Here is a 72,089-nt window from a genome sequence, read left to right as displayed (position 1 = left end):
CTAAACCAAAGTACTGACATTATCACTATTTATAATTGAACAATTGTATGTATATGATATTCATATGATCAATTATAAGTGAAAATTAATAAATATAAGTTATAAAAACTAAATATAAGCACAAATCATTAGTCTTATTAACAAGCATTGTGATCCGGAGCAAGTTGGTTACTTTCTGTTTTCTTACCTGTAAAACAAAGACAATGCATGAAAAGTCACTGTATCATAAGATTCTTAGTTGTAAAAAAAAAAAAAAAAAAAAACACAAAAAACAGAAACAAAAACAGAAGCCAACTCAAGCTAGTTGAAGCAGAAAAATAAATAATTTGTTCAATGTTTTTAAGTAACTACACAAGCTACAGGAAAACCACAACAACCAGCACAGAGGCCCTCTAGCCAGAGCTAGGACTCGGCGTCAGAATGGAGAGCAACCAGGGACAGCAACACCATGCCCACTGCTCAGGGACACCGTGCTTTGCACCCACAACATGGGAATCGCTGGGCACGGGATGCTGTCATTGGAACCTCTGTCACTGCTACCTCCAAGAAACCGGGTGTATCTTCTGTCCTCCAAACCAGAATAGATTTTTTAGGATCTCTTCTTCTAGCACAAGTCAGCTTCAAAGACTGGCAGGAGCGTATCCCACTGGCTGCACCCAAGTCCCATATCTGTACTTAGCTACAGTGAAGTGGGAGAAATGAGTTTCTGGTTTCCATGAGGAGAGGCCCTCTCATTGGGTTTCAATGCCCCTAAATTTAAAAAAGGATGTGAAAAAAAAAAAGGCAAAAAGAATGGAAAGTATCCATCACAGTCCACTCCTTGGCATCTCAACTTTCTCATACACTCCTCCTTGTACAGAAACTTTCAAGCAAATACATCCATTTTTTTAAACAAAATTCACATTTTATTTAGGTTGAAATAAACTATACAAAATTGATTTTCTTCACCAAAAATAAGAGCAATATTTTCTGTATTATTCATAAACCACAAAACACTTATTTTTGTAGGTTTTCCAGGTTTTGTTTATAAATCAAGATGAGGCAGTAGATATAGTCATGGAAAAAGAGGAAAACAGACAAATCAGTTGTCAGTATCCATGGCCTCTGATCCTGTCTTGACCAAATACATCCATTATTGTATCCAGCTCTAAGTCAGGATCTCTGGGATAAGTTTATTCCTCCTCTACTTTATAGTCCCATATCGAGTAAGATGTAACCTATGGATTATAAAAATTTCCATCAGCATAACTCTATATAAAATTACAAGGCACAAGAGGAAAGTATGTATACTTAAATACACATACTTTCCACATCAGTCCATTTGTTTTCAAGTCACAAAGCTATAGGTGATACTAATGATTTTTCTTTTACAATGTACATTGCATACTTTTGTTCCTAAGCCAGCAACACAGCTGGTTGTTGTCTTCACCTGAGGAGATGACACCAAACTATCCCTGAGGTCTCTGAGTCCTGCCTGAATGAAGCCACTCCAGCCATCTGTCACCATTTACCACAGTGCATGGGAGGATTTCAAGACACTCCAGAGGATGCTTGGTTACATCCATTCTCTGCCCTTTCCCCTCTGCCTCACTGATTAATGGCAACTCTATTTCCCTCAGATCATCCAAACCAATTACCCCTGCTATAACATATAGCTTGCCTGTTAGTACACTAGCAGGAAAAGCTAAGAGTTGTGTTGGTTTTCTCCAAGTAAAGAAACCACATCTGGAGCAGCAGGTTCAATGAGCATCATTATCTAATTAAGTGTATAATAATCTACTCACATTCTTAAAATCCACCAGTCCTCTGTATAGGCCAAATAGGTGAACTGAATGTCAATATGGTAGAATAATTGCTTGAATAGTTGCAAGTTATTGATGAGGGCAATCATGTCTGCAGTCCTTTCAGAAATGTGAAGTTGCTTTACGATAGTGGTATGGAGAAGTAATTCTAGGGACTTCTGCTTGTCTTTCCTACAATGAGAGTCCTCACCCTATAGGTCAATAAACCAATACAGGTATTCTGCTAATTGCTGACTATTTCTATTCCAACTCTGGATTCTGAACCTGGGAAATAAACCAACAGGTGGGTTTATGGACTCACTAGACCCACGTGAGAGCCAAAACGTCATTAATTACTCAAGCTCCATAAGCCACTACTCTCACTGATGAGCCACAGTGGTAGAGAAGAACCACTACAAAGCCCTTCAAGGATCCTGGTTTTCCCCACATGGACATATTTTCAAAGCCTTGGTGAAAGGCAAAGGAGTCATAGTTAAGGGGTAGCTGAGCAGTTTGTACACAGTAATTCCTATCCCCCAAAGCTTTTGCATGCCTTTCTCTACAGTCCACTGAGGATGTTCTGGCATCTCATTTTCATTTAATGTGTGAAACTGTTGGGTCTACATTTCGAAAAGCCAAGCAAGTTTTTAAGGCCATACTCACTGCTGAAGTTAATAAACCAATATCATAATTTCTGGTTGGCATATGCACATCAATACATTTAGGCTAAGTCAACATAGTGTTCTTTCCACATTGGTCTACCAGAGTTAGGATTCATTCCCATACATATTATTTATATTTCAGCCAATACAAATTGTCAAAATCTCGCAACTTTTGATGTTTATGGTGCTCCTCTCAGATCATCTTTTGAACCTGCCTCCTTGGAACCTGTTTGTATTTGAGTTCTGTTATAGGTTTAGAAACTCTGAGATAGGGAAGGTGAATTGAGTAGGATCCACATTTCTCTAGAAGACCTAAGGAGAATTCATTAGCCCTCAAGTAAGGGAAGGCTAACTTCCTCAGCCAAGAGAAAAAGGGTATTTCTCCTGGGAAGAGAGGCTCAGAAGAATTTGAAATAAGCCCAGATGTCCCCATCTCAGTCTTCAAGGTTCCACTCTTTCCCAGTTAATGCCCCAACTTACCATGCAGTATCTAACGAGGCTGTGAACTCCGTTTGTGTTATGATGCAGCCATCTGCATGAACTAGACCATGTGGTACATGAGATAAAGATTTCTTTCAAGGCAGTCAAGAAAGCTTTTTGGGTCTCTACCCAAGCCTTAACCTGAAATATAAGGCACCAATCCCACCATTTTCTTTGTCTAAGTTCTCCAGCATACTTGGAAGCAACAAACTCACTCATAAATCTTAAGCTCTTTGCTCCTACTAGGTTTCTCTATTGCAGCCACTGCCTGTGACCCTTCCTTGTCTTCTATCAACAGGTGGCTCCAGGTGAGCAGAGGTTGATCATTTAAGTATCTAACTGGTCATGGACTACCAGACCCCCATTTATCATTTAAATCTACTCAGATCAGAGGACCAATTCCAGATTCCTATGAAATTGTCAGTGAAGCAGAACCATGCTTATTATGGGAGTAACAGTTTTAAAATAGGAATTATGGCTTACAGGGAGGGATGTTAGGAAAATGAAGTTCTGTAAAGGGGAATTTAGAGGATGAGAGGGTCACTAATGACTTCAGCCCAAAGTCCTGGCATGGGAGGAAAAGCCAAAGATGAGGATTGGGGGGGCAGGGGGAAGAGCCTAAGGAGCTTCATGTGCCCAGACCCAAAAGGATTTGTGAGGCAGGAATTATGGAGAGATCTGTGAAGTCCACAACCACCACAGTGTGAGAATTTGGGATGACGTCAGTGGCTTCCCCCACAACTGTGATTTGTGCAGATCTCGGCGGCAGCTATAATATCTGTGGAAACCAAATGTGTTGACTAAGCTGCGGCATTTCATCAGCTTACAATCTTCAAGTAATAAACAGTTCTACCCCATCCCCTCATCCAAAACTTTTCCACGTTATTCTCCTTGGTAAACTTTAATTCAGAAGTTAGAAGGGACTGGTGACATTGGTGCCAAACTGACAACCACCAATCCAGCACGGCAAGGAAAAAATTCTGTCTCAACAGTGGCCCTGGGAGAATTTGTAACCGCAAGCTAAGCATTACATGAATCTTTTCCTAAATTTGCGCTACTGGTATTGGCTACAGACCTTCTAGTTGGAAATCCGGTTTAATGTAATCTTGAAGTAATAGCATTCAGAGAAATCAACAGAAGTAGACACAAATTCTCTCCAATTCAAGCTATAGCTCTTCATGACCCATCAGCCTCCTGTACTGGCCAGACAAGTGAGGTAACTGCAGATATCCTAAGCCCCACTGTTCCTCTATCTTTCATGTCTTTAAAGCAACAACAGTTTCTTCAATTCTCCCTACAGACGTGCTATTCTTTTAAGTTTCTATTTCTGTAGGAAGGGGAAACTCTAATAATTTCCACTTGGCCCCTAATATTCTCCTTACTCCACAGACCACCATGCCAGTCTGAGAATTCTGCTTGTTGCTGAAAAAATGGGACTCTGCTCAAGGTCCCAGACTTTCTTGGTGTACAGCATCCTGGTTGTCAGAGTAATTTTTACAATGACTTAGACCAAAAGAAATACCTAACAGTTCTGTGGATTAAGTAGTTAAGTTTAAATAATTTAATAAATATTTAGACCCTATCAAATTAGTAGTGGTTTGAAAAATAATATACTTTGGGGCACCTGGTGGCTCAGTCGTTAAGCGTCTGCCTTCAGCTCAGGTCATGATCTCAGGGTCCTGGGATTGAGCCCTGCATCAGGCTCCCTGCTCAGTGGGGAGCCTGCTTCTCCCTCTCCCACTGCCCCTGCTTGTGTTCCCTCTCTCGCTGTGTCTCTCTCTGTCAAATAAATAAATAAAATATTAAAAAAAAAAAGAAAAAAGAAAAATATACTTTGTTGAAGGAAAAAATATTTTTATTTTATTCTTGACTAGACAAACCATTTACTAATGGGATATATGCATCTATGGGGCACTGCACAACTTCTCGAATCTTGGAATCAGGTTAGAAAATGCCAGTCTCATTTCCTGTTCCACACTGACTTTTCACATGGTACTTGCTTTTTACCATAGCCACTGCCAGATATCCGGTTTGGCAAAGATATTACATTACATTGGGCTAAAAAATATAGCCCAAACTAATGACACTTTGAACTACTCTGAGCTAGTCACGGTCATGTGGTCTAACAGATGTTAAGTATCACTGCATTCCCCTCAAAAATTTAAAATATCCTGCCACACCCTTGCTAGCGCTTGGCACGAAGTTTAGGAACTATGGCTATTAACTAACACATAAAATAGGCAAGTCTCAGGGGTATAAACACAACTCAATTTTATTTTCTCACTGATTCTTTGCAATTGACTTCCTGGAGAAAATTTCCCCTATTACTGGAGTTCATTAGGATTCAGACACCATTCTAAACATGTTACGAATATTAACTGAGTCAATCTTGGTAACTCAAGGTAGTGGCAACTCTCATTATTCCCAATTTACAGAGAATGAGACTGGAGCAAGGAGCAGTTAAGTAACTGGCCCAAGATCAACATAGCTGGTAGGTGGTCAATCTGGGATTCAATCCCCGGTAGACATTTGGTTCCAAAGTTTAACACTTTTTTTTTTTTTAAGATTTTATTTATTTGAGAGAGTGAGCGAGCAAATGAGAGGGAGAGAGAGAATGTGCACGAGGGCAGGGGCAGAGAAGCAGACTCCCAGCTGAGCAGGGAGCCTGACATGGGACTTGATCCCAGGACCCTGGGATCATGACCTGAGCCAAAGCCAGATGCTTAACCAACTGAGCCACCCAGGCGTCCCCAGAATCTAATACTTTTAATCACCACATCATGCTGCCCCTTGAATATGAAGTCACTCCTTCTATCCCCATCAAGCGGGAAGAGCAAAGCCAGCCACCACCATGCTGGGCACCGGGTGTTCCCACTGAAAGCCCTGCCCGCACTTCCCTGGGTTATTGCAGAGGTGGTAATATCTACTGCCGCGCAAGCAGAATGAATTTTCTTTGGCACCTTTTTTCTTTCATCACTACCTCTGACTGGTAGAGCCTAAGTCCAATGGTCAAATCCCTGCACTCTAATGAAATGGAAGAAGGGAAAAAGATTTCTATTTCTACAGTGGGAGGTGGAGGCTCACTGGAGTTAGAACTCACCAAATATAAGAGTGCATGCGTCCAGAAAGAATGGCAAATGTCTTCTATACAGCACATAACACTATGTCTTGCATGTATGTAGAGATACACATGAAATATTAGCAGTAATATAATCCCCAGTAGTTAAATTAAGCAGGGAATGTGTGTTCTTACATGGTATCTAGATCTTACTGTGATGAATCTACATTTATATATGCCCTTCACTTCACAACATGGGTCTTCTGTCCATAATTCTCATTAACACATAGGAATATGTGTGTGCTATTTCCTTCATTAACATTCACCAATTCACCAAACCAACACTGTCATAGACTAAAAAAGATAAAAATACATCAACCCACATGCTTTTGAACAAGAAAAAAAGGTTTCTCTCTCTCTCTTTCTCTCTCCCCCACCCCCATGGGGATTCCATCTCCTCCACACTTCTCAGATTCTCAGAATGTTGGTCTAAATTTAGGTTTAAATGACTTCTCAGGGTGCAGTGTATTACATTCCACAATATTATCCACATGTTCATGTTCTCTTCAAATCTATATTAATAGAAACAGGCTCCAAATTAAGGTTTTTAGATATAGGAGATAACTTTAGGTTTTAACACATCTTTGCAACTGGTGACTCAAGTATTAGGGAAAACTCATACTCCACAAGAAATAACAGAAGAACTACAATGTTTAGGTCTGTTTATGAGTAAATATATGCACACTAGAGAAAGAGAGAAACCAAAAACACAAAAATGGGAAAATGCGTATTTTATTGTAAGGCTTCATAAAGAATGCTACCAAATCAGACCAAAAGTTCAACCAACTTGGTATTCTGTCTCAACAGGAGTAGCAACAACTCCCTCCATGACATGGTCAATTTGCCGGACCCACTTGAATTTTACAGATCTTACATTAAAAAGCAGGTGGTGTATTATCTATAGGAAAATGTTCTCATACCCATTCCAAACTCACTAATTTAAAACTCAAAGGATTATCAAGACACTAAAACAGGACTCCAAAGTCACTGAGGGCATCATATAACTCAAGAAACAACACTTGCATGCTCTGAAAGCATCCCCATTACTGCTTATGACAGTCTGCCTCCTGTAGGATGGATGAGCAGTCTAAATAATTTCAGGGGAGCACTTAAAGAGGCAAGAAGTACATTCATTTTCTGTTCTCCTGGGGGAGCTGCTCTATACATAGCTGCTTACCACTCCCAGTCACACTGATGACCTCAGCAGAACCAGGATGTGCCTGGTTCACATCTTGCTTCTCGCCACTCTCTTCCATCTCCAGCCTCCCCTTCTCCTAAGGTCATCCCATGGGATACCCTTCACCTACTCAGATCCTTCCTCCTCGGTCCCACCCTGGATCCTGACTCATCTGCTCCCTCGTCAGTTCCTCCAGAAACACTCTTCCCTTCCCTTTCTGTCTTTTTTAATTTTTTTTTTAAGATTTTATTTACTTATTTGAGAGAGAGAGAGACAGCACTTGTGCACTAGCTGGGGGGAGGGGCAGAGGGCGAAGGACAAGCAGACTCCCCACTGAGCTAGGAGCCCTATGTGGGGCTCAATCCCAGGACCCTGAGATCATGACCTGTGCTGAAATCAGGAGTCAGACCCTTAACCAACTGAGCCACCCAGGCTCCCGCCCCCCCCCCCCCCCACTTTGTCTTTAGAACTGCTCCCTTTGGGCCTTGCTCTCTGCTCTTCTAGAACAGTGGGTAAACTAATACATTAAAAAGAGATCAATTATTTGTGGCAAATAATGCTCTGGTAAATTACTTCTCTAGGATAGCTGCATCTGAAAAGGAAATGCCTGAATTTCTATATGGTCTTCCCTTATTCCTCAGGGTGAACTTTTTCCATTTATTATCTTTATAATCTCACTTGAGTGTGACATTTTTCTATCTTACCTTATAAAATTTATGAGCATGTCAATCTCCATTCTCAGATTACAAGAGATGAGAGGGCAGCCACCACAAATTTTTATCCCCCAAACATCCAGCAATGACTCACTGAATTGTATCAATTCTATGGATAAAGCCTGATGGAGCTAGCAGGTTTTTCAGAGTACCTCAAGTCACACTCTATAGGATGCCTCCTAACCTAGCTTCCTGCATGAAACCCACTCTGGAATTAGGCAGTGGGTGGAGTTGACATTCGGACTTCCCTGCCTCTCTCTTTCCTCCACAAGCAGTAAAGCTTCTCTTCTCCATCTAGCAGACAGGCTATTCAATGTTGGGGTGACATGGGGCACCTGGGTGGCTCAGATGGTTAAGTGTCTGCCTTTGGCTCAGGTCATGATCTCCAGGATCCTGCGACCGAGCCCCGCATTGGGCTCCCTGCTCAGCGGGGAGTCTGCTTCTCCCTTACCCTCTACCTCTCCCCCTGCTTGTGCTCTGTCTCTCTCTCAAATCTTTTTAAAAAATGTTGGGGTGACATGGGTGGGGAGACAGTGAGGAAGAGAACGAGCAGGGGGTAATACAGTTCTTTATAAAAGATTTCAGGGAAAAGAAGGTAGTGAAGATGGAAGATATTCTGCAATTTTTCACTTCTAAGAAACTACTGAAAATGACGAAGTGGAAAAACAAGTGCTATAAAAAAGTACCAAGTTATTCCTCACCATTCCTGTTACATAGCAAGACCATGTCCAAGAGGCTGCGGAGTCATGGTTTTCCCTGGTTGTGAAAAATGATGTGATGAGAAATTACTCCCACAGAGTTGATCACTTAACTCGGGAAAATAAAATCCCCAAGATCCCAATAGCATAGCGTATGGTATCATGTTACCATACAGAAGAGATTACTTTTGAAAAAAATCCCATTCCTAAGAAATATGCTTATTTCCATCCAGACATGGGTCTTTGGAGGAAATATGCACGTTCTAAAATTAAAGCTACCAGACCCAATGACAAGATATGCGTAGTTAATTGTACAAAGAAGAAGGGAGGGAATGGGGAGGGGGAGGAGGAGGGAAATAAAACAGGGAAGGAAGAGGAAGGGAAGACCCTAGAGTATCTTTAAGCATGTAAAATATTTCTAGGAGCAAGAATTACTAGGTTTCAGACACGTCTGTCATATTAATAATTATTTTGAACTGGCTGAATTCTCCCTGAAAGATGTTACAAACTTTTAAAATATAAGCTGCACCTGTGGTGAAGGCAACCACCTGCTTTGGAAAAGCTGAAAAGGGGGCCACCTTTCCTACTTGGCTGCTAAGTGCATCAAGGAGCACTGAAAATGTAGCATTCTGTCCAGAGAGGTCCAGCATTCCAGAAAACTTGGAAATAGACAAACAAACAACAAAATGTTAGGAAAGCTCTGTAGTTGAAAGGCAATGAATACAACTTGACGTTCTAAATAAACAATCTACGTAGAGGTGGGGGAGAGCCAATTCTCAAGGAATCCATTTATTTATTCATCCTTTGATTCACTCATCCATTAATCCACAGATCCTTCCCTTCACTCATTCTACAGGTATTTATTGAAAGCCCTCTACGTGCCAGGTCCTGCAAATACTGTACTGAATAAAGCAAACACAGTTGACAGGGTATATGTTTTTCATTGCATAGTAGAGTTTTGCTTTTGCTCCAAGAGAGATTATGGAGAAATAATATATTTTTGTCTTGTCATTAAATGGCAGAATATAGCAGACACTTGATGGACCCCTCAGGGATGTTAATTGGACTTTGTGTCACTAAGAATGTGATAAATTGATGTAATAGAGTACAGTGCCATTAATTATAACTTGCCTCCCTCATAAATATTTCAGAAACCATTCTTCAGTGCAAAAAGGAAAAAAAAGGAACAGAATTTTAGAAAACAAAATTTCTTAAACTGAAAGATATATAAAGAGGACTCATTTCCTACTCAGGAAATGATTCAAGGAAATCATTCACATGAATGTCAATGGTGACAAAGAATTACCAAACTTTGTTCTCTGTCTCTAAAGATTTTACATTTTAAACTTTAGGTTTCAAAATAAGTGGAAACCTGAGGAAGTCTTTTAAAAATCCTAAATAAGCAAAAACAAGAATACGCTTTACAAACACTCAGGTTGTCATGACACCCTTCACCTACTGCTTTCCGCCACCCTTCCTCTCAAATGGATTTTCAATCTCATACACCTCTTTTAAGTTTATTGAGAGTTTATTGCCATAAAATTCAATGAATGTAACCCCCAGAACATGTCTGTCTACTAAGTGAAGCTTAAAACCTAAGGCCAGATAGTGCTCATTGGTGCTTCTTTAATCAGAAATTCTAGCAGTGAAAACAAACATGTTATCTGTAGAAACACTCTTACTCCTAGCTTTAGTTGGTTTCCAGTCATCTATCCAACCACAGATTTCATAGCCCTAACATGGCACTGTGTCATCCCTCACATAGGTTTCCCCTCTCCCCCACCTCTCCATCTTTTCCCCGTGTCCCTCCCAGCATTTGGAGTGAGCTATCCCTCCCTCTCCACGCATCCAATGTCACCTCGTTCTTCAAGGTCTAACTCAAACACTTCTCCACATGGACCCAGGGTCTGAGGCCTGATCAGGTTAACAATGGTTCGTCTATAATCTTTAAATTCCGGTAGCATTTTTATTTGTTTGGTACTTGGCCAAATATTGATGGCCTCTGTTCTTTGAAGACCAGGAACTGTTTTAATCAGTTACTAAAATGTTATAGCACAGAAACACTTCACCCAACACATGCCTAAGTTTTAGAAGGAAAGTGAGTCCCCAACCTGTTAAAACACAACAGGAAGCACAGAAACTAAAAGGTGAAGTGTCCTCTATCCTCCCTTGTTCAAGGTCATTTGTCCTTGTTCCAAGTGTGATCTAACTTAATTATTCTATTATTCAAACTAAACTCGCCCTAAGAAATTATGAAATAAACAAAACTTGACTGCAGTACATCTCACCTTTCTTTTTTAACCTGGACTCTAAGCTACTTTTTCTCCCCAGTGATCTCAAAGTAGAACAAATATCTGCTGTCAAAATCAGGGAAGCTAATTTACTCTCCTGAATGTAGTCTTGAGCCAAGGATCAGGAGAGATCCCCTTCTCTTTGCCAGCCCCCAAGTTAATGAGCAACTTTTTTTTGGGTAACAGTGAGCAAATGTTCATATCTTCATTACAGTGGCCTTAGGCAGAAAGAGTTTCTAATAAAAATCACTCTATTTCCTATTGAAGGTAGCAAAAAGGAATAATAATAGCTAAGATTATTTAAACCTTTGCTTATGATAGCTCATTTAATCCTTTTGACCCTTTAATGCAGATCATACTTTCAATGCCTATCCACCTTTGCCCCACACAACCCCAGGCTATTCACAACAGAGCAGCTAGAGTGACTTTTTAATACCCTAAGTCAGATTATGTCACTGCTCTGTTCAAAACCCTTACTTGTACTAGTCTCTCTGCTAGTAAAACCCAAAATATTTACAATAGTCTTCCAGATCCTCCAGGATCTGGCCCTCCCTTCTCTCTCTGACTTCACTTCCCACTACTTTCTGCCTCCCTGCTCCACTCCAACCACCTGGGCCTTTTTGCCCATCTTCAAACATAACAGGCACCTCTCCTTCCCGGGTCCTTGCTCTAACTATTTCATAGGCTCCAATGACCCCTTCCCAAAGAGACCATCCTTTTGAAATTGTAATACCCATTTCCACCTCCCACAGTATTCCCTATTCCCTTAATTCTACTTGATTTTTCACCCTAATAGTTATCAACATCTTAGATATTATATTATTTGTTTGTCTGTGGGCTTGTTTCTTTATTGGGTTTTATTTATTGTTTTATCTCCCTCACTCTGGAATATAAGCTCCACCAGGATCAGGGTTTTTGTGTTCTGTTCCCTTGAATTCCTAGAACAGTGCCTGGAACACAGCAGACATCCAGGAAATATTCACTGAATGATTGTATGGAAGAAAGTGACATACAGAGAGGTTAAGAAATTTAAGGACACACAGCTGATAAGAAGTGGGAATTAAACCATCTCTGCATAATCCAACCTCTAAATAGCAGCGGAGTATCTAAAGCTGAATTCCTCAGAAGCAGACCTTGACACCAAGATTTATATACAAGTGGTATATTAGGGAAATATTCCCAGGAGGAACCTATAAGGGAGTGTGGGAACAGGCAGGGAAGAGGAGGGAGTCAAGAAGGTGAGACCTCAGGCAGTCCTGAAGAGTATAGATTCTGCCTGATCCCACAGGGGGCCCCTGGAGTATAAGTCACACCTCGACTCAGAGGAGTCCTAGCAAACCCAAAGCAAGGAGCTGGGTTTAGTGACCCTTCACTAGGCAGTCACTGGTCAGGGGCTGGGAGATGGGAGAAGGTGTACATTCTGAAGTACTTCCTTCCAGCTCTGTGCATAAGGGCAAAGAAGTTGCTCCAATAGCCTGATAACAGGGCTTAGAGGGGAAAGCACACCACAGGGTAGGAAGCCTTTGGAGTGGAGGGAGAGCACTAACATGTGTACTACAGTGGTCCTTCCAGGTCTCTCATACTGTCTAAAATCATGCCCCAACTCCATGTCATAGCCAAAGACTCCACATAATCTAGCCTCTGTTGACCATTCAAGCCACATCTTATACCACTATTCCCTTGCTTACTGTGAACTAGCAGCTCACTGACCACAGGGCCTTTGCACCTGTTACCTTTCCTTCTAGAACACTCTTCATTTAACTCTTCACACACAGTTTCCTTTTGATCTTTCATAGGCCAGCCAAAATACCCCCAAGGAAACTTTCCTTAAGCACTGAATCATCCCAAAACTTTTTATTTCTTAAAAAAAAAAAAAAAAATCCTTATCACAATCTGTAATCATTTTTGTTTCTTTAGTTTATCTGTGTTCATATTCTGTTTCCCCACTAAAATACAAGCCCCATCAAGGTAATGGCAATGTCCGTTTGCCCACTTGTGATATCCCTAGTGCCTGGCACATTATGGGGACTCAAAATATCCCTTGAGTGAAAAGAAACACTGAGAGAGAAATCACTAACCATGCAAAATCACAGCTGCATCTACCTATCCAAATCTGTTTGAGCAGATCTTCAAAAACTTAAATGAGTTATCCAAATAACAAATAAGCCTGGAAAGATAAGTTCATACTAGTTTGGTTAGTATTGCAACTTCTAAACCTGGTAATTTTAGCTACAGATAGACTCAGTCACTCTTCACCCTCAAGAAAAGTCACCACTTTAGATACACTATGTAAGACTAGAGGCTAAGATCGAGAGCTAACAATACAAAGGCTTCATTAGCCCATAATTTTACTAGATTAGTTAAAATTACTCAGGGACTTCAAGCAGAAGCCGCCCAGAAAAAGTACAGAAAACCCCCCTACTCTCCAGCCTCCATTAACTTTCCCCTTTCTCTCTTTTGTGTATTAGAAGATAGTGCACCAAATGGAATGTAGTAGGAACATTTTTATCTTTTCTTGTCTCAACAGTGGAATAAAAGCCACTTTCCTCCCCAAATAAAAGGAAATAGTCATTTCTTATCTCGAAAATTCTGCTTCGACACACACAAATTTTACAAGAGATACAAGCAGGACCACAGAATATGAATTTTAAGAACTGAGGTCAAAGCAAACTTCCAGTTTGTTGTTTTGACTATAGAGGTTTCAAAGACTTATTAATGTGCTGTCTGATTTGCTACCAAGGACAAAAGCTTCCAGTGTATGTAGGCTACAAACATTTCTAATTTTCCAATTTTAAATATTTCTGGTAAGGATGATCTTTGCAATTTCTTTGGAAGGAACATGTATTATCTAATAATATGACTAAGAGTTCTTACTTGTACCTAAATTTAAATTTTTCTCTTTTTAATCCTAATAATAAAATGCACATGTCAACTGGGCTTTCATCTTATGTTTATATATATATTATATGCACAATAAAACTAAAACAGGATTAAATTGTACCCTTTCTTCAAGGCTAAGCTCAACCAGTATCTCTTCTAGGTAAACTTTCCCATTCTCACAGCTCTAAGTAATCCGCGATAGCTTTCTTAAAATTTCCAAAATACCTCTCCCTCTGCCTTCTGGTGCTTACCTCGTTCTGCCATCTATGTTCATGATTCTTTAAGCGATAATCAGCCTCCTGCCCTCCCCTGTAGAGTAGCGTGGTGTTTAGTTGTAAGCAGCGTTCCGGAACCACACTGCCCGGCCTCCCGGACCCACCAGCATCACGTGCCCGTACGAATCTTTCCGTGAGTGGCATAAGGAGCGCAATTTCCACTTGACTTAAGCGTTGTTTCAATTCCTCATTCCACCTGATTCAGAAGTGATCTAATCAATTCCAGGTTTTCTCAATCAGGACAGGGCTCTCCGCCAGCCCCATCAGAAAACAACTGTTTTGCATCTATGCTGGGGGAGGTTGGGGAGGGTTGCTAGCAGTTGTTACCAGCCCTCTCCCCCACGTCCCCTCATCATCTGAGGAATAACTCAACTCCTCTGCGTCCGGTTCCAGGTGCTGGTCATGCTGGTCCACGCTGAGCTGTCTGCACCCCGACTCAGCAGCCTCCCTCTCGCCACACCTCCAGATAAGGTGGCCCTCAGGGTTGTTGCTAGTTTCTCCCGGCTCTCTGTAGTCAGAGTGGCATTGTCCTGGTCATTTTTGTATCATTATAATAAAAAAAATGACAACTTTGCTCTTTCTATGCATACTTAGACCTACACTATCTTTTCAAGCCCATATAAACTTGTAAAAGGCTGAATCACCCACTGCGCATTTGTACCAAAAACAACACCAACAAAACAAAAAACACAACAAAAAAACGGGTGTGGGGGGACTTAAAGGAATATAAGAGTATAATGAAAATATTTTCTACTTTTTTTTAATACTAACTTTTAAGATCTGTTTATCAAATCTTACATGTGGTCACACTAGTTGCAAGTAGCAGTCCCCAGCCCCGTGCCCTTCTGCCACCAGACTCAGCCTCTAGCTGCTGGTTCCTGTGCTCCTCCCAGGAGCTCTCCAGACAAGATGCTCCAGGAGCTCTTTATCCATTCCTGACATTTCCCATGAACTTCACTATTAACCTCACTCCACAGTACCAGCCACCCTGCCCCGCCCTGCCTTCTCCCATTGTCCTAGTTTGTAAGGGACTTTGTCTTTTGTCTTTATTGCCTCCTGATGCGACCTGGACTCCTTGTTCTATCCACCATACACAGCATTGTTTACTTGCCATTTCGTCTCTTAAGCTGTTGGCTTTCTATTCTCCCAGCTCTCTCCCACCCCACCTTTACCGTCTTCTGTCATCCATAGCTTAACTGTGTGTGAGAAAATTGATAGCATGGATGCTGCTCTGTAACCATCATCTGGTCTGTGTTCTGTCAATACATTGTTCTAGAAGGTACAAAATCCAGGAGAGTTTATATTATGACCAGATACATAGTTTTCCAATGCAGAACAATCATTAAGATGACATTTCTTTTCTGGTTCTTTTTTGTTTATCCTAGAGTTGATTTGCTTTATTGTTTGCTCTCTTTTTAAGAAAAATATCTTCATTAAAAAAAAAAAAGAAAAATATCTTCATTTGTCATGTGAGATTCTCAGTGCCCTTGAGGATTATTTTTTTTCTTTCACAGGAAAGATTATTCACACATTTATTCTGGATTTTAAAGTTACTCACTTTGCATACCTTTGGCAAATAGTGTTTTGTTTTGTTTTATTTTTTTGGTTTGGGGTTTTTTTTTTTCTTCTTTTCCCTTTCAGTTTTACTGAGATATATACTTGGCACAGCATAAGGGCTTGCTTTTTGAGTGTTGCTTTTTAATCACCAAACCCAAGAGGTTAGAATCCATTGCCACCTTTCCTCTCTGTCTTCTGCCTATCCAAACTGGGGACAAATTGAGGGGACTGCTGACCCTGGGCCATGCAGAAGACCTGCTAACCGTGTTTCCATTAGTCATGCTCCAGGCTGAGAACCAGAGTACATGCTCTGGACTTCGTGACTGAGAAGTGTCGGTTGAGCTAAAACCCCCACTATGCATGTGAAGACGAAGAGATGGGCAAGTGCTAAGAAAAAGAAAACAACAACATATACCTGCCTGAGCACGTACAGAGTCAGTCCTTAACAGTAAGGAACGCAGTAAATACAGTCATTGCCTTAAACGGCCAAAGATGGCTTATACCCATTCTCGCCAATTTTTCAGCTGGACAGCAAGATCTTAAAAGTCAAACAAGAAGCACCAACTAGACTCTGCTCGCCTCGTCTGTCTCCTCCCTTTCCTCTGCAACCACATCTGACAAACCCAATCTGGCTGAGACTGAGAAATTGAATAAGCCAAAATTGAAGGCAGAAATGCAGGAGACAAGTCCACCATCTTCCAAAGAGATAGTTGAGCTGGAGAAGTGAGCATGGGATTCCCAGGGACACGTGTGGCTGATACATACCAAACATGCCACAAGCATTGCCTGCTTTCAGCTATTTCACTTTGTTAGGGTGCAAAGAGGTTGGGTCAGATTTTAAAGGATGGGCTGCTCCTTTTCCCAACAAAAACTACTGATAAGGCAGGCCTGTCTCTTCCAGGCAGGCCCAGCTGGCAGGGTAGGAAAGTGCTGGAATGTTGGTGAAGCAGGAGCTGGGTGGGACCATAGTGAATTTCAAGTAGAAACCAAGCTGGTCCAGTGTCCTGCAGCCTGGGAAATGCAATTTAATCTGACTACCATTTGTTGTTGTTCAAATGATTTTAATTATTGGAATGCTTTATTTTTTTTTTGTTTTAAAGATTTTATTTCTAAATCTGAGAGAAAAAGAGAGGGATCACAAGCAGTGAGGGAGGGGAAGAGGGAGAAGCAGACTCCCCGCTGAGCAGGGACCCCCATGTGGGCTCGATCCCAGGACCCCAGATCATGACCTGAGCCGAAGGCAGATGCTTAACGACTGAGCCACGCAGGCGCCCCTATTTTTTTTATTTTTTTAAAGATTTTATTTATTTACCTGAGAGAGCGCAAAAGCAAGAGAAGTCACAGAGGGAGAGGGAGAAGCAGACTTGCCAATGAGCGGAGGGCCCGATGTGGGACTCGATCCCAGGACCCCGAGATCATGACCTGAGCCAAAGGCAGACGCTTAACCCACTGAGCCACCAAGGCGCCCTGGAATGCTTTATTTTTTAAATGTGCAAATAAAACAGGAATAAAAGTTTAAAACACGAACGGGAGCCTGGGTGGCTCACTCGGTTAAGCGTCTGCCTTCAGTTCAGGTCATGGGTCCTGGGATCCAGCTCAGGTCCTCCACTCAGCGCAGAGTTTGCTTGTCCCTCTGCCACTCCCCTCGCTTGTGCTCTCTCTATCTCTCTCTCTCAGATAAATAAATAAGATCTTAAAAAAAAAAGTTCAAAATATGAAGAAAAAAGTCAAACAACCTGGCTTCACATCTGTGCGTCACTACTTCACGCTTCAGCATTCCTTAAAGAATTGATATTGATGCAAAGATAAATCATTATTGACAAGATTACGGAACAGGTTTGGCTGTGGTTCCAGAGTCTGGGAAGGTGGTGCCTTGTAAATGCATAAAAGGATCCTAGATGGATCCTATCTCCCTCACCCACTGTCTTTGTGAGCTTAGGTCAAATTAATCTCTCAAAGCCTCAGTTGCCTTGTCAACAAGACACAGATAATGACAGTATTCATGTCATAGGGGTACTGCAATAATTAAATGAAATAAAGCACTTAGCACAAATCTGGCATTTGGTAAGCATGCAGTAAAAAATCACCATCACCATTCTCACTCCTCTTTATATTCTTACACGGCCCAGCCTCCCTGGGCGGTGGATACTCTCAACTTTAAATCCCAGTGTGCTTAAAGTGAGTGATGCCTTAATTATATTATCTAAACTCATGAAGCCTGTGTTTATAAAACACAGACTAGTGCTGTAGGCTTAGATATGGAGTAAGAAAAGTAAAGCTACACTAGATGTATTTACAGAAAGTGAGTGTTGAGTAAGCTAATTTCATTTATGTGTACAGAGCTATCTGCTCCCCGGAAATATTCTTCATAACAAGACATGTCTCTCAGTGAAGTGTTATGTTGCCCCTAAAACACCTGAATACTATATTTAGAGTGCATAATAATTGTATAATCATATTTGTAATTTATTGTCTACAATTTCCCAGGCACTACACTATGTGTTTTCCAAACCTTATGATGTAGGCATATTAAACACACACGTGCACACACACACACAATCACATATTAAATTATATGCCCCAAATCAAACGGCTAGTATATGATAAAAACCAGACCACAAGGCAAGTCCATCTTACTGTAATATCTGTGTTTCATTTCATTACCTATGTTCTTATAAACTCTAATTGGTTCTAAGTATATGTGTATTGGTCACCTCTGAATCTCAAAATTTTAGAATAGCTATGCATCATGGGGCTTAAAGTAATAAAACCCCATTAACTAGAATGGATGGAGTAATATAAATGATTTTTCTTTGTAGGTTTAGCACATACTTAAGAAACGTTGGTAGAGCAAAGTTAAAGTGAATCTGCTACTGTAACAAATTCTAAAAATCAAAAATTACTGGACTTCCTTCCCCTCCATGAAGTCTTCTGCTAATTGATAAAGTACCCTAGAAAGAGGATAGGGGAATCCAAAATGAAGTAAGTGGAAAAGGGACAGACAATAAACTTCTAAAGTTTTCTCTGAATCCCTAGTTACTGGTAATGCTACTTGCTAATTTTGGAAGAATCAATTCCAAATCTCTTGAATTCAGTTGGCTAGAAGAAAGGAAGGGAAATTACTGGACCTCGGCTTAAATTACTTCCTTATAATTAAAAATTCATTTATCCATAATTCTATTGATTCTTGTGACTAATAAAGATGGAGAATAATAAATTATTATTTTATATGCAATTGTTAATCCAGGTAATTGCATCCAGGATAACTCTATTACTGGGACAGATTTATGACTGATTTTTACGTGTCACTAACAATGATTCATGGCCTATATAAAGCAAGCGGAGTGCAGGCTGCAGGCCTTTTTACTTTCTCTTTATAGAATGAGCATCTAGGCTGAAACACCAGACTCCTCCATGGCTGATGTATTAGGGGCTTCAGGGTTTCCTTAAACTCCAAAGATGATCACAACCATATAGTGCTAAGTATTTCCCAGGACAAGAGCTTATGATTTCCTTCAAATCCTGTTAAAGACTATGAAAACCATTGTCCAAGTTTAGTGAAGTCTCCCAGGCTTTCTTCCAGATTAGGAACCAACCCTAATATCCAAAGTCTTGGGCAAACCTCCCTCCCACGAATAACTTGAATGCCTCCTTGTCTTTCGATTCCCCTTTTTCCTGAAGTTTTCACCAGTTACTTTACCAAGGTATCTTGGAATACCGTCCTTCGTGTATTCCTTGCTCCTGGTTCCTTTCAGACATATCTACTAAAAACATCATGGAGCCCAGCTCAGATTTCACAACTAATCAATTAGTTAGGCTTATACATGGTTCTCAAACATCAAAACTATCAGTGTAAATAGGGACACATGACTTTAGAACAATTAAGTGTCTCTGGAGTCTTCCTGTGAAACTGTTCTGATCATGAAATTTCATTACTAAGGGCATGCTCTATTAGGGAACTTATGTATATATATGAATTTATAATATATATTTATAATATATATTAATACATTAGGACATTTATCTATACAAGTATTTCTTATTGTTTTAAAGATTGGATGTTTCTGTCCTCTTTAATAAGAAAATCATCTCTAAGCAGATATGGTTTGTATGGCTTTGACTATAAATTCTTCATCATTTTTCTTCTATCAGTTACTTTATTTTAATTTTGATATAACTGTTCAATAAGGGAAGTGTCTTTCTGAACTTCCACTTTATTCTCCTCATGTAAGTGCATTGTCACAACAACTGAAGGCAAAATAAAGACTTAAGGACTATTGTCTGATCTCATCCATGAGACTAGATTAAATCACAGACAGGGTGCACAGGGCAGTTATATGGGAAGGGTATTTTCAGTGAAAGATAAATTAGGAAAGAGGCTGCTTAAAAGATCTCAAAAAAGTCACTAAGCAAAAGGAAAATGATTTTTAAAAATGGAAGTGGGAACTAGGACATGTTCATTCATTTGGTCAGTTAACATTTATTACCTACTATGATCAGGTATTATTTTAGGAACTGATTATAAAGTGAAGAACAAAACTGATGTGTTCTCTGCCCTTAAGAAATTTATATTCTAATTAAAAATTCCAACTACTCAACACTGCCATTGACAATACCTAAACAGATGGACACGTTTGTGCTCCAGTAAAATTTTATTGACAAAAACAGGCTGTAGGCCAGATCTGGCCAATGGGCTATAATTTCCCAGCTCCTGCTCTAGTCACACATATGACCTGGGCAAAGACAGGACAGGTATTGCTGTGCTGTGTTCAAAGAACTGATAGGACACTGGTAGAGCTAAAGTAGAATAAGTGGGAGGGAAGGGCATGAAATGAGCTTGAAGAGGTAAGCAGGGCTCAGGTCATGCATGGTTTTGGAGGCCAGGGTAAAGACTTCAGATTTTATTTAGCAACTTATAGTTTTCAGCAGGGTGATCACATGATGCTCTTTGTGTTTTAAAAGCTCATTACAATTCCTATGTGGAGAATGGACTGGAAGACTACTGAAGTAGTTCTGGAGATGCCATCATGGCTTGGATTCACATGGTGGCAATGAAAAGGGCAAGAAGTGAATATACTTGAGAAACATTTAAAAGTGAGGATCCAGGATGCCTGGGTGGCTCAGTTGGTTAAGCATCTGTCTTTGGCTCAGGTCATGATCCCAGGGTCCTGGGATTGAGTCCCGTATCAGGCTCCTTGCTCAGTGGGGAGCCTGCTTCTCCCTCTGCCTGTTCTGCCTGCCACTTCCCCTGCTTGTGCTCGCTCTCTCTCTGACAAATAAATAAATAAAATCTCTAAAAGTGAGGATCCTAATTGATTAAATGGATTGTACCAGGGTGGGGACACAATGATAAAAGAGGAGAAAATTAAGTTTGATGCTCAGGTTTCTGGCTACGGCTATTGGATTGACTGTAGGCAGTCAAGCTGAGCTGAGCTAAATTATAAATTTCAAAAAGGAAGACTAGAGAGAGAAAGTGTTGCAAGTTAAGTTTAAGCTATATTAGGGAACATCTTAAGTAATGAGCTACAGAGACCACATTTGTCTTGGTAAAAAATAGAAAGTTACTGAAGAATTTTGAAGAGCAGAATAACATACCAAGAGGTGCGCTATAAACTGTGTTGCTTTGGGTAAAGGAGAGAAATGAGTGTGTCAAGAGCTGGGGAAAATTGTTAATAAATTTTTGAAATCATATAGAAAGAGGTAATAAAGAGTTAGTCCAGGGTTATTAGTATTAGAAATGGAAGAAATGAAAAAAAAAAAAAAGAAGAAATGGTAGGAAATGTAAACTCAATAGGTCTTTTGGTTGGAGGTATACTTTATTTATTTATTTATATTTAAATAAATATAGCCTATATATAAAATATATAATTTGAGACTGTTTACAATAAATAAATAATATAAACAATACAAAATACTTTTAAACATTAAAACATAAAAATAAGAGCCACATTTTTAAGGGAAATGTTGAGTAATTAGGCTAGACTGGAAGTTAGTACAACTGAGTCCAAAAATTAGCTCTGAGTTCTCTGATAGCCAAGATAAGTAGAATAAAAACAAGTGGAAAGAGGTGAAAATGTTGGATTACACAGTTTCCTACTGATATAAGGAGACATATCAGTTTTCTGGAGGAGATACACTGAATACACACTGTGTATAAAATCATACCTTGAATTATAAAATATATCTCCCAGTCTTTTATGTAAAGAACAATTAAAGAGTGACAGAAGCTGTGCCATAATAGCTGTTTAATAAAAATATATATTCCTCTTAGGCACTTTTTCATAACAAAACCTTATATCTTATATCCAAATACCTAATTAAAATTGAGGACATTATTCTACCATACACCTGTAATGGTATTTTTTACAGAAGGTAGGAGCAATAGAATTCAAATAATGAGTTTTACAGGGACTTGATTTGATTCAGAAATAAAGCTTGGGAAATAGGAATAGATGGTTAGCGGTTCCCTGAGACATCCCCCACTCAAACACAAAGTGCCTTAGTGACATCCACTCTCCGGCAATACAGACAACATGGTGGGTAAGAGTTAGTGGCATGGACTCTAGAACCAGACAGCCTGAGTTCAAAACCCATTTATGGAATATATGGAATAAATATATGGAATAAATACTATTTCTATTACCTCTGCTATTAATGGAAGCAGTGTCATTAGAGTGACTATTGATACCAAATGGCAAGGTGTTCGCAGGACTGGAGAAGTTCCAGTATAGATCGTACTTTCAGCTGCCAAAGAGTTCAGAGTAAATTATCTGCTACATTAACTATTAAACTACTGCCTAGAGGAAGAAATGAATAAGGTATGGCTCCACAACTAGATTTCTCAGTTTGACTTTGAAAAATATACTTCCCTGTTCCAGGGTGTTCCATGAATCTAAATGTGAATATTTTCATCATGAATCTAGTCCAAAACAATTTCTTTCTTGATTTTGAACTAGTGTTCCTATGATGTGTTACAAACTTACCATTCTGCTACGACAATTGAGCTACGACAATTGAGCTGGCTGCACCTAATTTTAACTGAATTTTTGACCTTTAAGGATTCAGGTTAGTCAAACTGGTATTTGATTAGGAGTATTTTCAGGAGACTTCTTAATCTGGCTTGTTATTTTAAGAGTGCAGAGTCATGTTGAATAAGGAGATTATCTTCAGTCTTTCAGCAAGTGTATTCAATGTGAATTTCTTAATTGCACCCAGAGGCAATGGAAGGAAAACACATTTATTAAATATTTTTAAAGACTGGTATCTTGACTATATGTCAGTAGTTCAAAAAACCACCAACTCCTAATCTTTCGATTCTAGAATCGCCAGTAACTAGGAGTTTATTAGGTGAAAAACAACAGCTGTGACTTCTGCACTTCTTCCAGACCAAGTTATCTTTGCTTGCCAGTAGAATTTGCTGATATTTAGACTGAACAAGGGTTGATGTCAGTTGACTTCATCTTGTTTTACCCCTTCCAATGCCTGACCCCCTCCAACATTTGCTACCTTGATTCTGGCTTCTCCATGGATATCCAGTACATATTCTTAACTCTCTGCCTCTGCTTGAGGTGTTCTCTTTCTAGACAAGGTCTTCTCTACCCACCCTCTCCAATCTAAGAAAATTCCACTCCATGTCTCATAATACAGTGCTCACTCCTCTGTTACAGCATCTATTATATACCCTTCCTTCCTTTCTTGAGCCCTGCTGGGGCAAAAACTGACTCATTCATCTCTGTATTCCTGGCACCATATTTGTTTGGCAAATAACAAACATTAAATAAATGTTTATTGAATTAATTCTCCTTATGACACATAAAGAAGGTTGGAGGGTTGAAATAATGTGTCCTTTTCCCAGTGGCATGCCTCCTTTTGACTTCATTATATCAGGAAATAAAATTAGTTTCCCATAAGGAGTGGCTTTCTGGACAAAGGGACGGCAACACAAAGACTAAACTCTTAAAGAAAGAGCATCATGAAACATAGAAGTTAATAATAGATTCAGACAGAGGGGATTAGGGTTTCCTGATGAAATCATGATTATATTAGCTGGTTTGGAGTAGAACTGCTTAAAATCCCTTTATCCTACCTCAGATGGTGCAGAACCTTGTAACCCTACCTTTGCCTCTATGGTGGTGTCTCTTCTCATTCACTGGCCAATGCTTAATAACTCAGGGCCTGGTAACTGTAGACTGGAAGTGTTCTAAAGAGTGATTGACATGAGTGTGTTCAAATAAAAATATATGGCTAAAATTAATAAAGCAAGTTAGAACTCCCAGGAGGCAATATGAAAAGAAAAGTGACTGTAACAGCAAGATTTCCCAGGTAAATAACAAGAAAGAGAACAACAGAGCTGACTCTTCAAGAGGAGTGCAGGGAGGCTCTCAAGTCACACAGAGATCGAAGTCCAAGAAGGTCCCTCACAAAAGAGGAACAGTCCCTCTAACCAGGGAATTGATGTGGAATAAGACACTATACAAAATCTCAGGGGAGAGAGCAGTCTAGGTATTCGGACTGCTCTCCACCTTATCCAAGTTCCCCATCCTTTGTCATTCCCTCAGGCTAAGAAAAGTGAGCAGAACACAAAATTCCTAGTCCTCAGCAGGAAAAATATCTGCAATAATAGAAGAACAGAGTTCAGTAGTCACTCCACTTTCACTTTGTCTGCCCAGAGCTACCCAAACAACATCAAAATGGAGAGAATGTCCCAGAAACTGCAAATATATAATACACCATATTAGGATTCTCAGAGAAACAGAACCAATAGGAGGCAGGGTGGGGGTGGGAGGGGATATGTGTTTGTGTGGAGGAGAGGAGAAAGAGAGAGAGAGATTGATTTTAAAGAGTCTATTAAGGATTTTAAAGAATTAGCTCACATAATTGTGAGGGCTGGCAAATCTGAAATCTGCAGGGTATCTTGGCAGGCTGGAAATACAGCAAGAAATTGATGTCTTGAGTCCAAAGGCAACCTGGAGGCAAGAATTCCTGCTTCCTTGGGGGCCTCAGCCTTTTTCTTTTAAAACCATCAACTGCTTGGATGAAGCCCACCCATGTAATGAAGACTGTAATGATTTTACCCAAAGCCTACAAATTTAAACATTAATCACATATAAAAATACCTTCATGGCAACATTTGGAGTTGTGTTTGACCAAACAACTGGGCAACAGAGCCTAGCAAAGTTGACACATAAAATTAATCATTAATAAACACACACACACCGAGCCACCTAGAATAATAATACTAGTTGACAGTCATTGCCCGTGCTAGACCCTGGTCTTTACAGTTCACATGTATTTACTCATTTAATTCCCACAGCAACCTTATGAGTAAGTACTATTTATTATCCTATTTGACAGACTAGAAAATCGAGACCGTATGCTTAAGTAACTCGCCCAAGGCCACGTGGCTAGCAAGTGGCTAAGCCAGCATTAAAATTGGTGGCACTCGCTCAAAACTCATTCACTGTACCACTGAACAAGAAGAAAACGTAACTCAGGAATCAGAAGGATATTCCCTCAATTACTTCATCCTAAGAACATCTTAATAAGAACCTGAATACAATAAAATAAGAGCATACCCACAAAATAATAAAGCAACCAAATGAGATGAAAAAGGAAACTACTAGTCCCTGAGAAGAAACTGGGAGACTAGGCAACATGATTATGGAAATAATAAGTAAATTAGAAACAGCAAGTCCAGAATAGACAAAAGTGAACTACTGGCACAAAGAAGAAAGAGTTAAGATAATCTAAGTGAATGTAGATGAAAAGGGCAAAGAATTAAAGCAATTTGGAGGAACATTAGAGGCATGAAATATTATTCATATTATAATGTTACATAAATACACATATCAGAATCCAAAGAAAAAAACCATAATATTCTTGAAGTAGAATTTCAAAGACATAATACAATAGAATTTCCCTAAAATGAAGGAAGAGAATAATCTGCAAAACAAAAGCAGTTCACGATACTTCAAGAAAATTAGATGTAAGCTCATCAACAAGACATAGCCTAATTGAACTACTGAATGTCAAGTATAAAGAAAGAATCCCTCAGATATTCAAGCAAAAAAGCAAAATACATAGAAGCAAGGGGAAAAACTGCTCTACCTCAGAATTCTCCGTAACACCGAATTCCACAAGACAGTGGAGTACTGTCCACAAAGTCTTGGGAAAATGAAATGTAATTTTAAAATATTATAACTAATCAAGATGTCGTTTGAGCTTAGATGCCCCTGACAGACATTTACTGCATGAAAGAACTCAGGGAATGCAATATGTTTGATTTCTTCCTGAGGAAAAAAAAATGTGCTTGACAATGATATCCAGCCAAATAAGAGATGATTAAAAATAAACTCGAAAATGGCAAAGGTAGGTTAAAAGGCTGGTGGTGAACAATGAATTTGTTTAAATATAGAATGAACAGTAGACAACTAATGAAAGTAGGGTAGTAAAACTAAATGTGAATGTTACAAACCTTCAAATAATTGAATGTTCAAATAATTGTATAACTACAAAAATTGGGAGGTAGGGGGGAAGGGGGAAGTGGGAGGAAGTTTAATACCCTCGTCTTTCAAAACAGAGAATAAATAGATATTGTCTAAATACCTGTTGTTTTAAATGTTATATGCTAGCCTCTAATGTTTATTCCTAAAATTTGTTTTTTTAACATTAATAGGTTCTTTTATAGAAGAAATATCTTGTGTTGAAGAAATATTTTTCACTTTTCTTTTTACTTCTACTAAAGTCAAATAAAATACAAATAACTAACTTTCATTAAAAATACTTCCGAGGGTCTCAGCCTATTTTCATAACTTTTATTTTTCTGCCTATTGCTCTATTCTTCTAACAATACAATACGCATAGAAAGATATTCACAACAATGTTCTTTTAATGCTTACGGTGGCAATTTTGAGTTTAGAGTAATTTTAAAAAATATATATTATTGAACTTTTCTGCATTGCTTTATTTCTTATAAAGAATATGTCTTATTTTACAAAAACAACCAGGTGACTTTTTTCCCTTTAAAAATTGTGAGCAGTATATCAAGATGTTAACAATGGTTCATTCTGGGTTATGATAAAGTGGATGACTGTAAATTTTTCTTTGTGCTTTTCTGCAAGTTTTTAATTTACAAACACAAATAAGGATTTATTAACTACTTACTTTTTCACCATTCTACTTCTCATACATATGTATTTTATTATGTATATTTTCACAAATCTGATGTTCTGGGAAATAAAACAAATACAGAGCATAAATATCCCAAATAAAACAAATAAAGAAGATAAATATCCGAAACCCTGCAATGTTCAAGGAGAAAGTGTGTCAGTAAGTGCATGATCTTACTAGGAACACTAAGTTAGAAATTAATGAATGACATGGAAAAAGTGGGAAATGAATTCTTTGACCAATTTTTTATCTCATTATTGTTTGCTACTCAATCCTATGAAAGAGCCAACAAGGAAGAAATTGTGAAATAGCTGTCTTTATTGTTACTTCATACACCACATCAGCAATCAAGAAACGAACAAAAATTAACCTTAAAATGCCCCACTTTAGGTACGGAGTTTTACAAGCTGGAGAGGGATATAAATACATACTGGCTTATATTAAAATAACACAATAATAACAATTATAATAGGAGAATAAACCAAGAACCTAAAAAACAATAGTGACTAGAGGGAAGAAAGTAGAGGGACAGGGAGTGAAGCTACATTCCTTGGAATACATTATGTTTTGAATGTTTTACATTTGGAACTCTGTATTTTACATAATGTTAAAGTTAAATTAAATATAAAAATCAATCCCTAAAACTCAAGAGCAAAATGAACAAATGAACCATGTGTATAAAAGTTGGTAGCATAACCATACAGAGAAAAAAATTTTAAGTGACTTTAAAACACAATAAGTTGACTCATCAGACCTAACATGGTATGTCCTAAAGACAAAAAAAGAATTGCAAATAAAATCTCTTAATCTGTTTCTAATAACCGTATTGTTAATTATGTTGGCATTGTATATTGAGATAAAGGAAATGAGTAATCATGTTGATGTCACCAGGAACTGGGATTTTTTGGTATGGAAGAAATGGTGCAAAATAGAAGGAAAGGTGCAAGGTGAAGACCATACTATGTCCTGGTATGAATAGAAAGTGTCAGTATACATTCATTCATTCACAGTTTTATACAAACCTACACACTCATACACATTTTCAATTGTACTCATTGAAAAGGTCTTGAAACAAAGAAGAACTCAGTGGCAATACGCACCCATAATGCCCAGATTATAATCTCTAATTATCATTTCTAATTCAAAAGAAACAAGATCTCCTTAAATGCAAATCGCAGGTCTGAGACAGGAAATATACAACTTAAACCTGAAATATCTTGTCAGACCAAAAAAAAAAAGGTCATTAAAGTCCATTTAAGGCATATTAAAACTCTCAGGAACCAATTTGAAAAGTCACCTGAACAAACTGAGCATCAGTTAAAAGGCTTCCTTCTATCCTTCTCTGAAGGAGTAAAATACTTCAAATGTATTTCAATCCATGAGGTCATAATAATCCTAAACTGGGGAGAGGAGGCCATATTTGAATGTGATAACTTATAAATCATTATTTTAAAAATTGGTAAAGGGAAGTAATCAAGCGTTTATCCTATCTTTCCTATATTGACTATGTCTTGGAGTAACTAAACAGCTGTTGAGAAAAAAGTTTCTCTTTATACGGAAGATAAGTCTAGCTAATAAAGAATAAATGATAAAATCAGAATAACACTATTTTGAAAGTACTTATGAATGAATTACTGGATCTAGAAAATGATCATCAGTATCTGCTAACATCTCAAAGGGATAGACAACCAGATATCATGCACTTCATAACAACATATGGTCTTGTCAGAAAAACCAAACCTACATGGGATCAATCTTCAACTACCAATTAACAGGAAACAGGACAGAGGAAAAAGGTAAAAGAAACCATCAGGAGGCAATCATCAAACTCCAGAATGTAGTACACTCTACTGACCAGTTTTATCCATAAACTGCAAGGGGGCAGGGAAGAAAGAGAGGGGAGAACTATAGATTAGGGGACACTTAAGAAATATATGAACCTGGGTGGCTCCGTTGTTAAGCATCCGACTCTTGGTTTCGGCTCAGGTCATGATCTCAGGTTCTGAGATCAAGCCCCAGGTGGGGCTCTGCACTCAGCGTGGAATCTGCTTCAGATTCTCTCTCCCTCTTCAGCTTGCCCACTCTCTCATTCTCTCTTCCCCCCACCTCAAAAAAATAAATAAAATCTTAAAAAAAAAAAAAAAGAAATATATGAACCAGTGAAGTGTATGGACTTTATTACAATTCTGATTTCAACTATTAAACTCTGTGGTGGAGGGGTTTATGAAACAATGAGGAATATTTGAACATTAACCAGATAGTTAATGTTGTAAGGACTTATTTTATGTTGTTTTTAGGTGGAATAATGGCATGGTTCTGTTTTTATTTTTTTTAAATCCTTACCATTTATATAGACGATTGAAATATTTACAGTTAAAATGATATCTGGGCTTTGCTTCAAAATAATCTGAGTGGAGGGGAAATAGGAAGGGTTTGTAGGTAAAACTTGCAAATTGTTTCGAGTGAATGATTCTCTCTACTTTTGTATATAATTTCCCACATAAAAAGTTATAAAAACAAAAATGGAATGCCTCACCTTGTAAGGCTAGGCCTAAAGAAATGAGATAGAGACAGGAATTTCAAAATTCAGGATTAAGAAACAGCAGATATTAGAGGAAAAAATTACTGGTTTAACTGAATTGCAAAAAAAAAAGTTATTTCCTTTATGCAGTATACTAAAAACATCAGAATTAATTGAAAAATATAGTACTTACTTAGTAAAGAGAAGAAAACAACTGCACTCAAGATACGTCATCTAATTCATTTAGAGATGAAAGAAATGTGTCTGCAAGGTGAAACCATGGGCTCATGGAAAGCTCTGATTTCTGTACTGATGCTATTTGTCTAATAGTTTCATATTGTCAATGACCGTCCAATTAGCATCTTCACTACACTTATTTTCATTTACAGGAGAAATCTATGAATGATCTGTAGAGTCCTTTATGACACCCAGGAATGATCCTGTACACTGCCTTGCCGGTTTCTTAGTCTTCAGCGAGAAAGGGTAGGAGAGAAGCGAACACGTCCTCTTCCAACCCCTGCTCCTGGATGTGCGAAGGAAGAGGATTTTGCTAGCTTGCAACAAAAGATATCCTAGAATGGCACTGATATAAAAGTGCTACGTGTATTGCCACGTTTAAATTCTCCTTCCTCCAAAATGTGAAATAAATCTGCTTCCATCGTCTGAAATGCTATGGGACTGGAAATCCTTTTGTAACGCTGGAGAAACGCCAGTATTGTAGCTGATTTGGGAGAAGGATGCTCTGCTCATAGAAGATACTATATCTCAGAAACACTTAAGAGACTTTGCCGATGAAATAGAAGGGGAATAAAAAGCCTTTTCCCCCCAATTGAAATGCTCTTCTTAGCATGATTTCCGACGACAGTATCTTAATACCTTAAGTTATTTGGCCATCCTTAAAAGTGCAACTTATCCTGACGTCTCAAGGGACGAAAAAGTTGCGGAAGTCCGAGGAATGAGTCACTTTGCTCAATTTTGATGAGTAATTTCAGGTATCATGGAACCGCGTTCCGAAGAAGGAGAGGGGAGGGGGCGTCAGATCTGCAGACGGAAGAAGACTGGACGCTCGGGATTGGATGGCGAGATCTTGATTTTCCTAAAATTGCGTCATTTCGAACCCAATTGGGTCCAGATGTTTTGGGCACCGACGGGTTACCGTCTCGGAAACTCTCGATCAGACGCAAGCGAAAGGAGAAGAGGCGGTTAATTAAATATTGAGCAGAAAGTCGCGTGGGGAGCGTGTCACGTGGTCCTCGAGGCGCGTCGAGCCTTGGATAAATACCGCGCGGCACCGAGCCGGCAAAAGAGCGCGCCGCATCTGCTTCCTCCGCCGCCGCGGCCACCTAGAGTGCAGAGCGCCCCGCGTGCGCTCCGAGCAGCCAGACGAACCCTGCCCGCCTGCTCGCCGCGGTAAGTGCCCGCCCCGCGCATCGCTCCGAGGTGACGGCTGGCCGCTGGGGCGGCGGACGGTGGGCGGACAGCGGAGGGACATCGAGGAACGGGGATCCCAAGTGCCAACGTCCCTCTTTGTTTTCCACCGACAGAGCCTCCCGGCTTGAAGGTGTGGATTGGTGGGTCGGGGGCTGAGGGAGTTGGGATCCAGGGAGAAGGGGATGTGAGAAGCTTGGGGCATGGTTCTCTTTCCTAAAGGGCACAAGGTATGCTTTAGGCTTGTTATCCCCTAGGGTTTTTATCTTGGTTCAGTCGGCCCCGACTTGCGTTGTGGGACCAAAAATTATGCTGTCCCAACTCTTGGATAGCCATCCCCAATGTTTCTCTCCTCGGTCTCTTCTTCCCCGTTCTTCCCAGAAATCCAACATGAAAATCCTCGTGGCCTTGGCCGTCTTTTTTCTCGTCTCCACTCAACTGTTTGCAGAAGAAATTGGAGCCAACGATGATCTGAATTATTGGTCCGACTGGTCCGACAGCGACCAGATCAAGGTGAGACCCAGCCGGAGCCGTTCTTCCTGGCCTCGGGAGCTGTCACTTCCCTGAAGATCGCATTCTAGTTAGCCTGGCAGGCGCCGCGACCGCGACCGCGACCAGAGGCGGTGGAGGGGCGCAGGGAGGGGGGTGGGGTTGTAAAGGAACACCATTCCCTGGGTCCCCGCACGAGATTTTGTGCCCACGATCCAAGTTTCCCCCCGGGGGCTGCACCGTCGGGTCTCGGGAACTCCCTGGAGGAATGATGCCCTCCCTGATGAGCCCGGGGTCCTCACAAGGCTGGAAACCTCACAAGGTTTCATCCCGGGGTAACGGGGATTTCGGGGACTCCAGTCGAGCTGCAAGGACCAGGCGTTTGGAAACGCTGGGCAGGGGCAGAAGGGGGCGCGCCGGACGCTGGTAGAAGCGGGCACAAAGGACAAGCTGCTGGGGGCTTCGAGGGGCGAGGTGGGTGGGAAGCTAACTTCCTGCCCTGACTTATTTTACCGACCAGAGGACCGAGCCGCAAGTTTGCCTTTACAAGGCTCGCAGGCTGTTGGTGTACGGGAGCGCGCCTCGAGGGAACAGTAAAAGTGGCGCGGTGCAGGTCTTCAGTAAAGCGTTGTCATTCCTTCCCCACTCGCGACACACACCTGTGCGCATTTAGGGCGGCCAGGCGTCTCCAAAGCCCGCGCCAGAATCAAGAGCAAGTCAGGTGGCGGCGCGGCAGACGAGTGGGGCGGGGGTCTCCAGGCTCTGCAAAGAGCGGATAACGCGCGGGGCTGGGGGACGCCGCGCCTCCCGCTAGCCCGCGAGAGCGGGGCTCGCGGACACGAGTTCTGCCGGGAGGGGTGGAGGAAGAGAGCTCCCGGGCTGGGACCCCACTCAGCCCTCGCGTGGGGAAACCCGGCCTTCTCTCGCCTTCCTGCTGGCCGGGTTTTTGGGCTTTCCGGCCCTGGCGCCGCCACCGCCCGCCTCCGCGCGTCGCCCAGGGCTGGCGCGCACCATTGGAATGACTCGGGTTTCCCGGCGCCGCGCGCTTGTTGCCTACACGCCCGTTTGTCTGTTCGTCTGTCCCCCAGGAGGAGCTGCCCGAGCCCTTTGAGCATCTTCTGCAGAGAATCGCCCGGAGACCGAAGCCTCAGCAGTTCTTCGGATTAATGGGCAAACGGGATGCTGGTGAGATGGGCAGCCATCCCTCTCTGTCTCTCTGAGCAACCTGCCCGGTCTCCTCGCTCACTGCTTCTCAGAGCACCCAGTCTCTCTTGCTCTTTGAGTAGAAATTTCCATCCTAAAATGGATATATCCCCGGGGAGCGACTCTGGCCCTCACCCCACTAACACACGCACATGCCCTCGGAGGGAGGGCGAGATCCGTTGCGCGTGCCCCCACACAATTAGAGTGACCCCAATCAAGAACAGGAAGCAACCTTATTAGCTGAGCGCTCCCTTGACTGAAGATCCAAACTGACAAAGGGGGAAGGCGCGGGGCCTCCAGGGGGTAGTACTCAGAATGGTCTAAGTGCCTGTGGAAACCGATTTTAGACCCTTGGGGTTAGATTAGATTTAGCTCCCTAATGTCTCATGATAGAAATACTCAATTTCATTGCATTTATCACACCATCAGCGGAACGTGTAAACAGTTAATGCCAATTCATCTTTTGTCAGATTCCTCAATTGAAAAACAAGTGGCCCTGTTAAAGGCTCTTTATGGTAAACATTTCTATAAATCTTTATTTTACTATTGTGAATGCATATGTAGGAAAAGTGAAGAAAATTTTTTTATGGGCTCAAATACAGATTCTTGATAATGCCTGTTTAGTAAAAGTAGAGATTTGTATCCCTCTCTCCTGAGTGTCAAATGGTGGTCCAGCTTGGAGATGTGTTTCTTATAAGAAAAGAGGTGCTGTGGCCTAACAGTTATTGTTAGGCCTCAGGGGTCTCATAGTCCTGGGTTTGAATCTGTGGCCCATAGAAAGCACTTAAAAATATTCCTTTTGGTTGCTATTTTGTTTTTATCATTAATAATTTGGTTAGCATTTATGGTTCTACTATATTCCTCATGAATGTTATATGTTTTAAAAATCAACTTATTTTATAATTCTCTTCTGAAAATATAAGGTGGCATCTTTAAAATAAATCTATTGCCTTTGCTAACTTTCTCTTTCTTTCTTCTAGGACATGGCCAGATCTCTCATAAAAGTAAGTTTCAAATTATTTTGACATTTACCAAATGCAAACATAAATTAGATCGATCTTCATTTTATATCTTATTTTCTGTTATAACTTAGGGCCTAATACTTTTAATTAAGACAGTATAAGAATGGAGGAGACTCATATTAATTACATCCAGAGCATGATTTTTTACAGCTCTGTTTTTTAGACCTAGATGCTTACCAAAATGATGCATTATGTTAAAAATCCTTTAACTCCTAGCTAAATTGTTGGTGAATTCCTGACCCACAGAAACTGTGAGATAATAAATATTTGTTGTCGCTTTAAGCTGCTAAAAAAAAAAGAGAGAAAGAAAAGAAAAGAAAAAAAAGAAAAGAGAGAGCGTCAGAAGAAATCCTTTAACTCCTATACATTGTTAGTTATGGATAAGAATTTCAGTCCTGGGGTAAAAATCCACCACAGATTCCTCTCCCTATTCACCCCTCACCCTCTCCTACCCCCCACCACTTCCACTGCAAAAACAAAAACAAAACAAAACAAAACAAAACAAAAACAAAGCTTTTATAGGTATCTCTTAACATTTCAGTATGCTGGACCTCTTGACGATACCATGTATTAGGGTAATCCAGCAGCCAATTAAGGAGATTGAGTGAAAGAGCAGAGAATCCATAGTAAAGGTAAAGACAGAAATGCAGTTTTTTGGTCCCATAATTGAATGGGGACCCTCAATCTATCAAAGTACAATGAAACATTTCTTAGGGCAGTAGAGATGGCCGAGTTATGACACTTGACATTCATTCGATCCCGGTTTCCCAGTTAATGGAACTCGAATTGACGTGAAGTCCCATGGGTCCATCTCAATCAGATGCATTTACCCCAGGACCCACCCACAACTCCACTTGGATTTTGGTTCACTGGTTGGCAGAGAAGGTCACATTAAAACAGCAGTCTTATTCTCAAATAATACAGTATAAAGCAAGAGACCTTTCCCCACTAGAGTTGAAATAGTAACCTTTTTCATAAGGCTTCATCTTTGAAAATAAATAAATCTTATTCATATTTAAGTTCTAAAGATTTGACTTTCAAGAGAATTATATATAGCAAAATTCTGTGTAATGAAAGTAAATGCACTCTATTAATGTCAAAATTAACACACTTTTCCAAAAGTATTTTTAAAAATCCAATAAAATAAAAATAGTGACCTGTTAGAAGTTTATAATCATCAGGTGCAGGGATCTGACTTAACTAAGGTTCAGAGGACATACACTTGGATATTTCTGTCACACGACTGTGAAATTGACTCCCTAAAAACCAAAACTAGCTTAAATAGCAGCAATATTTAAAACATTGTATATAAACAGGTAAACTGTAATATACATAAAGTATACTTGCTAATAATTAGATATAGAATTAAGAAAAGTGCTTTCATTGTATTGTTTTAATGTCATTTGTAAGACTTATTAGAAATCTTCATTTCTTCAGGCTCATCAAAACTTGAAATGGTTATATATTTATTATATAGGCATATATTCTAAAGCTTGCTTTTCTTCGGTACTAGTTATAACAGTTTATTTCCTCAAAGACATACATATTAAAATACCCCTAAATGTATTTTTCCAGGGCATAAAACAGATTCCTTTGTTGGACTAATGGGCAAAAGAGCTTTAAATTCTGGTATGTATAAAACCATGACTGAAAATAGACAGTATCTTAAATCTATTATTTTCTTTCTAAGGCATAGTTTTCAAAGTACTGAAAAGGAATGATAAATTTAAAATAAGTACTTATGGTGAAAAAAAATCTAATTGCAATAAATAAATCCAAGAATTTATTTGTAGCTGATTAAGCTAATCTCACCTAGGATGCATCTTTCTTTCTCAAACTACCAGCCTTACCAGTGTCTGCCCCATTTAATCATTACCTAACCTGAATCCTTGGGCTAGTCTAGTACTTGTTCCCTTATATTTGTTACATAAGCCACACTGAACTTGACTGAACTAAGCGGTGAAAGGTTATGTGGGAAATAAGACCAATTTTCACTTACTACCGAGGTCATTCAAAAGGCTTATATGACATTACATCTGGCAGTCTTCCAGCACAGAAGTAAACAAATGAAGAAAACAAACAAATCCATTTATACTTTATGAAGTTATAAAAGCTCAAACTCGAAATATCCTGATGGATGTTTGAGAGTATGGGAAAAACACAGTCCATTCCAGTGCTTTTGAAAAGGAGCAGGATCAAGTCATCCTGGGGAATTATAATCAGTTCTGGCTGTAAACCCTCACAGGGAAGGGGTGCCACAATCCTCCTAACCCATCTTAATCCCCAACAAGTCTTTCTCTTGACATAAAGCCTATTTCCTTTCCTCTCTGTAGTTCCCATCGTCTGTGTAAAAATGCCACGTACCTCATCCAAAAACCCATTCATCGTACCATTTTCAAGGTTAAATAACCCCTATATCATTTTCACAGAGACTGATTTTTTTGTAAAGCACATTCAGGCTTTTATAGTAATTAGCTTAGGTTCCTTAGGAAAGCTATTCAAACTCCTTTTATTTTACCTTTAGTGAAAATAGAATTATAGTATTAATGAAGTAATTAATTAGAAAGTAACCAGCTGCCTTATCTATTTAGGATATTTCAGGTTTCTAGAAAATCTGTAACTAAGCAGTGCTGGCTTAATTACCTGGAAAATTCATGCAAAAAATGATGTATCCTACCATTGGTTCTCTACCTTCCAAATTTAGACACTACGCTTGTATTTCTTTTTCAGTAATTCGGGGGCTGCTCAAGTATAAATTTTATTTTTTTTTCAAGTTTAAATTTTAAAGAAGTTACCAGTGTGCCTCATAAAAAACTTTAAATTATTTTATTAATATATATTATCCTCCAGCTTTTGGAAATGGAATGTAAATTTAAATCACACTGGCTTTACTTGTAGCAAAAGTGTGCACTATCCCTTCTATAACTGTGGTCTTCTTGATAATTATATTAGTCATCAACTTTTTATTGCCAGAACTGATACAGATTTCAGAACATGGCTAACTTTACAAATAATATGGATACTGTGATTTCTACAGATTAAATGTTATTAAATGTGTGCAAACTAATAATGTAATTATAGGTAAATTGAATCACTATAATGAGTCAAGATCAATAGAATCACTATAATGAGTCAGGATCAATTTATGACTAAATCTTCACTCCTCCATTTTAAGAAAATATAAAAGGAAAAAACAGGCAAAAATGTATGTACATTCAATCAGAGATCTTTTCATATGATCAATTGAGGCAAGGTTATGATTGTGTCCTGGTATGTGTTAAATTCTGGTATGTATAAAACCATGACTGATAATAGACAGTATCTTAAATCCATTATTTTCTTTCTAAGGCATAGTTTTCAAAGTACTAAAAAGGAATGATAAATTTAAAATGAGTACTTATGGTAAAAAAAAAATCTAATTGCAATAAATAAATCCAAGAATTTATTTGTAGCTGAATTTATCTGTAGGCTGTGTCCTACAGCCATCTGATTCTTAACCTTTTGTGGTCACAGACTCCTTTGACAGTCTGAGAAATCTAGAAACCTGCTTTGTGGAGAAACCCTCATTAGCTTATAAACATAAAAATTTACATACAGTTTCAGAGGGTTCAAGAACCAGATACAAAACTTTGCTTTCCGTGAAGAGGATATTCTGTTCCAGCTAACACGAATCCGTCTTTGGTTACTTTACATTAGCATTCACCTTACTTCTCTGAGGAACAGAAGCATGTTACCTAAAGCTTGTCAGGAACGGAACTTGTGCTAGTCAGTCCTCCTCCTAATACAAACAAAGCAGGAAGAGAAATGGAGTGTTTCCTTCCTTGAGAACTGCCTGGCTTGGAGTTCAGACTGGTCCGCCCTGGAAGCACATACGTGATTGACATAAAGCATTCAGCTTATCATGAACCTAGTGTTGGATGCTAACTGGGCGTCTGCTCAGTAGGGAAATGGGAGAGTGATCACCCTACAGCCCTCACCTACCTCCTCTCTTAACAGATCTTTCTCACTGAAAAAATTGTTTAGAGTGGCATCTATAATTCCTAACTTCCACAGTTCTTTCTATTGTTTTTGTTTAAATTCAGTATTTTATACAGGACATATGAATTTTAAAAAGCAGCATAGTTTCACTAAAATGTAAATCTAAGTATATAAATTAACTAAAATGATGAATAATATACTTTAGTAGTCTGATCGCAACAGTCTGATCCTTGCCCTTTTGTGGTTACAGATCTCTTCGAAATTGCATATCATATCATCATATCATATCATATCATATCATATCATCATAATTTCGGCTTTTTTTTTTGGTCTATGTTAAATACTTTTGGAGGCAGTGATTAATCTTCCACAGGCCATTAGGGTGCTGGGAGGTAAGTTAAACTGTTATACGTGGATGGCACAATTGCCCTACCCACTGACAACGATGTTGTTTTTAGTTTCAAGGACAATCCCTCATTGGGAGGTATCCCCAAGACAGGAGGAGACCTCTACACCATTCGGTGTACTCCTGTAACAGGAACCAGCCAACCCTTTCTGTAAAGAGCCAGATAACAAATATTTTGGATTTTGTGAGCCATGCCGTCTCGGGAGCAACCACTCCGATCCGTCATGTTAATGCTAAAGTAGCCATAGACAATACATAAATGAGTGGGTATGGCCACGTTCCAATAAAACATTATTTTCAAGAAAAGGTGGTGGGCTGGATTTGGCCCATGGTCTGTAGTCTGTTGACTCTGTCCTAGAATAAAAGTCTCACATTTTGCTTTCATCCTACTACTATTCCTACTCTATACTTCAGGCATTATCCTTTTTATAAATCACCGTGCTTGAGAAAGTTGTGGAGAATGACCACTGCAGTAGATTGTGGAACTACGCTTTGGGGGCACCAAGTAAATGGCAGATGGCCTGAGTAACCAAGGATTCTGTGGTTAGATCACTTCCAATCGGGACAGAGACGGAGGCAAGATCGGAGGATGTGCAAAGAAAGCTCTTAGAAATACTTCAATGGAGAGGGGAAAGTCATTAATGAGTTTTTAATAAATTACAGCGTGTCTTGAAGTTTATTTAACGCTCTCGGTGAATCCTCTTAAAAAACCCTCTGCCTTTTCTTTGTTCTCAGTGGCTTATGAAAGGAGCGCGATGCAGAATTATGAACGAAGACGCAAATAAACCCCCTCATGTGTAATTTATTGAGCTTCATGTGTGTCAGTGGCCAATGAAAGGTAACATGAGACCTGCACCATGAGGAATAATTATTTATTTAATAATCATTGTTTTGAGTGGAAAACTCAAAAAAAAAACTGTTTATTTTTCATATTGTGCCAATACGTGCTGTGAAAGTGTGCTATAATTCTAATGTGACCCCCTCAGACATAGAAATCAGTGGGCATTTCTCTACAAAGCACAGTGTTCAGTGAAACTGAAATATGTTCTTTAAAGAAAGAAATCATCTTGGTTTCCTGGAAGCAGTCATGTCAGCCACTGATGAAGGAGAGGGATCTCACGGACAGGCTTGTGCTTCCTCTGTTTTCATGGTGGAAATGTGCTAAGATTTGGTATCAAAGTGTGTCCCTGCAGCATGTGTCATGTGTTGTGACTTAAATAGAGATGTTTTACAAGTTTTCACGTGATTCTACGGTCTTCATTTCATTGTATAATGTGTTGTGATAGTTAACATTTTAAATAAAAGAAAAAATATCTTGAGAATTGGGTTTTATTCTTTCATTAATATTTTTTTTTTTATTTGAGAGAGAGAGTGAGAGAGAGAGAGAGCACAAGAGGGGGGAGTGGGAGAGGGAGAAGCAGACTCCCTGCCGAGCAGGGAGCCCGATGCGGGACTCGATCCCGGGACTCCAGGATCATGACCTGAGCCGAAGGCAGTCGCTTAACCAACTGAGCCACCCAGGCGCCCTCTTTCATTAATATTTATGTCACACCAGCACACGTTCTTTTAGTAGATGAAATATGTTCAAAGCTGTTTTGGCTGCTCAATAGTGAAACATAAAGCTACTAAATTTCTTTCTTAAGGTAAATGACTACAGTGTAATCTCAGTTTCTCTCTCTCTCTCTCTCTCTCTCTCACACACACACACACACACACACATGCACGCACTTTTTTGGGGGAGGCGGAGGTCAGTCATTTGGCACAAGATCATCCATGAGGAAAACGATTACATTTTGGAATCCAAAGAGTAGAGGATAAGTTCTGTTGATGCATGCCCATGATTTCCTTTTACAAATAGGATAATAATCTGTCTTAGAGATGCATTCCACTGGTTATTTCCTTGTTGGATAAAACATCAGCACACTACCATTTAAGCCCTGCTTAGAGCCCAGGTATAAATGTACCAGTGTGTTATTCACACTAGAATTAAGACACCAAATTGCAAAAGATGATGCAGAAAGATGGGGGTTGATTGATAATAGGGCATCACCCCCATAATGAAGACAAGAGCACTTTTCTAGCATTTCTAAGGAGGCCTGTGAATTGCTAACACCCATTACACTCTCCAGCTGAAGCATGTGCATCAGGAATAAATACAGAACAATCAAGGGGAGGCTGTCGTGTATTTGTTTAAGGGGAAGGATTGATAAGTGTCCTTGGAACTGTTTTTGGATTACATAGAGGGTGTGGAAGATTGACAAGTGGTATAAAGACCACTTGAAGACAGACTAAAACTCCATGACCTTAGCCTGGATTGGTGACTATTGTTGATCAATAGTTTGATCAATATTGTTGATCAATGGTTAAACTCATTGTGGGACAGAAGAGCTAAAGCATATTTTAAACTTTATATTTTTAAATAAAAATTTTCTTTTTAAAAAAACTCTAACAAGGCTGCCTGGCTGGCTCAGTTGGAAGAGTAAGCGACTCTTGGTCTTGGGGTTGTGAGGTTGAGCCCCACGTTGGGTGTAGAGATTACTTAAATAAATAAACTTTAAAGAAAAAAAACTCTAACAATCTCATTTCCTTATTACACAATACATTGAAATATTTCCAAATATAAATGATAAGCAAAATGGAGGTCAGAGTCATCTAGAGCCCCACTCCCTAATAGTAATGTTTAATACTCTATTTAAGAATAATAATTGCAATTTATAAATTATATAAATTCATAAATCAGGGTCAGAGGTTCTAATGTGAGAATGTGAGAGTAGTCAGTATTAGAAAATGATTATAAGGGGAAATAGCAGAACAAATTAATATCTAACAAATGCCAGTGAGAAAATTAGCACTGTTTTTTAGCAACTGAAATATTTTTTTTTTAAAGGTTTTATTTATTTATTTGACAGAGAGAGACACAGCGAGAGAGGGAACACAAGCAGGGGTAGTGGGAGAGGGAGAAGCAGGCTTCCCGCCGAGCAGGGAGCCCGATGCGGGGCTCAATCCCAGGACCCTGGGATCATGACCCGAGCCAAAGGCAGACGCTGAACGACTGAGCCACCCAGGCGCCCCACAACTGAAATATTTTTTAATAGGCGCACTGAAGAAGCAGCAGCATGGGGTGGTTTTTATATAGCCGCTACCCAAATTAAATCTAGGGTTGTATCACAAACTGCTATGCTCTGTGCTGTGCATTGCTCACTAGACAGTCCCTGTGGCCCCTACTGTCTCTGAGATTCTATAAATCTCTGCAGCATGAGCCCAGAGTGCTGCATAAAGTCCTGTAGGGGGACTGCATTCATGCCTGCTTGCCCTCCAGGCCCAGAAACCCAGCAACAGCATCAATAAGGAAAGGGAGAGGAACTCCTGTGCTGCGTGTGTGCTCATGAAATCATTACTATTACTCCCCCTCTGTAGCATGGTTCCTTTAACAAAAATAAGCTTTCTTCACCTTTATTCTTTCTTAAGTATTTTATTCTGTTCTGAAAAAGCAAAAAGATGAATCTAAATAGTTACCCAACTACTTTATATTGCTTTGGCTTTTTCTCTGTTTTCTCGTTTGGCTTTGTTTGGGTCCGGGACGAGGGCAGAAACAAATGACACTCCAGCTAAGTAATTTGAGGAGAAGTGAATAAAGGGACTAATTACAAAGATGTAGGCAAGTTGTAGAGAAGCCAGCAATAGGATGTGGGTCTCCAGCCTGGCACCCCTGGGAGCCACTGCTGCCCCAGGCCTGAAGGACCAAGATGAGGACGTGAGGGTCTCTGTGTGCAGAGGACCACCTGGCAGGTGTTGTCTTCAGTAGGAGGACAGAATCAACACAGGGTAGTCAGATATCTGGGGGGTGGAGGGGGGTAGTGCTAGGAAAGGCCAGGGAATAAATATCCCAATCTCACTGACCTCCTGCTGGGCAAACCCAACCGGAAACAGAGGGCTTGGGGCCCTCGATGCTGTCCACACCATTGAGCAGCATAGACAGGGCACCAGAGCAGGTGGAAAAAGCTGATGGGTGCATTTGGAAGTAGAAAAGATGTCTGGGGTGCCTGGGTGGCTCAGTTGGTTAAGCGTCTGTCTTCAGCTCAGGTCATGATCTCACGGTCCTGGGATGGAGCCTGTGTCGGGCTCCCTGCTCAGCAAGGAGCCTGCTTCTCCCTCTCCCTTTGCCCCCCCATCCTCCATTCTTGCTCTCTCTCTTGTTCTGCTCTCTCTCTCAAATAAATAAATAAAATCTTAAAAAAAAAAGAAAAGGAAGATGTCCAATGGATTATGTATGACATTATTTTGAATCCAAAAACAAGACTAATATGCTGAAATTCAAATAGAGAAAATTATAAAGTAAAAATCAGTCTTCCTCTGGACACCCCATTCCATTCCCTTGGAATATAGTTTCATATGGACTCATCCAAACACACAAACAAAAATAACATTTTAATTTGAGCACATGCTGACATCTGTTTTTTTTTTTTAATCTCCTTGTTTTAACACCAAGTCATTATTATTTCTTAAGTTATATTTTAAAAGAAATTAATAAGGACATTGGGATTTGTGAAAAACAGAGTAAGGACTTTTAGTGGACCAAAAGTTATCCAGATCCTTAAGAAAGAAAATGCACAGAGAGCCACAGTGGTAAGCCATCGCCCCAAGGAGTCATGGAGGCTTCAGAAAAAGGTGCCAATCCTAGAATGGGGAAGTGACTGTTGCAGAACACAGACTTCTCATCAGCAACCCTGACTGCTATGAGGTAAGGGAACAAAATCTAAAAATTCTTAAGGAAAAAAATTAATTATCTAGTCAAACTATCCTTTAACAATGAGAATGAATTTGTGAAAGGAGAAAAACCAACCAAATCCTGTTAACTTAAGCCTTTATTAAAATCATCACAATAGAACAACCCAAGATAGCTATGTTACTGGAGAGCAGACAGCCTAAGGAATTGCTATGTTAAATTGGTGAAGGTCAAAGTTTTGCTATATTCTGAGAATTAGTCACTGTTCTGATTCTCAGAAGATATGGGGAACTTAAGCTGCATTAGTCAGGGGACAGGATATGGGGCCTGCAAGAGTGGAGCTAAAGCTTTAGCAGCTCTTTTTCAGTTTGGATGTAGTAGGAGTGGTGAGGAGGAAGAGGTGAAGACCAGATCCTGCTAGAGTCAGTGGAATAAATTCAGCCATTCAGCTTCTTTCATGAATTAAGGACATTTTCAAACATATAGGACCTCAGAAAGTTTACCATCCACATTCTTTGAAAGAATTGTTATATTATTTCAGCAAGAAGAAAAATAAATCTGGGAAAGAGTAATGAGTAACAAACACAGCAACAAAGAAATCATTTGAAACAACATTGCTGAACTGAAATCAGTGTGTGTGTTAAACCATCTGGAAATAAAACTCCATAAGATGTCAACATGAGAGTTAGTTGGGGGAAAAAGGAGAGTGTAAAAGGGAATAAATGCATGTTAAATTTCTTGTATTATTGAAATGAAGGGTAGAACATAGATGTATTTGACTCTAGACTTTTGAAAAAGAAAATGTAAGTTTCTTATATGAGCTAAAAATGTGCACAAGCTGAACAAAAAAGAATAGATGAATGTACAACTATCAAAACAGAAGAGGGGAAATGTTGCAAAACAAAATCTAACCAAAAGAGACAAGAAAGCCTTAATTTTTTTTTTTTTTTTTTTTTTAGCAGAGTGCCCAGGTGGCTCAGTCAGTTAAATGACCAACTCTTGGTTTCAACTCAGGTCATGGTCTTGGGGTCCTGGGATCAAGCCCCACACCAGGCTTGGTGCTCAGCCCAGAGTCTGCTTGAGGATTCTCCCTCTCCTTCTGCCTGGCCCCCCACTCATGCACACATATGTACACACTCTCTCTCCCTCTCTCTCTAGAATGGGTGAATAAATCTTTAAAAAAATGTTTAAAAAAATTTTAGCAAATAAAAAACAGAAAAGACTATGGTAAGAATAAATCAAAACCTATTCATATTTATGACAAATGTGAGCAGTTTCATCAGACCTATAAAAGACAGAGACTATCAAGTTGGTAAAAAAGAAAATCCAGCTATTCTTATTTACCAGAATCAAATCTGAAAAAAAATAATGTAGAATTGTTGAAAATGAAGAGATACTAAAAATTACCTGCCAAAGTACTAACACAATGATTTTAAAGCAATATTACCACCAGACAAAACAGAATTCAAGGTGAAGATTCCCAGGGGATCAAGAAGGATACTTAATATTGATAAAAGGAAAAATCCACTAAAAAGATATTAACAGTAGTGAACCTTTATAAATATGAGCTATGTTCAAAATATATAAAGCTAAAGCTAACAGAAATATTTAAAAGTATTAAAAATGTACACATCTTTAATAATCATGACAGACATCATAGTGTTTTGGTAAACAACAGATTAGTCAAAAAGTAAACAAGGGTAAGAAGAATTCAGTAACATAATTAGGAATCTTCCTCAAATAAGCATACAGAGAATTAAGACAAGTAGACACACGCAATTAAGAATCTTCATAAAATAGACACACTTTCTAAAAATATATGTGGAACATTCAGAAAATTGAGCAACAAGACACAACTGAACTCAAAAAATTCTAAAATATCCCTCTCATATAAGCCATAATTGCATATGACACTGCCAAAAGAATAAAAAATCAACATGTTGCCAGAAAATCCATATGGCAGAAAAGTTTGGGACAGACTCCCAAATAACTCTTGAGATAAAGGAAAAAATAAAGAGATAGCTTACAAAATACTTTGAACTGAATAACCATGTGGGTCACGCGTTTCCAAAGCTATCCCTACATGTGGAGATTTGCTAGAAGGACTCAGGGGACTCAGCAGATAGTTGCACCCATGGCTAAGATTTACTACAACAACCTAGTAAAGCTACACAGTGGGTCATAAGGGAAAAAGATATAGGTGGTGTCTGGAGAAATCTATGTGTAGGTTTCCTTATGCCCTCTCTCTCCCCATGAGGGGTCACAGAGAGTGCACTCTTTTCCCAGTAACAAGAATACAGCAATAAGTATGAGATGTTTCTGCTCAGGGAGGCCCATTAAAAACTCAGCAGCCAAGGTTTTTACTGGGGTCTGGTCACATAGGCACTCTCTACCTAGCACATTCTAAAATTTTAGACTCCCAGAAAGAAAGCAAATGTTTAGCATAAAGCACCTTATTTGTACAAATAGTTTAGGCACAGTGAGCTACCCTTATCATAGAGGGAAAGTTTTTATATATAAGTGAAGGAATGAGTTTACCACACAAGTTGCCAGATACCAGCCAAGGGTCAAACTTGCAAGCAGGCCTTTTCAGGAATCTCAAGCCTGCTCTGTGAACTAGTTTTTGCAAAACATGTATGACCTCTGTATCAAAACTTGGGTATGGAACCAGAGAAATTCTCAGGAGGAAATTTATAGCCATAAGTGAATTTGCCCCCAAATAAAGGGGGCTGAAATTTAATGAAAAAGATTTCACCAAAAGACACTGAAAAGAATAACAAAATAAGTCTAATGAAAGCAGAATGAAGGAATTAAGATTAAGCCAGATATTAATGAAACAAAGACTATAAGAACAAACACAAAATAATAGGCTTGATCAATAACATAAATCCTAGTTTTTCAAAAGAAAAAAATTTTAAGATAAAACTTTGGAAATCTATAGTTAAGAAAAAAGAAACAGAAGGTAAAACGATGTTGACAGGAAAACAACCATAGGTACACAGGAGTTCGAAAATTGTTAAGATAATTCTATATAAAATTCTGTACCAATGAATGCAAAAATATCCATGAAAGCATATTTTTGGATATTACAAATTATAAATATTGAAGTTAGTTAAAATAAACCAGTAACTGTGAAAGGATTTATAGTTAAACTCATTAACTACCCCGACCCTGACAAACACACACACTGATACTCAAAAGACAGTAGTGCATCAACTAAATATCAACTAAGTAGAATATCAAGTAAAACTCCAGAACTAGGAAAACAAGTCAGGTTAATGATCCAACACAATTAACAAGTTTGGTCTAATCCTTAAAGAAATGATCCAATTCATTCAATAATAACCACCTAACTCTAAAGATTCCCCCTCAAAACTGTTAGAACTAACAAATGAATTCAGTGAAGTTGTAGGATACAAAATCAACATACACAAATCAGTTGTGTTTGTATACACTAACAATGAAGTATCTGAAAAAGAAATAAAAAAATAATCCCATTTATAGTAGCATGAAAAACAATAAAATTCTTAGGAAGAAATGTGACCAAGTAGCTGAACAATCTATACATGAAAAACTAATAAGACATCAATGAAAGAAATTGAAGAAGACACAAGTAAATGGAAAGGTATTCCATGCTCATGGATTGGAAAAATTAATATTGTTAAAATGTCCATACTACCTAAGGTAATCTATAGTTTCAAGGCAATCCCTTTCAAAATTCTAATGGTATTTTTTACAGAAATAGAAAAACAAACCTAAAATTTATTTGAAACCACAAAGACCTCAGAAGAGCCAAAACAATCTGGAGAAAGAAAAACAAAGCTGGAGGCATCATACTTCCTGATTCCTATAACTATATTACAAAGTTATAGTAATCAGAACAGTATGATATTGGGACAAAAACAGAAACATAGACCAATGGAAGTGAATAAAGAGCCCAGAAATAAATCCACACATATACAATCAACTAATATTTGACAAGGAAGCTAAGAATACTCAATAAGGAGACCAATACATTGTGCTGGGAAAATTGGATATTCACAGCTATCTTACATAGCTCACAAAAATTACATGTAAAGACTTAAATATAATACCTGAAATTGGAAAACTCCTAGAAGAAAACATAGGGAAAAGTCTCCTTGACATTGGTCTTGGCAATGATTTTTTTTTTTTTTTTTGATATGACACCAAAAGCACTAGCAAATTAAAAAGTGTCTGCATAACAAAAGAAACAATTGATAAAATGAAAAAGCAACTTACAGAATGGGAGAAAATATTTGTTAGTCATACATCTGATAAGGAGTTAATATTCAAAATATATAAGGAATTCATACAATAAATAGAAAAAAAACTGATTTAAAAATGAGCAGAGGACCTAAATAGACGTTTTATCAAACAAGGCATACAAACGGCCAATCGGGACATGAAAAGATGTTCAACATCACTAATCATCAACGAAATGCAAATCAAAACCACAATGAGATATCACTGCTCACCTATTAGAATGGCTATTCAAAAAGACAAGAGATAACAAGTACTGGCAAAGATGTAAAGAAAAGGAAACCCTGTGTACTGCTGGTAGAAATGTAAATTGGTGCAGCCACTATGGAAAACAGCTGGAAGTTCCTCAAAAAATTAAAAAGTGAACTATCATATGATCCAGCAATCCCACTTCTGGGTCTACACCCGAAGGAAATAAAATCAGGATCTCAAAGAGATATCTACACTCTCATGTTCATTGCATCATTATTCACAGTAGCCAAGATATAGAAACAACCTAAGTGTTCCTTTACAGAAGAATGGATGGAGAAAATGATATATGCATATAAATAATGGACTACTATTCATCCATCAGACACCAACACCAAATCAGCTGGCACTGTGACCTTGGACTTCCCAGCCTCCAGAACTGTGAGAAATAAAATTTTGTTGTTTAAGCCAATCTGTGGAATTCTGTTATAGCAGCCTGAACAGACCATGACAATGGGGATACAATCACAAATATCCAGACTGTTGGAGTCTCTAAAGGACAACACTCAGCTCCTCGACAGATACACTTAAAAGCTAAAGAAAATAGAGAGGTATTTATAGATGAAAAGAGACTTAAGAGACACATCAACCAGTTGAATCTTATATAAACAAATAAACTTTTAAAAAAATTATGAAACAATCACAGAAGTTTGAACAGTGGATATTTGATGACAGTAAAGAATTATTGTTAATATTTAGATGTGATCATTGTATTCAGTTATGGTTAAACAATATATGAATCACAGTCCTCAACCTCAAGAGGCTCACAGCTAGTAGGGGGAGATACACAGGCGGAAAAATGATTAAAATGCAAGAAGGCAATGCGAGTGAGAGGTGAAAAGTATCCTAGGAATACAGAAAGGCTATCATCTGGGAGGTATGAGAGAGGTGAGTCTTGAAACACAGCAAGTTTGCCAGGGAAATCAGGGAGGAAGAGAGCTTGGAAGCAAGGAATAAATGTGAACAGAGACAAGTGATATGGGAAAAAAAGGCAAAAGAAAAAATTAAATTTCCTTACAACTTACAGTCCATTGACAAGTCCTTGGAAGAGGCAGAGTGACATTCCTCTAGGAACTTAACTGTCTTGATGTTAATACTTTGCTACGGGGAAAAGGCATCTTAGCTTAACATTATCCCCCCCCCAACACCCCAGGATCCTGTGGGTCTACTTTAACATATAAAAATTCCTTTGGAAACTTCCTTTATCTCCACTCCCCAAGATACATGTTGTCAATCATCCCCCAAGGATATGACCCACTGATATACATCTGAAGGGTCTCATGACTAAGGTTTTACTTGACAGTAATAAATGACCTTTTCTTAACAACAGTTAGTCCCCCTCAAGGTCCCAGAAACCTTGCTTCCAAAATTCCTTAGAGACTTCTGCTGTCCTCAACCCACTCCAAACTTGAAAGTGTATAAAGTCACCCATCATAACCCCAGAGCAGCTCTTTCTGCCCATGGGTCTTGTCCCTATGCTTTATTAAAACCACCTTTTTGCACTGAAGATGTCTCAAGAATTCTTTCTTGGCCATCCACTCCAAGCCCCACCACTCCAGACCACAGCACAAGTAGGTGTAAGAGAACAGGATGTGCTCTAAGGAGTGCAAATATTTGAGTCTGATCACAGCACAGAACAAGTGGGAAGAGACAAGTCTGGAGAGACAGGCTCACATGAGCTCACAGAGGATCTTTTTTGCTTCCATGCTAACGCTAATGGATTATCTGGTTGATTTTTAATTATTTTCAGAGGTGGAGAAATGTCACTGAAGAGTTACAAGTAGATTTCTCTTCCTAGAGATGAGGAGTTCAATGTAGCTTGGGAGAAAATTTGCTTTGTTTTATAAATAAAACCAAAATGGGTCGTTGACCATAGAAATATTAAGGAAGCACCAAACTTGGACAAAGTCATGTGAAAGAATAGTGTTATCAGAGAAAAAGCTCCTTAGACTGAGTTTTACAAGGGAAATCAGGAACCAACTACCATATTAAGAAAAATTACTGAGGTTGAAGATGGTGGAGGAGTAGGGGACTCTATTCCAACCAGTCCCCAGAATTGAGCTGGATATCTACCAGACCACTCTGAACACCCACGAAATCAGCCTGAGATGTAAGAGGATAGATCTGGATCTCTACAAACAGAATAGTGCAGGCGGTTGGTTTTGAGCTATGAAGCAGGGAGCCGTGATTCCATGGGCAGATACTGGAAGATAAATGGAAGGGGGAGGGAGCTGCCATAAGCACTGGCACAGGGAAGGCGAAATAACACAGGAGCACAAAAGCCTCCCACGCTGGGGATGGGCACAGACTCACAGACCGATAGCGACAGGGAAAGGACTTTAGGGCAGCCCCCTGGACTGCGGCGGGGCCGTGCATGCGAACTGGGGGCAGCTGGCAGTTTTAGAAGCACAAAGGGCAGAGATGTGCCCCGACCTGGAGGCGAGGACTGGGAGCGTTGCTGAGGGGTGCACAACCCAGGAGACTGCAGTTTACAGCAGCACAGACAGAAACAGAGATAGTGTGACCTGGAGGGCTCACTGAAGAAGAGACTGTGATCTCTCTGCTCTGAGGCAGAGGGTTGGGAAAAGATCTCTTCTGCTCTGACTCTCAGAAGAGATGCGGAAAGCTGCCAGGGAAAGCCGCCAGAGAACAAAAGCCCCAAAAAACCGGTTTTCACTGAGCCCATCCCCCCCTCCACAGTGGGCAGGGCAACTCCGCCCAAACAGGGTTGCCTGAGTAACAGCACAGCACTCCCCTCCCCCAGAAGACAGACTGGGAGAACAAGAGGCCAAGCAACCCTAAAATCCCTATAAAACAGGTGCATCTTGCTTGGGTTGTGGTCAATAATTTGGACTCTGTACATTTCCTCAACCACCCCTCAACAGAATGACTAGGAGGAGGAACCCCCAAAATAAGAAAGACTCAGAGACTGTGACTTCTGCCACAGATTTACAAATGGATACAGATATACCCAAGCTGTCGGAAATGGAATTCAGGGTAGCAATTGTGAAGACAATAGCTAGAATGCAGAAATTGATTAATGGCAACATAGAGTCTCTAAGGGCAGAAATGAAAGCTGAACTGGCAGAACTTAAAAATGCTATCAATGAGATCCAATCTAATCTAGATAATCTAACAGCTAGGGTAAGCGAGGCCAAAGAACGAATTAATGATCTAGAAGACCAATTGATAGAAAAGAAGGGAAAAGAGAAGGCCAGGGAAAAACAACTCAAAATCCATGAAAATAGAATCAGAGAAATAAGTGACACCATGAAACGTTCCAATGTCAGAATTATTGGGATCCCTGAGGGGATGGAGGGAGAGAGAGGACTAGAAGATATATTTGAGCAAATCGTAGCTGAGAACTTCCCTAATCTGGGGAATGAAACAAACAGTCGTATCCTAGAGGCAGAGAGGACCCCTCCTAAGATCAAGGAAAACAGGCCAACACCCCGGCATGTAATAGTAAAACTCGCAAATCTTAGAACCAAGGAAACTATCTTAAGGGCAGTTAGGGGGAAGAGATTCCTTACATACAGAGGGAGGAACATCAGAATAAGGTCAGACCTATCTACAGAGACCTGGCAAGCCAGAAAGGCCTGGCAAGACATATTCAGGGTATTAAACAAGAAGAACATGCAGCCAAGAATACTTTATCCAGCAAGGCCATCATTTAGAATGGATGGAGAGATGCAGAGTTTCCACGACTGGCAGAAACTGAAAGAATATATGACCACTAAGCCGGCCCTGCAAGAAATATTAAGGAAGGTTCTATAAAAGGAGAAAGACCCCAAGAATGATATAGATCAGAAATTTACAGAGACAATCTATAGAAACAAGGTCTTCACAGGCACATGATGACAATAAATTCATATCTTTCAATAATCACTCTCAACGTGAACGGCCTAAATGCTCCCCTAAAACGGCACAGGGTTGCAGACTGGATAAAAAGACAGGACCCACCCATATGCTGTCTACAAGAGACTCATTTTGAACCTAAAGATACATCCAGACTGAAAAGTGAAGGGATGGAGATCCATCTTCCATGCCAACGGACATCAAAAGAAAGCTGGGGTAGCAGTTCTTATATCAGAGAAATTATATTTTAAGCTAAAGACTGTAGTTAGAGACACAGAAGGACACTATATCATTCTTAAAGGGTCTATCCAACAAGAAGATCTAACAATTCTAAATATCTACACCCCCAACAGGGGAACAGCCATCTACATAAGCCAACTGTTAACCAAAATAAAGAGTCATATTGATAACAATACATTAATTGTAGGAGACCTCAATACTCCACTCTCAGCAATAGACAGATCATCTAAGTAGAAAATCAACAAAGAAACAAGAGCTTTGAATGACACACTGGACCAGATGGACCTCATAGATATATACAAAACATTCCACCCTAAAACAACAGAATACTATTCTTCTTGAGTGCACACAGAACTTTCTCCAGAATAGACCACATACTGGGTTGCAAATCAGGTCTCAACCGATATCAAAAGATTGAGATTATTCCCTGCATATTCTCAGACCATAATGCTTTAATGCTCTGAACTCAATCACAAGAAAAAATTTAAAAGAAATTCAAACACTTGGAAGCTAAAGACCACTCTGCTCAAGAATGTTTGGGTCAACCAAGAAATCAAAGAAGAACTTAAACATTTCATGGAAACCAATGAGAATGAAAACACATCAGTCCAAAACCTATGGATACTGCAAAGGTGGTCCTAAGGGGGAAATACATAGCCATCCAAGCCTCACTCAAAAAAATAGAAAAATCCTGAATTCACCAACTAAATTTACACCTTAAAGAACTAGAGAAAAAGCAACAAATGATGCCTAAGCCACACATTAGAAGAGAAATAATTAAGATTAGAGCAGAGATCAATGAATTAGAAACCAGAAACGCAGTAGATCAGATCAATGAAACTAGAAGCTGGTTCTTTGAAAGAATTAATAAGATCAATAAACCACTGGTCAGACTTATCCAAAAGAAAAGAGAAAGGACCGAAATTAATAAAATGATGAATGAAAGGGGAGAGATTATGACTAACACCAAGGAAATAGAAACAATTATTAGAAATTATTATCAACAACTATATGCCAATAAACTGAGCAATCTGGATGAAATGGATGCCTTCCTGGAAACCTATAAGCTGCCAAGACTGAAACAGGAAGAAACTGACAACCTGAATAGGCCAGTAACCAGTAACAAGATTGAAGCAGTGATCAAAACCTCCCAAAAAACAAGAGTCCAGGGCCTGATGGATTCCCTGGGGAATTCTACCAAACATTCAAAGAAGAAATAATACCTATTCTCCTGAAGCTGTTTCAAAAAATATAAACAGAAGGAAAGCTTCCACACTCATTCTATGAGGCCAGCATTACCTTAATCCCCAAACCAGGCAAAGACCCCATCAAAAAGGAGAATTTCAGACTGATATCCCTGATGAATATGGATTCCAAAATTCTCAACAAGATCCTAGCTAATGGGATCCAACAATACATTAAAAGGATCATCCACCACGACCAAGTGGGATTTATCCCTGGGATGCAAGGTTGGTTCAACATTCGCAAATCAATGTGATAGAACACATTAATAAGAGGAGAGAGAAGAACCATATGGTCCTCTCAATTGATGCAGAAAAAGCATTTGACAAAATACAACAACTTTCCTGATTAAAACTCTTCAGAGTATAGGGATAGAGGTAAGATTTCTCAAGTTCATAAAATCCATCTATGAAAAACCCACAGTGAATATCATCCTCAATGGGGAAAAGCTGAGAGCCTTTCCCTTAAGATCAGGAACACGTCAAGGATACCCACTCTTGCCACTAGTGTTCAACATAGTACTAGAAGTCCTGGCAACAGCAATCAGACAACAAAAAGAAATAAAAGGTATTCAAATTGGCAAAGAAGAAGTCAAACTCTCTCTCTTCGCAGATGACATGATACTTTATGTGGAAAACCCAAAAGACTCCACCCCCAAATTACTAGAACTCATAAAGCAATTCAGTAATGTGGCAGGATACAAAATCAATGCACAGAAATCTGTTGCTTTCTTATACACTAACAATGCAACTATAGAAAGAGAAATTAGAGAAATGATTCCATTTACAATAGCACCAAAAACCATAAGATACCTCGGAATAAACCTAACCAAAGAGGTAAATGATCTATACTCTAGGAACTACAGAACACTCATGAAAGAAATTGAAGAAGACACAAAAAGGTGGAAAAACATTCCATGCTCATGGATCGGAAGAATAAACATTGTTAAAATGTCTCTGCTACCCAGAGCAATCTATACCTTCAATGCCATCCTGATCAAAGTTCCAATGACATTTTTCAAAGTGCTGGAACAAATAATGCTAAAATTTGTATGTAATCAGAAAAGACCCTGAATCACCAAGGAAATGTTGAAAAATGTTGAAAAAGAAAAACAAAGCTGGGGGCATCATGTTGTCCAATTTCAAGCTATATTACAAAGCAGTGATCACCAAGACAGCATGCTACTGGCACAAAAACAGACATATAGACCAATGGAACAGAATAGGGAGCCCCAAGAGATTATTTGACCAACTCTATGGTCAAATAATCTTCAACAAAGCAGGAAAAAATGTGCAATGGAAAAAAGACAGTCTCTTCAATAAATGGTGCTGGGAAGATTGGGCAGCTATATACAGAAGAATGAAACTCCACCATTCTCTAACACCATACACAAAGATAAACTCAAAATGGATGAAAGACCTCAATGTGAGACAGGAATCCATCAAAATCCTAGAGGAGAACATAGGCAGTAACCTCTTTGACATCGGCCACAGCAACTTCTTTCAAGATACATCTCCAAAGGCTAGTGAAACAAAAGCAAAAATGAACTTTTGGGACTTCATCAAGATAAAAAGCTTCTGCACAGCAAAGGAAACAGTCAACAAAACAAAGAGGCAACCCACAGAATGGGAGAAGATATTTGCAAAGGACACTACAGATAAAGGGCTGGTATCCAAGATCTATAAAGAACTTCTCAAACTCAACACCCAAAAAAACAAATAATCAAGTCAAAAAATGGGCAGAAGACATGAACAGACACTTCTCTGAAGAAGATATACAAATGACTAACAGACACATGAAAATATGTTCATCATCATTAGCCATCAGGGAAATTCAAATCAAAACCACATTGAGAAACCACCTTACACCAGTTAGAATGGCAAAAATTGACAAGGCAAGAAACAACAAATGTTGGAGAGGTTGTGAAGAAAGGGGAACCTTTCTCCACAAGGGGAGTGGGAATGCAAGTTGGTATAGCCACTTTGGAAAACAGTGTGGAGGTGCCTCAAAAAATTAAAAAGAGAGCCACCATATGACCTAGCAATTGCACTACTGAGTATTTACCCCAAAGACACAGATGTAGTGAAAAGAAGGGCCATATGCACCCCAATGTTCACAGCAGCAATGTACACAATAGCCAAACTGTGGAAAGAGCTGAGATGCCCTTCAACAGATGAATGGATAAAGAAGATGTGGTCCATATATACAATGGAATATTACTCAGCCATCAGAAAGGATGAATACCCAACTTTTACATCAACATGGATGGGACTGGGGGAGATTATGTTAAGTGAAATAAGCCAAGCAGAGAAAGTCAATCATCGTATGGTTTCATTTATTTGTGGAACATAAGGAATAGCATGGAGGACATTAGGAAAAGGAAGGGAAAAATGAAGGGGGGGAAATCAGAGAGGGAGACAAACTATAAGAGACTGTGGACTCCGAGAAACAGACTGAGGGTTTTGGAGGGGAGGGGAGTTGGGGGATGCGTTGGCCCGGTGGTGGGTATTAAGGAGGGCACGTACTGCATGGAGCACTAGGTATTATACGAAAACATTGAATTGTGGATCACTACCATCAAAAACTAATGATGTATTGTATGGTGACATAACATAACATAACATAACATAATAAAATAAAATAGAATAGTATAGAATAATAAAATAAAATGAAAACTACTGCAGTGGCTTAGCTCTCAACACCATAGAGTTACAACACAAAGTAAGGTTTTTGTGGACTTTGGATACAATGCATCTTTGAGAAAACTTCACAAGAACGCCATTGAATATTTACATCTGCTGTTGCAATATTTGAGCCACTAATAATTTTCACAATAAGCATGGTTTTAATAATTTCAGCAATCTAAGTGATCTCTTGAAACACTTGAAATAATAAATAAATAAAGTGACTCTATGGGTATAGTATAACAAGATTATGCTTTATCTTTTTTTTTGGTGCTCTAAGGCATGAGAACAGTAAGTCTGGTAAAAAAAAAAAAAATATATATATATATATATATATATAGTCTTTAGACATTTTCTTAACTTTTAAATATAGCTGCTAACACTTTAATAAGAAATTGACTTCCTTTCCTTCCTTTCCTCTCTCCCTCATCCCTCCCTTTTTTCCTTTCCCTGTTTCTTAAGCATGAGTGTATATGCTTATATACCATGGCTAGAAAGTCACCATTAACCCACAGTTAGATATTTCAAACTAAGAAGTTGTGTTCTAAGGAGGCAAATTAAATACACCTTTAGCAGAACTATGTCCTTTTAGGGTTAGCACTTTTTCCCTAGAATTTCTCCACAATTCTGGCAGCCCTATGCCTGGAAAGTACCATTTGTTCTTGAAATCTGCATGCATCCTTTTCATCGAATACTTGCTCACAGGAAGTTCCTAATATTTGTGTCTTCACCTTAACAACAAAGACTATGAAGAGGAACTGACCTGTTTTTGGCATAAAGCAAACTGGATTGTTCTCCCACATGTTGTATTATTTACAAACAAGTCAGACTTGGAAGAACAGATGGTGGCCTGTTGTTCTTTTCTGAGCCATGAAACCTTTGGGTTGGAGTAGAAGATCCACCCCCCACCCCCAATCTCCCTCTCCTAAGCAGAGTCTGCTTGTCCCTCTCCCTTTGCTCCTAAAGAATGAGTATTTCACTGACAATCTTTCTAGGACAACAAGGAAGAGTAAACCATAGAAAGAGGAAGAAAGAATTTTCTACAAATGAAGCAGAAAAGCAAAAGCACTCTGGAGATTCTCCTCAGTAGGAGCCGGTTTGCATTTCACCATGGGACGAGGAAGAAACTTGGCCTCTGGTTTGGGACCTAAGACTAGACAGTTCTATAGCCTTTTAAAGCTACTATCTGATTATATGTCACTACCAAATGTCAGCAGTTGTGCACATATTAGAACCTGGTCTGACTATACTCTGAGTGGTTTGTCCCCGTAGAGCAAAGCTTCAGTGGCATCATACTGTGTTTTCTGTTTGCAGGAGAACCCAGACTGAAACACCAGCCATACTATCATTCACATTTATTGGTAGACTAAAGATATTTTCAAACATTCCAAATTAAAAAAAAAAAAAATGAGGGGCGCCTGGGTGGCTCAGTCGTTAAGCGTCTGCCTTCGGCTCAGGTCATGATCCTAGGGTCCTGGGATCGAGCCCCGCATCGGGCTCCCTGCTCGGCGGGAAGCCTGCTTCTCCCTCTCCCACTCCCCCTGCTTGTATTCCCTCTCTCGCTGTGTCTCTCTCTGTCAAATAAATAAAATCTTTAAAAAAAATAAAATTAAAAAAAAACGTACCTTGCACAGGCCCTTTCTCAAATATCTTAGTGTTTATGTTTGATAAAAAGAGAGTTAACAAAGAAGAGGCACCTGGATGGCTCAATCGGTTAAGCCTCCAACTCCTAATTTCTGCTCAGGTCATGATCTCAGGGTCCTGAGATTGAGCCCCACATCAGGCCCCAACCTCAGCGCAGAGTCTGCTTGTCTCTCTCCCTTTGCTCCTTCCCCTGCTCTCTCTCTCTCTCTCAAATAAATTAATTAATTAATTTTTCAAAAGTCTTAAAAAGAGAGAGAAAGTTAACAAAGAACAAGTAAGAAATATGAAAAACAAGCTTAGGGCACAGGAAAGAAGCGAGAGGGATTTCCCAGCGAATTGCAAAGGTAGGTCTCAGGGTGGCAGCCATGACCACAAAGAAAGAGCTTCTCTCTAGGTTGGAGAAGTGTTAGTCAACATGCAGACTACAATGAAAGCTGTCATCCCTAAGACCCCTGCTACCAATGTAAACACAAGGACTTCTTTTAAACATCTTTTAAACACGAGGACAGAACATTCAGGAGAACTGGACCATCTACTTTCCCTTCCAAGTCGTGATGTCTCCTTGGGCCAAGGACAAGGTTCTTCTTCGACATATTCCTGAGACATGGGGTTAGACCTCAGTGAGCTGCTGAGCAAAAGCAGAGATCAGCCCCTCCCTCTGACCATATTTCTTCCTAGTTTCTGGGTCTATCCCAACTTACTGCCAAATTTCTTTGTTTCCAGGACTACTTCACAGCTTCATCTGCTGGTTTCCTAGAAATAACAATATAAACTCCAAAAGAAGCTGAGGCCAGCCCCTGGCCCAGAAATTCTGTTTGGCTTACCTCCTGGAGCCTTCGTCTAACCTGGGCAATGTTCCCCTTCCCTTGCACACTTAGGTTCATGCTTGCTACTGAATTAAAAGAGAGAGAGAGAGAGAGAAAACTAAAATGAAGCAACATATTAGAAATACATAAGTGGCGAAACTGTAATGAAGAACAAGGAAATGATTCACACAAAGACAGGATAGTGGTTTCTTTTGCTGGGGAGGGAGTGGAAGGGCACATGGAGCATTTCTAAAGTACTGAGTGTAATCTATTTTGTAACATAAGTGGGGTAAATTGCTTTTTGTTTTATAATTATTCTTCAAACCATATGTATATGCATTATGTATGCTTTTGTATGTATGCTACATTTGATCATTTCATACACACACACACACAATTGTTAAAAAGTTACTGAATTCAAGACAAACATGTTATGGCTTTATCATCAGAAACTCTTCCTCCAGATACCAGGCTTGCAAATTAACAGCAGAGTGATGTGACTGATACTTACCTTCCCCTTCTTTTTTTTTTTTTTTAAGATTTTATTTATTTATTCATGAGAGACAGAGAGAGGGAGAGGCAGAGCGAGAAGCAGGCTTCCCGCCGAGCAGGGAGCCCGATGCGGGGCTCGATCCCAGGACCCTGGGATCATGACCTGAGCCGAAAGCAGACGCTTAACCGACTGAGCCACCCAGGTGCCCCTTACCTTCCCCTTCTAATGAGCAACATGTCCCTCGAAAGGAAGAATGAAGCAAATGTGTGTGAGTATGTGAGGAGCTATAAGTCCATTTTACTAACTGCTCTCAAATTCCTGAGCAAACCCATAAAATTAAAATAAAATCTCCTCACTTTGTCCCATGCCCTTGAAACAGAAAAAATATTTTCCATTAAGAGTTAAATGAGGGAGACAAACCATGAGAGACTCTGGACTCCAGGTAACCGAGGGTTTCAGAGGAAAAGGGGGGTGGGGCACGGGGTAGCCAGGTGATGGGTATTAAGGAGGGCACGTATTGTGATGAGCATCAGGTGTTATATGCCAATTAATGAATCACTGAACACTACATCAAAAACTAATGATGTACTGTATGTTAGCTAACTGAACATAAAAAATAAGAGTTAAATGCCATACTGGGGCACCTGCATGGCTCAGTCAGTTAAGCACCCCACTCTTGATTTCAACTCAGGTCATGATCTCAGGATCATGAAATCAAGCTCCAAGCCAGCCTCTGTGCTCAGTAGACAGAGATTCTCTCTCTCCCTCTGCCCCTCTCCAACTCATTCTCTCTCTCTAAAAAAAGAGTTAAATGAAATACCTTACAGCTGAAATTTTTAAGTAAATCTGCTCATGACCAAAAATGATTTATAGCAAAATAGTTCAGGTTTGTAAGAAAGAAAAGAAGTCAGCTATTTGGGGACACCTGGGTGGCTCAGTTGGTTAAGCGTCTGCCTTCAGTCATGATCCCTGGGGTCCTGGGATGAGCCCCAGGCCGGGCTCCTTGCTCAGTGGGAAGTTTACTTGCCCCTCCCCCTGCTTGTGCTCTCTCTCTCCCCCTCTCTCTCAAATAAATAAATAAAATCTTAAAAAAAAAAAAAAGAAGTCAGTTGTGAGGCAAAAAGTATAGGAAGAAATAAAAAGCTGAAGAAAAATAAACCCAATTAAAAGTGACAGCTCCTCAGACATTTCCAGCAGACATTTTCTTTCCTCCTCCTATAAACTTTGTGTATGTTAATCTCAATTCTTTAAAAGATTTACCTTTACAATTGCTTTCCTCAGAGCTAGTTTATACACATGTAAGAATTATTTTCTAAAAAAGAAGTATAGATATAATTTCTAATCATTGCTTCACTGAGTCATTATTTGGAATAAAGAAGTATTTAAGGAAGTTAAAAAAACTCTCTGTTGCGGCGCCTGGGTGGCTCAGTTGGTTGAGCCACCGACTCTTGATTTTGGCTCAGGTCATGATCTCAGGGTGGAGCGACTGAGCCCGCCTAGGGTTCCCTCTCAACACGGAGTCTGCTTGTCCGTCTCCCACCCCCTCTGCCACTATCCCGCTTGCTCCCAGCGCGTGCGTGTTCACATACACGTGCTCTCTCTCTCTCTCTCAAATAAATAAATAAATAAATAAATAAATAAATAAATAAAATCTTAAAAAAACAAAACTTCCTCTACTACTTTTCGTAAAATGGTATTCCTTCATAATACATATTAACGGCCTCTTCTAAGTAGGTGTTAAGTCTGTTAGGTAAATATATCATTCTGCATTTACAGCCCCTCTCCCCATCTCAATCCTGATTCAACTATGTTAGGCTATAAAAATGTATTCTATAATTCCACAGAAATATTTTTTGATGGTTTTTTTTTTTTAATTCTACTCTTATGGCTCTGTTGGCATCCAAGTATTTTGTGTTACTCCCACGCATAATGATGGAGGTTGGGTTTGTGTTGTAACATTTCAGAAAGGTAAAAATGAAGTTGCATTACTCGGGCATAATAGGTCAGACAGTTTGATTCATTCACTCCCTCGTTTATTCACTCACTTTTCCCTTCATTCATTCATCACATGTCAATTGTCTTTGGGTTGTAAAACCTTATGATAAGTGAATTAGACAATGGCACTGACATCAAAGCGCCCACTATCTTATAGGAGGTTGACATAAGCCCAAATGACTAAAGTATAGCAATCGCCATAGAGAACTACAGATAAAGTATGGCTCACATGTGACGGCCGACGCCGTTTCGCTTTGGCTCTCCGGTAATCCCTTGCACCTGGAACAGTGCTGGCTCCTGCTGCTGACTAAGCGCTCATGTTCGCTGAATGGGGGAGGGGGAGGAAGGGGGGAATAAAAGAGGTAACACAGTATATAGGCTTCAGTGATAGAAAGATCTGGTTATGGGAAGATAAAAAAGGCAGGTTTCAAGAACCAAGGTCACCCTGGTGAGTCTTATGTTGATTGTTCTGCTTCAGTTCTTTTGCAGCTGAGCAGTAAATGCCTCAGTGTGGCCCCAAGCCTCCCTTTCCACACTGTCCTATCACAATCACCTGAAAAGTCATCCATGAACATAAGGGCAAATGAAGTTCCAGAACCTAGGTAAAAGTTGTTGAAATATGGTCCATTCATCAAATGAGTGCTGTCCTTTCAAAGGAGTTACCTTGAGGCTTAGGCATTTAGGTCCACGATATTGACATTATTCAATATACAAAATATCACTCAGTTGCCACCATAATCTGCATCAGCTCTTTTTAATATTCACAATGGTTATCTTTGTATCCTTTAAGAGTGGCTTTGATATTTGGGAGTCCTGATATTTCCTCCACTTAAATGTACAATTAGATCATTCAGTAATGTGATTCTTGAATATCTTAAAGAGAAACCACAATTACAGAATGTTTGTTCTGCATGATGACAAAGCGTGTAAAGTGAAGAGGACACTGATTACCTGGTTACACTACTATCTTATTTAAGCAAATCTTCAACTACCCACTATAAGGTAATGGTGTATTTTTTTCCGGCAACAGAACATTGATTTTTACTTTAATAATTTGGTTTTTAAATTTTATTTTATTATCATAAAGACACTGAACAAAAGATCTACCCTCTTATCAAAACTCTAAGCATACAATTATTGTTGATTATAGGTATGATGTTGTGCAGCAGATCTCTGGGGCTTATTCCTCTTGTTTAACTAAAACTTTACGCCCATGGATTAGTAACTCCCCATTTCTCCCTCCCTCCAGCTCCTGGTAACCACCACCATTCCACTCTTTGATTCTATAAATCTGACTATTTTTTTAAAAGATTTTATTTATTTATCTTGAGAGAGAGTGGGGGGAGGGGCAGAGGGAGAGGTTGAGAGAGAATCTGAAGCAGACTCCATGCGGAGCGGGGCTTGATTTCACAACCCTGAGATCATGACCTGAGCGGAAATCAAGAGTCAGAGGCCTAACCGACTTAGCCACCCAGGCGCCCCTAAATTTGACTATTTTAAATACCTTCTATGAGTGAAATCATGCAGTATTTGTCTTTCTGTGACTGGCTTATTTCACTTACTGTGCTTATCCTCAAGGTTCATCCATGTTGTAGCATATTACAGAATTTTCTTCTTTTGTAAAGCTTGCTAGTAATCCATTGTGTGAATATACTACATTTTCTTTATCCATTCATCTGTTGACAGACATTTAAGTTGTTTCCACATCTTAGCTCCTGAGAACAGTTCTGTAATGAACCTGGGAATGCTAATATCTCTTTGAGATCCTGATTTCAATTCTTTTGGATAAATACCCAGCAATGGGATTGCTGAACGATATGGCAGTTCTATTTTTAATTTTTTGAGGAATCTCCATACTTTTTTCAATAGTGCTACACCATTTTGCATTCTGACCAACAGTGTGCAAGGATTGGTAATGTTGTGTTTCTAAAAAGCTCAATGGAACTGAAGTACTAACAACCCATCCATTGGAACTTCTGAATTGCCAGCAATTCAATTAAGAACTTGAAGTAAGATGAGACTAACTTGAAAATCTTGTATTATTATTTTAAAGAGTTATTTTATAGCAAAACAAGCACACCAGGAGGACTTGAATTTTTTTATTAATAGAAAACATGCAGGTGCTTCTGAACAATAGAAAATATCCTTTCAGGGCACATGGGTGGCTCAGTTGGTTAAGTATCCAGCTCTCGGTTTCAGCTCAGGTCATGATCTTGGGGTCATGGGACTGAGCCCTGGTCAGGCTCCATGAACATTGCAGAATCTGCTTGAGATTCTCTCTCCCTCTCCTTCTCCCTGCTCTCTCTCTTTCTCTAAAATAAATAAGTAAATAAATAAAATCCTATGAAAAAAAAGAAAAAGAAAAAGAAAAAATATCCTTTCAAGAACCTCAAAGAGTGGTTGATTCCCTCCAACATAATACCCACCAGTGACATATACCATGGAACAAACAAAGGAACACTATTTTTAAAAAGTGTGAGATGGCTCAGAAAGGGATTTATCTGTACTTCTGGATGGTTAGTATACTTTCCCTTGTATCATCAACACGCTACATTATTAATGCTGTGTCTTCCGTGTCATAGATTAGAGAAGATATGCCAGCGTCTTTCCTTTAATGTCCAGGATAAACTATATTTTATGCATGCCATCCTTCTAAGCTAACTGTAGATTTCTTCCATTATTCAGGATAATGGAAGGTAGTCCAGGATAATAGTCAAAGAAACCCTGTGCTTTTTACCATTGACCCAGAAAATAAATCAACCTGTGGAACATCTCAGATCCTGGTAGTTTAAAAAAAAAAAATACTTTCAGAAAGTTCTATTAACTACCAATAGTGTAAAGAATATTTAAAAGCCCTTGTTGTTTATTTTAAAATGTGTCTATCTCATTTTCCTTTTACTTTGTATCTTAGATTGTCAAAGTTTTCCTCAAAATTACAGTAATAATGTATGAGATAATGTCATGTCCTGTCACTCTTCCAAAATGTTATAAGAATTTCTTACAGGCTTGTGAATATCATTCTCTTGATCTTAATAGAAGAAACTGAGGATGAAAATATTTTAAAAACTAGTGAAACTTAAGAAAATGATCTTTTGAGAGAAAGGCAAACCAAGAAACAGACTGTTAACTATAGAGAATAAAGTGATGGTTACCAGAGGGGAGGTGGGCAGGGGATGGGGGAAACAGGTGATGGGGATGAAGGAGCACCAGGTGATGTATGGAAGTGTTGAGTCACAATTGTACACCTGAAACTAATATTACACTGTATGTTAACTATACTGGAATTTAAATAAAAACTTAAAAAAAAGGAAAGTTAAAAGAAAAAAATTTTAAATGTTCTTTCAATTAGTAAGTCATTTATGTAATATATGATAAATAATTACCACTCATTTTTAAACAAGCTGGAACTATTTTCTTGTGTGATTTACATTATAAATCATGAAGCCAAATGGAATATATTTCAGTGCTTCTCAAAAAAAACTTCACCATGGGACCGTGATGCATGGCATTCATAAAACATCCCAGTTGACAGGATCCCAGATAGAGGGCCGCTAAACAAACAGGGCGTGCTGAAGATTATAAACAGTTCCCAATAATGCTACCCTCGTGCTCAACAACGCATGCAGGAATGTAAGTGAATAAAAGTGATGCTATTTTTTTACCTTAACTTTTCTCCTTTTTAAGTTACAAGACCTTAGAATTTTAACTATTATTAATAATTCGTTATTACTCGCCTCACATCTGGTCCAGACTCACCAATATTTTATTGTAGTTGCTAATATTGTTCTCTGTCATTCATTAGTTCGTTCAGTTGAGCACCCTTCTTGTGCCACAGAGTTATTAAATGTCCACTAGGCTTCAGGCTCTGTGATGGGCACTGGCCTTTTATGGAGACAAACGAGGAGTCCCTGAACTCAGTCCGTCTCTTACTGATCATCCACTGAATGCCTGTGAATGTTGAATTGCTGTTTTATGTTAGACTTCTACAAATGACAAATTATTAAGTGCTCTTTATCTTAACTCAAGATTCATGGCAATTTTTAAAATTACTGAACATCTTCCCTATTTTACTTAATATGCATTTACTGAACACTGTGTATGAGAAAGAGGCTGAGTAGAAAATCTTAGGTTTTAAGAAGACAGATCAGAAATGAAGCCATAAGCTTCCTGTAAAGAGGGCAGTTTGCATGTACGGTATGTTCCTCCCTCCCCAGAACCTACTGAAATTAAGGGAAGGGAGGATATTCTATGTATAACTATAATATTCTAATTTAGCTTCCCAACCAAGAAAAATTAAAAATGAACCCTTACGCTCCTCAGTAAAATGAATTGAGTTGAGACAAACACTGAACCATCAAGTGAAAGAAATAAGAGTTTTGTTCAATTCCTAGCTATTTGAATACCAGAGAGCCCCAAATCATCTAGCTTCAAACCATCTTAAAATATTTTTAAGGGGAAAAATTGTTAAATATGCTTTTACATTAACGGAAGATGATGCGAGAAATTAAGATAAACCTTGTGAGGCTGGTAACAAAGTTGAAACTCCAGCCTGGGAAATAAGTTTGCAGGCCAGTTGCCCAGAGCACTCTAGTGGTTCTCGAAGTTTGGTCCCTGGACCAGCAGCAGCATTATCACCTGGGAACATGTTAGAAATGCACATTCCTGAGCCCCTTCTTAAAACTACTAAATCGGTAACTCTGGGAGTTAGGCCAGCATCAATGTTTAAACAGAACTACAGTGATTCTGAAATTATAGCATACATCACAATCCTTTAAAGGGCTTGTTAATTTCCTCAGTACTCTGAGAATCAGCTGCATTGTTAGACATGCAGAATCTAAGGCCCATCTCAGAACTACTGGATTGGAACCTGTTAAAACAAGATACACAGGTGCCTCGCGCACATTAAAATGGAGTGATCTACAGCACTGTTTTGCAAACTTTTTTGACCCACTGAAAATTTTTCTTTGTGACACGGTATACACACACTGCAGTAGGGTCAGGCCTAGGAGAGGTGAGTGAAGTGTGTAGGGTGGAAAACTTAAGGAGGTACTCACTATCAGAGTCAATTGCACTTGAATGAATGTATGAATTGGACTATAGAATATATATTTTTTTGTTTGTCTACATTATTATTTTTTAATTTTTATTTAAATTCAAGTTAGTTAACATACAGTGTATTATTAGTTTCAGGGGTACAAGTTAGTGATTCATCAGTTGCATACAACACCCAGCGCTCATTACTTCAAGTGCCCTCCTTAATGCCCGTCACCCAGTTACCCCATCCCCCCCACCCACCAATACTCCAGCAACCCTCAGTTTGTTCCCTATAGTTAAGTGTCTCTTATGGTTTGTTTTCGTTTTCATCTTATTTTATTTTTCCTTCCCTTTCCCTATATTCATGTTTTGTTTCTTAAATTCCACATATGAATGAAATCAGATGGTATTTGTGTTTTTCTGACTGACTTATTTCATTTAGCATAATACCCTCTAGTTCCATGTTTGTCTGCATTATTAATAAATCCACAATAAACCTGAGTTATTTCTATAATTTATAAAAGAAAAAAATTTCCTCTTAGTCTCCAAAAATAAGAAGGGGGATATGTGAAACAAATACTAAGACTCTTCTTAAGATTGTTACATTAATAGAAGCCCCAAATCACAGTGTGATAGGCATAGGGATATTATGATTTAGGATTTTAATCAGGAAATTTTATTCATTTATAGGAAAACTGGAATCACTGAGTGCAATGAATGATTAGTATCCATTAAGTTGTAGCACAAAACCAGTTTATTGAAAGTCAGGAAGCCTGGCTTCCACAGCAATACAATAACCATGGCGTCATTATTCTTTCTTGGCACTGAGTTGGGATGAGGAGCATCTCACATGTTTTTGTGCCTGTAGAAGTGATGGAAGAGTCTTACACTCAAAATAAATTGTATATTCAGTCTGCCATGCAGCAGAGACAATGTATCCTGAATGGATCCACTGATCTGTTTTTGTTTTCTTGTTTTGTGTCGTTTGCCTTTGTTTGCTTTGTTTTAAATAAACTAAGGTGGGGATGATTCTGCTGAAGACGACAGACCTAAAAATATGACACATTTAACTTTTAAAAGACTTATATTAATAAATCCCTCAACGAGGGCCGAGCCATCTGTAAAGGTTTTCATGTTTGTTCAGCAGAACGCGGAACCCAAAGTTTCCATGTGTGCCCCAGGGCTGTAGCGCAGGTGAGTAAGCCCGGAAGTAGGTACAGAAAGATAAAACCATACTTTTAGCAAGCACTACAGCATTATTTCCAGAAATTGCACTTCCTCCTTCCCCCACAATACTGCAAGCAGATAATGGAATTATTCTTTTAGCAATAACTTTCATTTTGTCAGTTATAGGTAGAAGTGGCCAGAAGGGAATTATAGAAATGTTTGAGCCAGATAAGATCTCAACTAATGGCTTCGTTCATGGCTAAGGAAGCTGACATCCAGAGAAGTCACATCACTCTTCAGTGACAACAATGCAGTGAGGAGAAAGCTTTCTTCCTCTTAGTCTTCAAGATAATTATTTGGTTACAGTTGTGGGAACATGATTTATTGGCTTTTCTTAAACTCAGGTTAGAATCTGCTTTAGTTTCTCTTGCCATATCACAAACAACCACAAACTTGGTGGCTTAAAACAACTCCTGAGTGTATTGAGTGCTCACAGCGCTGTGGGGCAGAAGTCCATGCACAACATGGGGGAGGGGTCCTGGCTCAGGCTCTCACAAAGCTGAAATAAAGGTTTTGTCCAGCTGCACTCTCATCTGGAGCTCATGTGGTTGTAGCAAAATTCAAATCCGTGTGGTTATAGCACTGAAGTCCCCATTTCCTTGCTGATCATCAGCTAAGAGATGCTCTCAGCTTCTAGAAGCTGCTACTTCTTGCCATGTGGTCACCTAATGTTCAAAGTCAATAATGAAGAATCTTTCTTGTGTTCAATCCCTCTCACATTTCAACCTTCCTAGACTTCGAACCCCTCTCTCTAGGAAAAGCCCCATTCCTTTTTTTTTTTTTTAAGATTTTATTTATTTATTTTTGAGAGAGAGATGGAAGGAGTGTACATGCGTGAGTGGGGAGAGGGGCAGGGAGGCAAGGGGAGAGAGAATCTCAAGCAGACTCCTCCCTGAGCATGGAGCCTGAGGTGGGGCTCCATTCCATGGGGCCCTGCGATCATGACCTGAGCCGAAACCAAGAGTCGGAGGCCTAACCGACTGAGCCACCCAGAGCACCGTTCTTTTTAAGGGCTCACCTGATTAAGTCAGGTCACCCAGAATCATCTCCCTTTTTAAAAGCCGACTGTGCCATGTAGCATCACGTAATCATGAGAGCGATAACCCAGCATATTTATAGGTCCCTGCCACACTCAGGGGTTGGAGATCATCTTAGAATTCTGCCTACCATAGAACCCTTGCAATTCAGCAGCCTGCCATAGCACTGGTCCAGCTGTGAGCTCCACCAAGCTGAACACCTCAAAGACAAAAGGGGGCAGTTCATGCTTAATGCCACATTTCTGAGGGGTGGTGCAACTGAGATTGTGGACATGGAGATTAACAAGCTACAAAAGTTCTTGCTCACTCACCAAATCTCAAAAAAAAAAAAAAAATGGTCTGGAGGTTTATAGCCTTATGTAAAGTGTGGTATCCAATCTAAATAACATGAGATTATCAGGGAAAACAGGAACACTTTAAATTTCTGTTTTGAGATGCTATATATCAACTATTCAGAATCATGCTCTGTTCTGATTCTCCCCTTCATCATGAAAATAAAAGTAATAACAAATCATAGCTTTGCCTATTGTAAAGACAACGCTCCATCACTGATGATCTTAAGCCTCTTGTTTTGAGCTAACTCAGTAAAAGATGCACTCATTATAAAGACCAAAATATATTGCATGTTGCTGGCAGATGTCCCATCCGACCATTTCCATGGCTACGAACATTTCAGATTTTCTCTATCTTTCTCCTGGACCCTGCCTTAGCCCCTCAGTGCCCCAAGGTCCATTTGGTATGCCTTGTAGTTTTTTCTAGATAACCAGACATGATGTACTGGTTAAAGGAAAGTGCTGAAAACAAACCGTTAGCCATGTCCTGGTGAGGTGCGGGAGAAGGGAAGCATTCTATGGTCCTGTGATTAGGTCTCAGTCTTTTAATGAGCCTGTGCTTCTGGACTATGAACTTCACAAGACCTCCTGCATTTTTTTTTCTCCCGCCTTAGATAGTACAGGATGGCTAAAGTGGGCTGGAGTTGCCTATTTCCCTTTCCACAGGTCAGTTAGGCTTTGGTAAATTAGGCTGTGGTTAACTAGTTTCCCCTGAGGGCAGGCTTTGTTAAAAAGAACAGAGTGCTGGGCGCCTGGGTGGCTCAGTTGGTTAAGCGACTGCCTTCGGCTCAGGTCATGATCCTGGAGTCCCTGGATCGAGTCCCGCATCGGGCTCCCTGCTCGGCAGGGAGTCTGCTTCTCCCTCTGACCCTCCCCCCTCTCATGTGCTTGCTCTCTCTCATTCTCTCTCTCAAATAAATAAATAAAAAATCTTTAAAAAAAAAAAAAAAGAACAGAGTGCTTTGGCATATTTCAAAATGGCACCTTTCCCCCTCTTCCAGCTAGAAGCACTTAGGAGATTTTCCTCTGTTATTTACTTTGGGAACCTGGTCAAACTCCTGAAGATAAATCTCACAATATTGTGGAGCCCCCCTGTGACTAAGTCCCCTTGGAATGTCTACCTCTCAGACCTTTCTACACGGAACCTCCAGCAATTCCTCAGTTACAGCTCTGGTTTTCCTTCCCCAGCACTGGTTCCTGCTCTGGTTTCCACTCAGGACTCTGCTCAGGTAAGATGTGACTCCCTGTATTTGCGTCTCCAATCTTGGAGACAGAGCCAGTGCCCAGAACAAAGTTGCTTTTCCTAAATACTTTAGGTATATTACACTCACACACACACACACACACACACACACACACACACTAAAACTTTTACTTCTGGCATTGACATTTTATTTTTTTTAAAGATTTTATTTATTTGAGAGAGAGAGAGCACGAGCGGGGGGAGAGGCAGAGGGAGAGGGAGAAGCAGCTTCCCCGCTGAGCAGGGAGCCCAATGTGGGGCTCGATCCCAGAACCCTGAGATCATGACCTGAGCTGAAGGCAGATGCTTAACGACTGAGCCACCCAGTGCCCCAGCATTGACCTTTTAAAGGAGAAGTAGCTGCCACTTGCATAAAAAAAAAATCATGATCTACAACTACATTTTCAGTTTGGATTTCTAATGCTAGCTGTGACCTTTCCTACACTCTTCCCTCGTCCATCTACCAAACTCTGTTCCAGTTAAGGACGTGGTACCAGTAACAGAGGATTTAGTTTGAATTTAAATCATGTGTCATATTCTCCCAGGGTAACTTCACTTTAAACCTTAAATCCAAAAGTACAATGAATGGATTGTCCACTGTTGTAGATGCTTATAGTATCAACCAGCAGGTAGGGAAAGGTTTTAGAAAGCATGAGAACAGTCCAGATAGACCTGAAACCACAGAACATATGCACCGCATGAGACCAGCCCTTCATAAACTTGGCTTTTTGTACTCAAACTTATTTTTAAAACAGAGAAAAAACTCATACTTTCGTTAAAGTTTCAGGAGCTCACGTTTCTAAATACATTGTTTTATTTACAAGTTGTCATTTCCTCTTTGATTCCAAAATGCAGGGTTTTCCCAACATCTTAATTTTCCATCAAATATCAGAAACATTGCCTCATATAATTAAATATATATTAAAGAAAATGATTATGTTAAACTGAAATGCTTTCTCTATGGCTGATTCTTATTATCACCTGTTTACATAGTTCCCTCCAAAGGAACATGTTATTGAAACAGAAGGGGGATATTATTATGGTGTTTGGTTTACAGCACACAAACACCTAACAGCTTCTCCAACAAAATGCAGGATAGATACTTAAGAAGACAGCCCGTATTTAGGATATGCTATAAAACACTTCTCTTAAATTACACTATGTAGGTGGGGTGCTATAAAAAGAATGTTTTTTCTTTTTGTACAATGGGCCTTGTACAATGTACAATGTTACATTATTTTGAATTTTTAAAAAGCTTTGGTTTTTTTAAGAAGAAGCAATTCAGATACTAAGTATTTCTTGTCCCACCCATGTTATTAAGTTTATCCTCAATTACAAATTACAATCTCAAAGTCTGAGGCTGTTTCATTTAAAAAAAAAATAGAAGCCACTCCCCTTAGAAAAATAAACTATCAAGGTAAATTTGGATCACTGTGAGTGGCTTTATCTAAATAGGACTAAATATTTGGTTCCATCCTGGTGCCAAAACCATGTTAGACAAATCAGTCAATAAAGGCTTATTTGGCTATATAAGATGAAAGATTATCTGTTCATTTCCATGTGGGATATAGATGCCAGATCTCTGTTCCTTACAGGGCTAATACTTGAGTTGAACAGACAAAATAAAGCCCTCAAAGACGAAAGGGGGCAGGTCATGCCTAATGCCAAATAAGTAGAAACTGGCCCCATAGGAGCTCACAGGAGAAAGATCTCACAGGAAGGGTTTATTGAGCGAACTTTCTCTTCTCTATGTGGTGTTAAAGTGTCTGTTTTATTTTGAACATACATGCTTATGTTGATATATTCAGACAGCATCTATAGAAGAGATACTTGTCATTTTCACCTTTCTATTACACCGATTCTACCTCTTGCCCTACCGCAGACATAGAAATCCCTGCCCATGTGGCCCTACCAGCAGCGCCCACCATCAATTGATCAGCAGTGGGAAGAGGGGGAAACGTGCCTGCCAGACTGCAGTAGGCAGCAGGCTCCCTGCTATCCTCAAACCTTAGCAGGCAGCTTGGCATACAGCAGGTCTTTAATAAAGATGAGCTTCGCTAATTCATTAATTTATAATTCCATTCTTGCCTAGGTATGAACCATTTATTTGGATTTTACTGCTTTCCAGGTCCAAGGAGGGACATTACTGGGAAAGGTTCACTGGTTGGGGGCACTGAGAGCAAAGTAGTAAGGAGTCAAGGAGACAGTGGAATACAGAAAACTAAAAAGGCATAAAGCTGGAGCCCGCAGAGTAGAAGGGGAAGGTATGAAATATAAAGAGCAAATTAATGGCGTCAAGATCAAGGTAAGCTGGCTTAAAATCCTAGGGAAGTTACTGCTCTACCTAATAGGTGCCTTTTGTTAAAAGTGTATCTTGTATACAAGTATGTATAGAAAACCTTTTTACAATTTAAAGACCAGTAATAAAATCAGCACTCATATGCCCACTACCCAGGCCAAGAAATAGAATGGTACTGTCCCCAAAAGCCACTCCGTGCCCTCCCTGATTGAATCTCCCTCACCCTTCTCGGTGGTAACCATTATCCTGAAATTGCAATTATTCTATTTTTCTTTCAGTCATTACAACCTACATGCCCCTATGTTTGAACATTTGTAATGGAATGATAATGTGTCTCTTCAATACCTAGCTTCTTTTGTTCAAGTTTATGTTGATGTATGTACTAGAGTGGATTCATTTTCACTGCAGGGTAGTATTTTACTAGATAACTATCACACACACATTTATCCATCTTACCATTTATGGACACTTGGATTTTTTTCAAGGTTTTTTTTTTCCTATTACAAACAGTGTTGCTATAAACATTCAGGTACCCGTCTCCTAGTACAAGTGTGCCGAAGTCTTCTGAGAGTATATACTTAGTAGCAGAAATGGCTGGGTCATATGGTATGGTCATGTTCAATTTTACTAAGTAATACACACTGTTTTTCAAAAGCAGTCATACCAATTTGCCTTCTCAGCAGCAGCAGATCAGAGTTCCCACAGCTCTAAGGCTTCGGCTGCATTTGGTGTTCTCAGTCTTTCTAACTTCTGGCCAATTTGATGAAATCTTTCTGCAGTATTTAATAGCATGTCCACTCTTTCCTTCGCTCATTTTCTCCATTGAATTGGCTGCCTTTTTCTTATTTACA

General features: G+C 39.4%; 1 protein-coding gene across 6 annotated transcripts; it reads left to right on the top strand.

Annotated features, from left to right (window-relative positions):
- The first annotated feature begins 30,617 nt into the window (after window positions 1-30,617).
- On the top strand, window positions 30,618-39,164 carry TAC1 (tachykinin precursor 1). Of its 6 annotated transcripts, none has more exons than XM_032401239.1 (7): window positions 30,618-30,732; window positions 31,132-31,263; window positions 32,328-32,424; window positions 32,913-32,957; window positions 33,423-33,446; window positions 35,040-35,093; window positions 38,584-39,164. In XM_032401239.1, the coding sequence occupies exons 2-7, from the start codon at window positions 31,141-31,143 to the stop codon at window positions 38,631-38,633; spliced, it is 393 nt and encodes a 130-aa protein (XP_032257130.1). In that variant the 5' UTR covers window positions 30,618-30,732; window positions 31,132-31,140; the 3' UTR covers window positions 38,634-39,164. The 6 variants fall into 6 exon arrangements, with proteins under 6 accessions (XP_032257130.1, XP_032257131.1, XP_032257132.1 ...); XM_032401240.1 differs by having other exon boundaries at window positions 30,618-30,883; XM_032401238.1 differs by lacking the exon at window positions 30,618-30,732 and adding an exon at window positions 30,947-30,980.
- The last annotated feature ends 32,925 nt before the right edge of the window (window positions 39,165-72,089 follow it).

The sequence above is a fragment of the Phoca vitulina genome, unplaced genomic scaffold (assembly GCF_004348235.1).
Source record: "Phoca vitulina isolate PV1807 unplaced genomic scaffold, GSC_HSeal_1.0 scaffold4, whole genome shotgun sequence".
Lineage (NCBI taxonomy): Eukaryota > Metazoa > Chordata > Mammalia > Carnivora > Phocidae > Phoca > Phoca vitulina.
This window is presented reverse-complemented; position numbering and strand designations above follow the sequence as displayed.

What these genes read in the sequence shown, in the direction of transcription:
- TAC1 (XM_032401238.1), top strand. Translation starts at nt 30,954, where the DNA reads ATGGTTCTCTTTCCTAAAGGGCACAAG. An exon ending in AATGGGCAAACGGGATGCTG is followed by an intron (nt 32,425 to 32,912) that starts GTGAGATGGGCA and finishes ATCTTTTGTCAG; the next exon opens with ATTCCTCAATTGAAAAACAA. An exon ending in CCTGTTAAAGGCTCTTTATG is followed by an intron (nt 32,958 to 33,422) that starts GTAAACATTTCT and finishes TCTTTCTTCTAG; the next exon opens with GACATGGCCAGATCTCTCAT.